This window comes from Ochotona curzoniae, unplaced genomic scaffold, assembly GCF_017591425.1.
Source record: "Ochotona curzoniae isolate NIBS_2020 unplaced genomic scaffold, NIBS_Ocur_1.0 patch423, whole genome shotgun sequence".
NCBI classification, from domain to species: Eukaryota; Metazoa; Chordata; class Mammalia; order Lagomorpha; family Ochotonidae; genus Ochotona; species Ochotona curzoniae.
The window spans coordinates 589,501-661,178 of NW_024466999.1; the positions used below are offsets into that span (position 1 = coordinate 589,501).

General features: G+C 44.3%; 2 protein-coding genes across 7 annotated transcripts in view; both read right to left on the reverse strand.

Moving 5' to 3' along the window:
* Nucleotides 1-3,171: 3,171 nt before the first annotated feature.
* On the reverse strand, nucleotides 3,172-49,656 carry LOC121167684 (core-binding factor subunit beta). Of its 5 annotated transcripts, none has more exons than XM_040997233.1 (6): nucleotides 49,341-49,656; nucleotides 48,991-49,077; nucleotides 44,515-44,631; nucleotides 23,576-23,692; nucleotides 19,956-20,051; nucleotides 3,172-5,407 (listed from the first exon to the last, which is right to left on the reverse strand). In XM_040997233.1, the coding sequence occupies exons 1-6, from the start codon at nucleotides 49,416-49,418 to the stop codon at nucleotides 5,342-5,344; spliced, it is 561 nt and encodes a 186-aa protein (XP_040853167.1). In that variant the 5' UTR covers nucleotides 49,419-49,656; the 3' UTR covers nucleotides 3,172-5,341. The 5 variants fall into 5 exon arrangements, with proteins under 5 accessions (XP_040853167.1, XP_040853168.1, XP_040853170.1 ...); XM_040997234.1 differs by having other exon boundaries at nucleotides 19,925-20,051; XM_040997236.1 differs by lacking the exon at nucleotides 44,515-44,631.
* Nucleotides 49,657-63,796: 14,140 nt separating this feature from the next.
* Nucleotides 63,797-71,678, reverse strand: part of LOC121167724 (carboxylesterase 4A-like) — a 12,859-nt gene continuing 4,977 nt past the window's right edge. The window contains exons 3-14 of one of the 2 annotated variants that reach the window (XM_040997295.1): nucleotides 69,788-69,929; nucleotides 69,543-69,676; nucleotides 69,154-69,307; nucleotides 68,731-68,835; nucleotides 68,538-68,642; nucleotides 68,347-68,385; nucleotides 67,077-67,217; nucleotides 66,551-66,631; nucleotides 66,106-66,256; nucleotides 65,437-65,568; nucleotides 65,177-65,249; nucleotides 63,797-63,984 (exon numbers count right to left, since the gene is read on the reverse strand). In XM_040997295.1, the coding sequence (XP_040853229.1) occupies nucleotides 63,816-63,984; nucleotides 65,177-65,249; nucleotides 65,437-65,568; nucleotides 66,106-66,256; nucleotides 66,551-66,631; nucleotides 67,077-67,217; nucleotides 68,347-68,385; nucleotides 68,538-68,642; nucleotides 68,731-68,835; nucleotides 69,154-69,307; nucleotides 69,543-69,676; nucleotides 69,788-69,929 (1,426 nt within the window). In that variant the 3' untranslated portion in view covers nucleotides 63,797-63,815. The remainder of the gene's footprint in view (nucleotides 63,985-65,176; nucleotides 65,250-65,436; nucleotides 65,569-66,105; nucleotides 66,257-66,550; nucleotides 66,632-67,076; nucleotides 67,218-68,346; nucleotides 68,386-68,537; nucleotides 68,643-68,730; nucleotides 68,836-69,153; nucleotides 69,308-69,542; nucleotides 69,677-69,787; nucleotides 69,930-71,678) is intronic. The other variant, XM_040997296.1, reaches the window with a different exon arrangement.

The window sequence follows — 71,678 nt, forward strand, 5'->3', positions numbered from 1 at the left end:
GGGAGCTGGATGGGGAGCGGAGCCACCGGGATTAGAACCGGCACCCATATGGGATCCCACTGTGTTCAAGGTGAGGACTTTAGCCGCCAGGCCACAACGCTGGGCAACCCTTTTTTTTAATTTAAATTTTTTTTGGAAAGGATATAAAGAGAGGAGATAAAGAGGAAGAGCTTCTGTCCACTGATTCACTCCCCAAGCCACTGCAATGGCTAGAGCTGCACCAATCTGAAGCCAGGAGCCTGGAGCCTCTTCTTGGTCTCCCACACAGTACAGGGTCTCAAGGCTTTGAATAGACTGAATTTTTAAAAAGATTTATTTTAAAAGCTTTGAATCAGCTCAGCTTTGGCTCTTGTGACCATTTGGGGAGTAAACCAGTGGTTGGCAGAACTCTATCTCTGCTTCATCTTTCTGTAAAAATCTTTCAAATAAAAAGGAAATAAATCTTTAAAAAGCAAAACTGGGACAGACACTGGATCTAACAGCTACGACATGGCTTGGGATGCAGGTATTCCTATTAGAATGCCCAGGTTTGACTCTTGGCTGTGCTTCTGATTCCAGCTTCCTGCTAATGTGCACGCACCCTATGAGGCAGCAGGTGATGGCTCAAGGGGTTGGCTCGCTGCCACTCATGTGAAAGTCCCCAGTCGAATTCTTGGCTCCTCACAGCCTTAGCTATTCTGGCCATTTGGGGTGAACCAGTGGATGGGAGATTTTTTTTTAAAGATTTGTTTTTATTTGAAAGGCAAAGTTACAGAGAGAGAGGAAGACGAGGAGGAGGGAAAGAAAGGAGAGGGGGGGAGACTTTTATCTACTGATTGATTCCCCCAAATAGCTGCAATGGTCAGAGCTGGACTGGTCCAAAGCCAGGAGCCTGGAGCTTTTCTTGGGTCTCTCACATGTGGCTGCAGGGGCTTAAGAATTTGGGCCATATTTTGCAGGCAAATCAGCAAAAGATGAATTGGAAGTGTAACAGTCAGGACTCAAACTGGCACTGATATGGGATGCCAGCACAGCAGGAGGAAGATTAATCTATAGCACTGGCACCATTTCAAATAAAATAATTATAAATTAATACAGCTTCAACATTTCCCATTAAAAATTTTTCATTCTATTTCCTTTACTCACAATTAAATATTGATGAGTCAACATATACAATGAAAACTTTTCTTCATATCTAATACCAATCACCCAGTAAATTACCACTTTAATTATACATATAAACAAATTAATGAGGTATCCTACATTCTTTTTAAATGTACTAGACAACTGATATCTGAATATTTTCACAATGATACTGCATCTCAAACTGGACATCAAGTTTTCAAAATCTAAAATGAAATGTCCTCCCAAAGCAAGAATTTAAGAGAAAGATAGGGACCCGTTGTGTGGTGCGGGGAAATAAGCTGTTGCTTGTGTCTGTCACTCTGTTTCAGAGTGCTGGTCTGAGTTCTGGCTGCTTTGCTTTACCTCATGCATCCGGGATGGTAACAGAAGAGAGCTCAAACAGGTGGGTCTTTGTCACACATATGGGAAACCCAGAGACTTCCTGGTCCCTCGTTTTGTCCTAGATGTTGTGAACATTTGGGGAGTGAAAATCAGAAAATATAACTCTTTCCCTCTCCTTGCTGTTCTACCCTTCAAATGGATGGATTTAAAATCACCTCAAATTTTAAATTAAAAAAAAAAAAAAAGCATAATTCCTAGGTCTCATGAGCCACATTTCCTGTGTTCAGTAGCCTTACTGCCATGCTGGACAGCATGGATGTAGGTTAACATCTCTAATCAAAGACTTCCTTCTGTCTCTTAGTAAGCTCAATAATGATCTTAACTCTAGGTTGCTTAAAATGCTGTAACCAATGACTAACAGAGTGACTTACCTGTCTTATGGCATACTATATTTAAATGGGCTAAACTGTTTATTCCAGGACTCCATTCTTCATCTGTAATTTTTTTTTTTAGTCTTGAAACACTTTTGGTATGTCATACATGTACACCAACAGTGATGCAAAAAAACGGTACGATGTTACCTAGGATGAATCATGGCTTGAAATTTGCTATAAAATACTGACATCTTAGCTTTAGAGAATGTTTCAAGGATTAGAACACCAAAAGTACAACACTGAGATAATGAACCCTCACATATTAACACACACATATTATGGATTCATCTTAAGGCATATTTTTATAGCAAGAGACTTACTTTACTAATGTAGCAAAACACCAGAACACGTTCTGTATGACTGACATACTACCAACACAATACAAATAAGGGCATATTTTCCTAGAATAGTTTGAAAGATGGTACAAATTCATGTTTCACTTGAAGAAAATTTCTCCCTCTTCCACCTCTCCTTGAAGTCATTGGGAAATCAATAGAAGCTGTGATGTCCACATTTGAAAGTGAAGGTATGGGTTGGGTCCATGGCACAGCAGTTAAAGGCATCACTTGGGATGCCTGGGTTCAAGTCCCAGCTGGATTCTGATTCCAGTTTCCTGCCAATATGTACCTCCTAGAAACAGATGATGGCTCTGGTAGTCAGGTCCCTGCCATATAAATGGACTGAGATCCTGGCTCCTGCATTTCATCTTGTGCAGTGCTGGCTACCGTAGGCACCTGAGCAGTGAGAGCAGGCAGTCGTAAGATCTGTCTCTCTGCCTTTAAAATAAGATGAAAAAAAAATTAATTTTAACATTTAAAGTAAAAGTTTTTGGAATTAAAATAAATGACCACTAGATGCCACTGTTGTCACTTTAAAAAGTTTTTACTTATTTGAGAGCCAGAGACAGAAAAAGCCAGCATTTTGATTTGCTGATTCATTCTCCAAATGCCTAGAATGGTGTTCTGGCCAGCTGGGGTCAAAGCCAGGAGCTGGGACTCAATGCAGGTCTCCCAAACCGGGTGGCAAGAGTCCAATCATTTGAGCCATCACCAGTACATCCCCAGGTCTGCAAAAGCAGGAACCTGCATACAGGAGCTCGAGCCAGGAACTGAACCCTGGCATTCAGATGAGGGATTCAAGTGGCTTACCACTAGCCCAACCTTGCTTTCTCTTTTTTTATAAAGTAAAAAGCCAAATCAGAAAACAGTTCAGAAACAACAAAATGAACTTTCATGTCCTAAGCAGTATTAAACAAAAATTGTTGGATTGTGTCAATAAAGAGACAAGATGGTTTTCACTACACAGAAGTTTATTGTGAAAGTAAACATACAAACACACAGCATGGCTAATGGTAGTAAAAACAATCTGATAGCTTAAGGCAAGTTTTAATGGAGATGAATTTAGAAAAGATGATGCAATGGTGTAATTTTGCTTAAATACAGATTAGGAAAAAAATATCAAATTGCATCAATAACTTAATAAAAGTAGTTCCAAAGCCTGCAGTACTGGAGATAAAGGGCTCATGATCTTAATGCCAGCATTAAGACAGACAGAAGCAGCGCGATATTAAATGACAGGAAAAATTCTGTATTTACAGAGGATGGCAACAGGAACACTTAATAACATTTGATCGTATTTACTGGTGGACTGAAAGTCCTCAGCTAGAAGCAAAAGAGAAAAATGTGTCATCATCATGTTCTTTAAAAAAAAAAAATTAAGTGCAGAAATCAAAAGCCAAGGAGCTCCACGATAAAGTAACCTAAAACACCACTGTAAGGATCACTTAAAAAGGCGATTCCCTCAGGGGAAGTTAGGGCACTGAGTGTGTAAACATGTGAGCTGAACAATACCAAATACCAACCAAATTCACTCACTGTACTTAGTTACAACATCAGCATCATCTTTCATGATGCATTACTGTTTATAATAATCTAAATACTCCTTACCATGCATGACTTCAAATATATAACAAATATCTTTATTTTGAGATACAGGATATCTGTTTATGAATTATAAGTCCTATATACAATGAAAGTCACACCTCCCTCAGTAATCAAGTATATATGCTTTTTCAATGCGATGAATGACCTTAATGACTTCAATTCATTCTCTGAATTCACTTTGTCAGCTTTACACTCTTAAAATAATGCCATTCTATTATGATAAAATACATTTTTGAAAAACTTCAGAAATGTAGTCACATTTAATGAATGTGACCAAGACACCTATTTGTAAGTAGGTGCCAAATGACTTAGCACTTTTTTTTCCAGTTTTGCATTAAAAAAAATTGCATTCAATTTGATAATAAGCCTATTTAAAAACATTCTTACACTAATTCATCTCCAAAGTACAGTTAATAGTCCTTTTGCAAAATACCATACATAACATGAATGCTTTTTCCAGAATAATTAATGGAAGAAAATGTATCTTCTACACAGATGAACATTTTCCCTCTAAGACTAATATTTTATCATCTGGCATTGTTTTTACAAAAGCATGCAATATAAAATACACAAAAAAGCAGCTATCTTAAACATGATTTTAATACAATATTACCTCTGTAGCTGACTCATCACTGTCTCCAGTTTAATATGTTGTTACATGAAGAAGTTGCAGTATCCCTTTTTTTGACTGACTTTAAAGAAAATCCCTGAATAAAACAGAAGCCAACTTGTGACTTCTTTAGGCATCTCAGTAGGAAATTAGTATTGAGAGTGGATATCTCCATTTAAACTCACGAATGCAGAATAGAATCTAAAATGGACTGGGGGCAGATGAGAGTTAAAACCAATTACAAAATTTCTATGTTTAAACAGGAGAGAAAAGAGTGCTAATCATTATCACTTAAAAGGATACTGCAACTTTAACAACTGTAAACTTCTTGTTGGAAGGCTGTGGCAGACAGCGCTAAGCTACTAGGTTTTTAGCTTGTAAATAATGCAAATTCGTCAGCAGTTTTAAAATGCTACAGACTATGAAAACAAAAAAGGAAATGTGGAAAACAAAATCCTCAACAATGCCTATCTAAAATAAAGCTGTATAACAATCACATCTAAAAGTAAAAAAAAAAAAAAAATTGAGCAATTGATTAGGGAAGAAATCCCTCTGAAATAAATTTTATTTTCTTGACTTGTTCTTAAATGACACAAATTTTTAAATTAAAATGGAGGAAAACAGCTTCACAAGTGGATAGTTTCAATTCACTAAAGTAATGCCAACAAGATAAGCTTGCATAGAAAAAAAATATCAAATCATTACTGGCTACATGCTTAAAAAACTAGAAATGCAGTTTTAATCATAGTGCAAAACCATGGCAGTCTGTGATGTCTGTTACTGCCTAAGGTTGAGAAAGAGATCGTAGTACCTCCAGTTATCACAGTTTCTGGTCTTTTAATCAATTATTTCCACCAACTAGAAGCAATGTGTCTATGCAGACGGGCAGCTCATTGGCTGCGCTAGCATTAACGAAGCTTGAGGCCGTCACCACCTAAATTGGAACCAGGACTAGGGTCTTGTTGTCTTCTTGCCTGCAATGACAACATTGTAACTTGGGATTAGAAACTGTCTTGAAAATAAAAATGCTAGATATATATAAAACTCAGCATCACACAAGAAAAATTTACAACTACAAATATTTCCAACAGTATCTTCACACGTAACACATAAAAAAATTGACATACTTTCCTTGAAATTTAAGAGTAAAAATCATTTTATATTCAAAACAGCATTATCCTAAAAATGTACTATGTAAAGACAACAGTTGTATTTATAGTTTTAGAACTAGAGAAATTTAATACATCAGCCAATTACCTTAGTACCAAGTATTTCCTTTTTGTAGCAACTATATCTAAAGAACCTTTTAAAGTTTAGTTTAGGGCTTAGTGCAGTAGCCTAGCGGCTAAAGTCCTCATCTTGCACACACCGAGATCCCATATGAGTGCTGTTTCTAATCCTGGCTGCTCCACTTCCCATCCAGCTCCCTGCCTGTGGTGTGGGAATGCAGTTGAGGATGGCCCAAAGTCTTGGGATCCTGCACCCACATGGGAGACCCGGAAGAAACTCCTGGCTTTGGGTCAGCTCAGCTCTGGCCTTTGCGGCCACATGTGGAGTGAACCAGCAGATGGAAGATCTTTCTGTTTCTCTCTATCTCCTTCTCTCTGTATATTTGCCTTTCCAATAAAAATAAAGTAAATCTTAAAATTTTTTATTTTAAATGCGAAAGGGAGGGAATGAGGGGGTGAATGACTGATTTTCTGTTCACTGGGTAACTCCCAATTTTCCAATAGCCAAGACAAAGTCAGGCTGAAGTTCAGAGCTGAGAACTCAACCCAGACCTCCCATGTGCATGCCAGGGTCCCAAGCACCTGAGCCAGCTGCCTCCCAGAATCTGCATTAGCAGGAAGCAGGAGTTTAAAGTGGAGTTATGACTTAATCTAGACGCTGATTTGGGATAGGGTATCTTAGCATGTGCTGTTCTAAGCCCTTTCCAAGAATGAATGAATTTCATACCTTCCAACAACAGGTACTATTATTATCCCCATTTCGGAGATAAACAGTGAGAAGTACTTAGTCTACTAACTACATGACTGAACAAGAATGAACTCTATTGGCCACTTGAGTTTTAACTAGACGTATCTAACTCAATAAAATAAAATTTTAAAAATTACCATGGATACAGACACTATACTACAAATAAAGCAGAAATATAAAACTTACATACTTATAATTACCAGACATATCTCTAGAACAGTATCAACTTAGAGGCTTGACAATCCTAAAGAATAAACATTCTTATTCAAATTATCTATGTCTAGTTACTTATTAGAGAGCATCTACCAACTATAAGTCATGCATGAAACTTTACACAAATGTCTGTTTTTATCCAGAACATGGTTCCTCCACCAAGTTTTTCTATCCAACATAATAATAATATCCAACATAATGATGTTAGATAATGATAACTTCATTTTATCAGTTTTTAGGCAAAATCCTTTAAGTTTCCCTTTTAACATCTCTTTCACACCCAAATTTTTTTAAATTGTTATTTTTTTAAGCTTTAGATGAGTTACAGACAGAGATTTTTCTATCCACTGGTTCGTTCCCAAAATAGGTGCAATAGCTAGAACTGGGCCAGTCCAAATCTGGGAGCTAGGAGCTTCCTCCAGGGCTCAAACGTGGGTGCGGGGGCCAAAAGACCTGGGCTACCCTCTACTGCTTTCCCGGACCATTAGTAGGAAGCTGAATTGTAGTAGAGCAGCTGAGACACAAATCAGCACCTATATGGGATGCCAGCACCACAGTGAGAATCAACCTGATATGCCACTGTGCTGGTTCCCCAAAGCAAATTCTGATGGCTTCATGTTTATTAGCCTTACAATCTCTGTCTACCCCTATTATTCTCATCTAGTTCCAGCTGCCATCATGCTTAACTCTAACCTCTGCTATGATCCCATATTAATTGCAATGACTTACATAATCTGAAGCTAAATGAAACTATAGATTAACATCACAAACATACCCAAAATCTGTGTCAATTTCTAAATACAAAATTAGCCAAAAATCATATTCCAATTTTAACTTTTAAGCTCTAAAATAGGGTCAGTGTCATGGTACAGCACATTAAGCTGCCACTTGTGATCAGCATCCCCTGCATGCCAGTTTGAATACCGGTCACTCCACCTCTCATTCAGCTTCCTGCTAATGTACCTGGGAAAGGATGGGAAATGGACTGTTACAAGGTTTGGGAAATGAGCCAGCGGATGGACTGTCCCCCTCTGTCTGTCTGTCTCTCTCCCAGTCCCTCCCTCTTTGTAATTCTGGCTTCCAAATAAATTAAGTAAGATCTAAAACAATGATTACAAAAACAGCATCCTTTAACTTAAAAAAAAAAAATCCTCTAAAGTTCTGTAAAGAAAGTTTGCCCAAAAGCCCCAGCTGTGTCACCATTTCTCAGATGGGTTAGACAATGAAACAGTAGCTGGATCACTTATTTTCAAACAAAATCCAACACAATTTCATCTTTCCTATAAACTCTGACATATTTCTTTAGCCAAGTTTAAGTATTTCATTAGCAAACTACACATTAACTGTATCTTAGCACATTCCTTTCAATTCAATGGTCAGGCTAAATTTATGCCGTATGCTTTAGGCTGCAAGAGCTATGGAATGCATATATATCAGAAAAACAATTTATGTTTCACATACAATCAATGCTAAGTGCAGTATAAGAACAGATCAATTTTGTGGAATCAGAGATAGTAATATAAGCTTCTGGTTTCAGTCAATGAAGGTTATAAAGGGGCTGAGCAATGAAAAAACCCTGAGAAAAATCAATCCTAATTATCTATTTATAAATCACTACTAAAAAAATCAGTACTAACCTATCAGTAATACACTGTGAAAATATTTTAGTTTTCTTGAGATAAGAGCAATTTTAAAAATTAATGGTACAAATAGGTAGCACAGAAAGTCACCAATAGTTTTTCTAATAAAAATAAATACATCTTTACTGTATTTTTTTTAAAGATTTACTTATTTTTATTGGAAAGTCAGATATACAGAGAGCAGAGACAGGAAGATCTTTCGTCCGATGGTTCATTTCCCAATGACTGCAATGGCTGGAGCGGAGCCAATCTGAAGCCAGGAGCTCCTCCAGGTCTCCCACACGGGTGCAGGGTCCCCAGGCTTTGGGCCGTCCTTTCCCAGGCCACAAGCAGGGAGCTGGATGGAAAATAGGGCTGCTGGGACTAGAAACAGCACCCATATGGGATCCCGGTGTGTGCAAGGTGAGGACTTTAACCACTATGCTATCGTGCCGGGCCCAAAATACTATATTTTTTTGTTAAAGCATGGAGAACAAGAGTAAAGAAAAGACATTCTGCTCTCTTTCAGGCTTTTGTTTCTATGTACACTGATTGTGAAGAAAGATCTGAGAAACATGTGAGAATCAAACTACGAGGGGAAAAAGTTTGCGTGACAGCCAGAAGGGGGAAGACCAGCTTGCTGCCAAGAAAGCCACTGTACGGCCTGCCATAGGAGCGGACGACTGCAGGCATGGCCTTAGCCTCCCACCAAGGCCGTTTTCTAACGTAGCCTGAGTGTTTTGGAAAGGATTCCTCTACAGGCAATACTCTAGACTAGACAGTAGCACAGAAACCGAATTCCACCATCCTGAATACATCAAGTCTGCAATTTCTTGTTTCTTTCTCTCCAGTCAATCCCCAAGTTCCTTGATGCTAACCTTTGTCAACAGTTAATCCAGAAAAGGGTTTTAATATAAAGCAAATGTCATGAAGCCTGACTTCAGAACACAAATCTGTTTTTAATAAATCACAATTAGTCTAGGCATTCTCTTACAGACCAGTTGTTCCTGCTTTATTCCACTAGAGCATCACCTAGCACACTGGCAATTCCAGGTTCTAGGAGGCGGTCATGAGATGACTTCAAATGAAAGCAAAGAATATGCACCAACAATTGCAGTTGGCTGGGGTCTTCCAGCACAAACGAAGAACAGGGTGTCCCGAAAGAAGGAAATCTCTTGGTTGATCTCCATTCTTTTATTACCCAAATCAGCAAAAACAATTGCTGAAAATTCTTTTTGGGAAAATGTCTCAATGAATAAAAATGTCTATAACTCATGTAATGTATATAATATGTCTAGATACTAGGTACTCATTTTCTGTTTGATATGTGGCTAAAAATAAAAAGAACTACAGAATTTTTCAAAAAAGCTGCAATGGTCAGGACTGAGCCAGGCTGAAGCTAAGAAATTTGGTACTCCATCTAGATCTCCACATGAGTGGGAGAAGCCCAAGTACTTGGGCCATTTTCCTTTGCTGTTCCTGGCACATGACCAGGGAGCTGCACTGGAAGTAGAATGTGTGGGACTTGAATTAGCCCTAATACATAATGTTGGCATTGTAAGTGGTGACTTAACCCACTGTGCTACAACTGGCCCCAAATTACAGAACTTTAATATTTGCTTATTCTTATTAGAAAAGCAGTTATAGAGGAGAGACACAGAGAGAGACCTTCCATCCACTGGTACACTCTCCAAATGACCACAACAACTGCATTTGAGCCCATCATAAGCCAGGAGCTTCTCCCAGGGCTCCCATGTAGATGCCGGGGCTCAAGAATTTCAGCCACACATGCTGCCTTCCCAGGCTAGAAGCAGGGAGCTGGATCAGAGGCAGAGTAGCTGGGACTCAAACCAGTATCCATATGGGACACCAGAGTCACAGGTGGAGACAGCCTGCTATCCACTGTGCTGCCTCAAATTGCAGAATTTTATTTGATTATTTTTTAAAATTTTGCTTTATTTTTGCTATATTGTTTACACAGTGGACAAGAATGCAGCCCAGGAGGACTACTGATTAGGGTGGGAAGGGTTGAGCTATGGGGAAAGGTAGGTGGGACAAATGCTTCCAATCTTCCTCTCCTTCCCCCTTTTTTCATTTTTTGGGGAGGGGTAAGGAGGAGGGGAGGATGGCTGCTCCCTGCTAAGTTGCAGGATTTTTAAGTGGCAAAGTATGTCAGAGATCTAGCTCAAATCCCACTGTACAGAATACAAGCCTGAGACTAAGGTGGAGTGGCAGCCTCAGTATCACATGGTTGCCTAGAGGCAGAGGTTAGAACCTGCATTTCGAGCTCTGGAAAACAACGAACCCTTAGCTTAAAATTCATGTTAGCCTCTCCAGTCACTGAAGAGGAAAGTAAAGAGAAATTTGAAGTCCTGATACGAGAAGAAAGCACCTTTCTCACACTACTTATAAAGGTAAAAGCAGGATTAACAGATAATTATAATAACCTGCAATAAGCTAATTTCAAGAACTAGTTAATGGGAACATCCAAAATACACTTTATAAAGTAGACAATTCCAGGAAAACTTGAAGCATCAAATAATACTTCCAAATAAATCATCTATATTTCTAGGCTGAGACAAGGAAGACTCTACCCTTTTATTATGTGGACTCTAGGGTAATTTCCTACCCTCTCTTAACCTAAGTTCATCAAAAGAGATACATCTTGTAAGAACACTTAAGAATGAAGTATAAACCAGAGCCTGGCGTGGCAGCCTAGTGGCCAAAGTCCTCGCTTTGAACGCGCTGGGATTCCATATGGGCACTGACTGGTTCATATCCCGGAGGACATGCTTCCCATCCAGCTCCCTGCTTGTGGCCTGGGAAAGCAGTCGAGGACGGCCTGAAGCCTTGGGATCCTGCACTTGTGTGGGAGACCCAGAAGAGGCTCCGGATTTTGGATTGGCTCAGCTCCAGCTGCTGCAGCCACTTGGGGAGTGAATCATCAGACTGAAGATCTTCCTCTCTGCCTCATCTCTGTGTATCCGATTTTCCAATAAAAATAAATAAATCTTAAAGAAAAAAGGAATCAAGTATAAGCCAAAATTTATAATGTATATTTCCCTGACATATAGTACATACCTATGGTGTTACTACAAAGCTACTCTCTACTTCCTAATTTACCTTTAGGAATTCTAGAATCCTCTTCTTCCTTTCTCAGGTGTCCAATTCTCAGTTCATATTCCCAGTTCTCTCTCATCTGCTGCATGAACCCAGAACACAACCCAGGAAGGCCCAACAGAGACATATTTTTTAGCTGGTTTGTCTATACACAAGAATGAATATTGGTAGAGTTACATGACTTGAAAACTGAAGTCTCTGGAAACTTTAAAATAGAGGCTGAATTTTTTTTCTTGGACCACACAGAAATCAAAGGCTCCAAAAATATGCAAAACACAAACATAAAAACCACATAAGCTTTTTGCCTGTTTTTATTTCCAAACAGTTTCCACATAAAAATTCTCCTATGATTGGTAAAACTGCCTGCCTATAGTAGAATAAGAATTATTCACCCGTTTTGACATTAAAGACAACCATTTATTTGCTAACATTTCCTAATCTAAAGGAATGAAAGCATTTTCTAGGTAATGATGGAGAACATCTTTCTCGGTGCACTATTACCTTGCTGCTGAATTGAGAGCTAACAGCACAGTATTACCTTAGGGCCAAGAAGTCAGCCAATTTGCTGACAGCTTCTAGAAACAGAAAATGTTCAAGCAGCAACACAATAGATGGCAGGCATTATTCCCAACGCATCTATACCCAGAGCACCGGGCCTGTCCCTCATTAACCTCAACCTTCCTTCAGAAAAGCCAAAAGATATCTGAACTACAGAGAGCTGTGTAACTAGAAGAGACCTGCCATAGGAAGCATGTCAACACTTCCAAACCAATGAAGCCCTCAGTCAGAAAAAGGTGCTGGGGCTACTTCCATGCAACAGCCAACACTAATGGGTGGCACTTCACAGAAGTAATAGCTGTGATTAATTTTTTTATCCTTTTAATGTAATAAAGGAAAATTTATTTATCTTTATTTGAAAGGCAGATTTACAAAAAGAGAGAAGAGAGAGACAGAGATTTTTCCATTTGCTGGTTCACTACCCCAGTGGCCACAACAACCAGGAGCCTGGAGTTTCCTCTAGGTCTCCCAAGTGGGCACAGGGGCCCAAGCACTTGGGCCATCTGCTGCTGCTTTCCCAGGCACATCTTCAGGGTGCTGGGCCAGAAGTGGAGCAGTCAAGGTCTAAATCAGCACCCCATATGGGATGTTGGCACAGCATGCTGAGTAAGTTAAGCACTACTATGCCATGGTGTCAGTTCCTTCTTTTTATTAAAGAAGAGTACTCAGATTGTTAAGTATATAACTTGTTGAGTCTTCACCAAGTAAACATACTCATGTAATTAGCACCCAGATGAAAAGACAATACAAAATTTTTACAAGGTGGGGCCTTCTTCATGCTCCCTCCAAGTAACCACTCAATCCCCAGGGCAAGTGTGATCTCCCCCTCCCACAGAGCCAAAGAAGATCCAAGTTCCCTTATTGATTGCCTCAAAACCCCAACCAACCAAGATAACAGCAGCAAAATGATACCTTTAAGTTTCACAGTCTGAAGGCAGGGTATGCCCACAATGACTGCCTCATTGCCATGCCAGAAACACTGAGCCACGTGCACGGCTAGCAATAGGGTGGGGTGGTAAAGAATCTGGCTGTCCCCAATCCCCTCCCGAGCATCAGACACTGAGCCTGGCAGCAATCTGCAATGGAGCTTTTACAGATGAAGTTCTGCTACTAACCTTGCGGTCATTCTACCACATCTAAACTCCTCAAGCTTAAATTATGCCACCTACCGGGTTCTCTGAAAACACCTCCGGGACCCCAGAATAATTCCCATCCTGCTTTATTCATGTTTTTACACTTTCATCTAAATTATACACTGGGATTCTATATAACATTTCAAATGAAGGATTTCACATTTTAAAAAACTGTAGGTCAGGGAATACAGATAGCAAACTCATTATTTCATGTTAATATTAAAAACAAATTTTACTTCTTTCCTGAAGAGATAATAGATGTAGGTAGCACACAAGTCATAAAGAGATAAAGGATACACAGTGAAAAGCAATAATTCTCCTTTTTTCCCTCAGGCAGCTGGCTCCCCGCCATTTGCGGCTCTACCAGAAAACGACTATGCACAGTCACATACATCCTTTAAAGCATCCAGGGTCACAGTATTTTGGAACATTTTACATTACACACCAGTGAGTCAACAGTTTGCTATTTACTAAAATAAACAATGTTTCTTTATTTGTCAAGTTAAAGACAATCTGCCATTATCTCAGCAAGGTAAAGAAAATACTGTACTACTAAAATAGTCTTTTCCAGAAAAATGAGAAAAAGAAAATTCCAAACCCTGCCATGAGGAATAATGGATTGAAAACTTCACAAATTACACAAGACAGTGAAATAAAAGAATGCCAATGGAGTCTTTCTTCTTAAATTATTATTCTTTAACTGAAGTCAGGTTAAAAGACACTGGTGAAATGAAAACCTTTTGGACCACCAACCACTTGGGAGTCCTGTTTCTACTGCATGAAGCCTTAACCTTAGCCATACTTCCAATACTTAGGAACAACACTGTTGAAGATTTAGCACCGCAGGGCTGGAAGCCTCAGAGGTTATCTAAACAGTGGCAGAGAGCCCCAACCATCTGGGTTGCCAGGACCTCAGGTTTCCAAGGACCACTTACTGGGTTACTGCCACCCACAAGTTACCACCACTCCCTGGCCCTCCTCGCCAGTCAGGCATCAGGACCACCCACTGGAACCATTATTATTCTTTTCTGTCTCAGCCTTTCTATTCCGGGCAAAATTGGTTTCTAACTTATGGCAGATTTTATTTTTCAACTTAATCATCTTTATAGGGAGTGTGGAAATTAATTCCCCAGTGGAAGGGCGTATTTGTGGAGACCTCCTGGTTAGGAAACCATGATTTGTCCTCACTTTTCCTTCCACTGACCAACTTATTTGAAGAACAGTGAATCAATTTTCTCGAGTCTTAGCTTCATCAACTGTTACAAGAATGTTAGATTAGATGATATTTGAATCCCTAAAGATGCATAAATTATACAATATTTTTCTCCACTGTTGTTCTTTTAGGAAATAGAAGTCATACTACAATAAAACAATCTAACATTAAGAATTGGGGGTAGGTGCTGGATAGCTACTCCCACTGGAGAGCATGAGCTGGGACCAGACTAGGTAGGGCTGCAGCACCTGTGCGCCTCATATGGACCAGATCAGGGAAGAGCCAGGACGGGCGGACTATTCCTACTAGTGTTAACAAAACGGGAGGGGGTGAGAGCTGTCGGGGCTTAGCCGTAGCAGAAGCTGGCACTAGGGGCCATTACTGTCAAGTCCAACCACAGGGCCACCTGGAGAGAGCACAACCGAGAGTGAGAGTGACCTGGGAGGGAAATAGTGGGCTCCCCTCTCTTGGGTCAACACTCCCATGGGAGGGCACAATAACAACTAGGACAGGGGCTGGGTTGGCTAGACAGAGAGGCACTCAACAACATCCGTGAGGGCTGGACAGTTGAGCTGGTTGGATGGAACTAAGCTCCAATACCCTTCGACATTTACGAGAGCCCAATGGGATATGGGGCAGACTGAACTAGGCTGCTACACATGCTGGCAAATCAGGGCAGGGGCGGGCCAGGTGGGGGTTATTGGGGATTGCTCCCACTAGGCTGCAGCTCCCAGTGGTTGGTGTGATGGCCGAGTACGTGACAAGCAGAACCAGGATGGACTACAACACCCATTGATTCCAGTGGAAGTCGAGGCTCAAGATGGAACCAACCCAGCAATTGCAACCACCAGCTGAATGGGGACCAGAGAAGGTCTCCCCAAGAAGCCGTTGAATTTATCTGGACAATAAGATGCTGGACTCTATGCTTGGTATATGCTTGCAATGAAGGAATCTCAACTGAACTTGAACTGTGGTTACGCAACAAGGTGGAGGAATCCACCATGGGGGGAGGGTAAGAGGAGGGGTGGGGGGGAATCCCAGTACCTATAAAACTGTGTCACATAATACAATGTAATTAATAAAAGCAAAAAAAAAAAAAAAAAAAAAAAAAGAATTGGGGGTAGGGGCAGTGTTCAAAAAAAGGAAGCAAAATATATTCACACAAAGTGCAAAAAGACATTTAACTCCAAAATTGCCCACGTGACCACCAGTGAATGCTCTGGAGTCAGATTCCAGACCAGTTTTGTAGATGACAGTTCTCCTCCTGAGCTAATGTTTTAAATTAGTGCTGGAAGGGACTACAGGATCTTGAATCATTGATGAAAATTTAACTGTTTCTCTAGGCTCCAGGTCATAATGCAGAAGTGCTCCGATACACTTTAGAGAACTAAAAGGATATTCGTGTTACCAGACTATTCAATTAACTGGAACCAGCACTGTGGTCGGGCTTTTAGTGCTAAAGAAGTACTCCAGAGCTATCGTTTACTGTAAGCACACACATACGAAGCACCATACTAAGTGCTTAATGAGCATTTTCCCATTTAATTCTTGAAACAATTTTCATGAGAAAACTGGAGCTTAAGAAAGACTAGCAGCTGATGTTGTAAGAATCTTAGTTAGGCCTGACTACCAACCTCTTACAGAAAACAAGCCCAACTGCAAGCAACATATTTAACACCTCAAACAACACACTGATTTGCTTATGTACACACATAAACTCACACCAGAATGATTTTTTTCAAGTAATAACAGAAGATCAACAACCCAGAATAGACAAGTCTTTATCATTAATCTGTTTCCCTGCAATATACAAAAACTTTCTAGTTGTTCCACTGTCAAATAGTTATTATTAGCCAAACAGCAATTCAGAAAATTACTTACTTGAAAGGCAGAGCAACTGACTGAGAGAGCAACAGAGACCCTTCCTCTGCTGCTTCATTCCCCTAATGCCTGCAACAGCAACCATCAGGCCAGACCAAAGCTAGGAGTGAGGAACTCCATCAGTCTCCCAGAGGCAGCAGGGAGCTAGGCATTTATACCACCTTCCCAGGGTGTGTACACCACCAGGAAGCTGGATCTGAAATGGAGGCCAAACTTGATCCCATGAACTCCAACACAGGAAGCAATCATCACAAGCAGTGACTCAACCTGCTGCAACACAATGGCCACTCCTGAAGAGCGCATTTTAGAAAACGATCCTCAGGTTCTTTTAAGGCCACATTAGCCTGCTCCACAAAGACTATGTTCTGACTTGGCAAGCTCTGTACTCCTCCGTTCCTTTGCATACAATGTTTCTTCTATCCAACATGTTTTTCTCAACTTGTCCAGCAGGTTCACTATTCCTTCAAGTTCTGGCAAGTGTGTTCTGGAAATCCCCTGGACCGAGGCTGATGTAAGGCTTCCCTATATGGCCACTGTCCTGCTTTCAGCCCCCATAAATAGGTAAGATGGCTGCTAAAGAGCACTGCAACTACCTGTTTATACATTCATTTCCCTTCCAGACTGACAAATACTCAAAGGCAGATGCCATGCATTTTCAGGCACATTATCCAGCCTCTAATGCAGAATACAGCAACAAGGTGAGTTTTACAACTAATGTAAACCAACAAGTTTTATAAACAAAATCTTCCCAGAGACCAGTATATTATCTGCTTTACAATTTTGTACCTCAGTTTGGCAGAATGGAATTTGTTTTCTGAAAATATCCATTTAACAACTAAATACAATATACAGAATACTGTGGTGGGGCAATATAATGGATAGAAAGGTTGGGCCCAATTTTAAGGAATCTCAATAAAGTGATATACAAGCACATTTATAATTACTTCAGTACACTGTTTAACAAGAACACTAATAGAAACAACTGCTATGGAAACTACACAGAGGGAGGGTTAATTATGATTTAGAAAGACTACAAAATGTCTTGACAGATAATACTAAACCTGGGTCTGGACGAATGGCTCTAAAATTACATTGGTACATAAAGAAAACATAAGATGACTAAAGTGATTCAGAAATATAAGTTAACAGATGCATACTGTACATTTAGAAGCGTGTACATTTTACTGATGCAGAATGAAAAGAACGGTTTGGGAGTCTTATCTCAGGAATTAGAAAAGCTCCAGAGGGAGCAAACATGGCACATACATCCCTCCTAGAAAGTACATCGTCTCCACACTAGAAAGTATTCTTGGGAATGTCTTCAGTCATTATCAGCCCATCAGATTCACGACCTCATTCATGAAGACAGTTGTCAGTTACTAAAGATACTGCTTTTTACTTCATACATTAAACAATGAATAGGCTTAATATTTGAAAAATATACTGTAACACAAAAGAAAAAAAAGAATACATATGGAAAATAGCAGCCCTAACGGCAGCTGACTCCCAGCAGTGTCACACACTGCAAGAATGCTCTCGTATCTCATCTGTCTTACTTTACACTCGAGGGGACTTGGTCCCAGAAAGAAGCACTAAGTTGCCCAAATTGTCTGACACATTGAGTTGCAGAGCCAGATTCAAAATTTCAATCAAGTTCCAGAAGCTGGTCCCTTCACAACCGTCTTTGTACATATTTACACTGAATTAACAATGCAACAAACACATACAGCAAATAAGATATATCATTTCAATTATTTTTAAGTATATAGTTCAGCAGTGTTAAGTATATTCAAATTATGCAACGAATCTCTACAATTCTTATCTTGCAAAACGGAAATCCTACATTCATTAAACAACCACTCTCCAGCTCCACTGGTAATCACCATTCTATTTGCTGTCTGTAAGAATGTTTTTAAACATTTATTTCTTTTGACTGCAAAGTCAGATTTACAGAGAGAAAGATCTCCCATTTGCTGGCTCACTTCCCAGGTGGCCACAATGGCCGGAGCTGAGCCAATCCAAAGCCAGGAGCTAGGAGTTCTTCCAGGTCTCCCGTGTGGGTGCAGGGTCTGAAGGCTTTGGGTCGCCCTACACTGCTTTTCCAGGCCACAAGCAGGAAGCCGAAAGGGAAGTGCAGTAGCCAGGATATGAACCAGTGCTCATTTGGGATCCTGGCACATGCACAGTGAGGATTAGCCACTAGGCTATAGCACCGGGCACTGTCTGTATGAATTTGACTACTGTAGCCTCATAACACCAATTTGATATCTGAAAATTACTCTATTAAGATTATTTACTATAATCAAATTTACTGCCTTTTGATTATAAAAGGTAAATACATGCTTCTTCTATTTTTCCTTGGTGAAATATTCATATTACCGAGTTTATAAATTTTAAGCACATGATAGACATGAATGTTTGACAACTTTTTTTTTACTTACTAGGCTTTTTGGCTTTTTTAAGACATTGATTTATTTTTACTAGAAAGTCAAAATGGGGGAAGCAAAGACATATTCTGCTGGTTCACTCTCCAAACAGAAGCAATGGCCAGAACTAGGCAGGTCTGTGGCTGGAAGACAGGAGTTTCGTTCAGGTATCCCACACAGCTGCAGGAGCCCAAGGTCATCCCCTAGGCCATTAGTAGGGAACTGGACTGGAACTAGAGCAGCAGGAACTAGAACTGGCAATCATATGGATGCCAGCACCACAAGCAGAAGATTAGCTTGCTATGCTAAGGTTCTACACTAAGGTCAGAAGTGTGCCTGCCCTGACATACTAGGCCTTTAAAAAGATTTTTAATGAGCCCTGGTTTGTGTCCCAAGCTGCTCCACTTTCTATCCAGCTCCCTGCTTGGGGCCTGGGAAAGAAGTGTAGGGTTACCCAAAGCCTAGGGATCCTGCACCTACATGGGAGACCTGGAAGCAGTTTCTAGGCCTCTGGTGTCAGACTGGCTCAACTCTTGTGACCGCAGCCACTTTGGGGACTGAATCAGCAGATGGAAGATCTTGTACTGTCCCTCTCTCCTTCTCTCACTGTAAACTTTATGTTTCAAATAAAAAGAAATCTTTGCAAGATGAAATGATTAATTTTGGGCAGCAGGAAGAGGTCATGACTCAAGATTCAACAGGGGGTCATGAGCATACGTACTCACAGTGGGAGGTTGTTGGGGTGGCTATCAAAGTTTTACTTTTTCACCTGTATAATTAATTACAAGGTGTTAGCCTCATAATAATTAGCTACATACTTCTGTTGTATAGATTTCTACAACTGCATTTTCTTTGATAACAAAAAGGTTATCAAAAAAGTTGAACAAAATATCTGAATTCCATTTTTTTTTGTGTGTTTGAAAATATTACACTTTTTCTAGTGAAGAGATTACCCAGCGACTGAAAATCATACTGTTACAAGATCAAGACAATTCAATGAAAAATGGTATTTCTGAACAGTTTCAGTAATGTTCTAGATGTATTTTCTATGTAAATAGGTGATTCTTACAAAAAACTTCAAAAATAAATGAAGGGGAAAAAAAAAGATGTGGGATAGTTGGCCAAGTGAATTAAACTATATCTTGTTACAACAAATCATTTACGAAGACCAATAAAGGAGTAATTTATTACAAAGCTTAAAATAAGAATATCTTTATAACAATTACCTGTAATAAAATATAAAGCCAGGGATTATCTTTTTTAAAAAAATGAAAGACAATGTTAAATTATTTAAAAGACATTACACACAAATATCACAAACACAGCCTGAGAGTTTGGGGAGAGTACTAACCAGTTACTGCCAGCAGCTGTGAAACTCTCACCTCCATTTCCTCCCGATGAGACCTGTCTCTATCTTCAAACTCACGTGTCCTTCTCCGAGCTTCTTCGAAGGCCTGCTGTGCTAGTGCATCTTCCTGCTGTCAAAACACATTGAGACAGCTATTTTAACAGGTTTATGAAACAACTTAAAATTCAGTGATGCCTTCTTTTTGAAGGAAATAGTTTCAGTGAAAATACAAAACACTATAAAAATTAACATCGGAGGTATGTTTAATGAGATTTAAAACAGTATATTTTCAAGTTTCATATTATACCTTAGTAATAGCAATCATGTTCAATAACGTGCTTTTCTTTCCTTTCCTCATCTTTTACCAAAATAAAGTTTTGATTAATTCAACATTTAAATCACAGAACAAGAAAATAAACACCTCTATTGTCTTACATTTATTTTTATTTTAAAAGCAGATTTTATAGTGAGAGAAGGATACAGAGATCTATTCACTGTTTCACTTTCCAAATGCCAGAACTGAGCCAGGCTGAAGCAGGAACCTGGAATTCAATCCGGGTTGTCTGTATGGATGGCTGGAAATAAACTGAGTTATCTCTTGTTGCCTCCCAAGGAGCATTTTAGCAGGAAATTGGAATCAAGCTGGAACCTGAACCTACGGCACTCTAATGCAAGTATCACAAGAGGTGTCTCACATCTAACACCCATTCTTCTACCCTCCCTTGGTCTCAGCAGTTGGCATCTTTCATTTATCCTAGAAACCTGAGCCATCTTTGACTTTATACTCTCATCATCTCCACAGGCAATAAACCTCCATTTCTCTTTCAACCTGTTTTAGAATTTTTTTTTAAGATTTATTTATTTTTATTGCAAAGTCAGAGATAGACAGAGAGGAGGAGAGACAGAGAGGAAGATCTTCCATCTGATGATTCACTCTCCAAGTGAGCATAACAGCCAACGCTATGCCGATCCAAAGCCAGGATCCAGGAACTTCTTCCAGGTCTCCCACCCAGGTGCAGGGTCCCAAGGCTATGGGCTGTCCTTGACTGCTTCCCTAGGCCACAAGCAGGGAGCTGGATGGGAAGTGGAGCTGCTGGGATTAGAACCAGAGCCCATATGGGATCCCAGCGCATTCAAGACGAGGACTTTAGTCACTAGGCCACGCCGCCGGGCCGTTTTCAGAATCTTTATTCTCCTTCACTCCTAGAAACATTTTCCTAGCTCAAGCCCCTAAGAGCTCTTACCCAGATTACTACACTTCTCCTGGTCTTTTTGTGCTTCTATGAGCAGCGTCCCCAACCACAAAGACATCAGAGCACACCTAAAGCACGTTCCCACCACAGTGCTCCCAGTGATCTATGTGTGCTATGACAGGGTGTGATGTCTCTGGCACAGGAGGCACGCACACACTTTTGAAAATGTGCTAAGATTTCTGATAATATACTTGAAAAGATTAAAAGTTCCACACTAAGGTCAGAAATCATCAGTATTCACTTTCTGAGACTCACTGCAGCAAGGGCTGACCATATGACTCAGTTCTAGCCCACTGAAGTCCTAGTCAGTTTAAGAACCATTTCCCCATTCTTTCTGCCCGGGAAGGGATGGAATCTCATGTCGAATATGGTAGAGCAGGAAGATGAAAAGATCCATGGTTGTTCTAACAGGCCTGGATTGTGTGCTATCTTATTTCACATGACAAATTCTGTCATAGCAAGTTAAACCTCTACCAGTGGCACTGGCATTCCTATACAGGTACTGGTTCAAGTCCTAGATGCTTCAGGTCCAATCCAGCAACCTGTTAATAGCTTCGGAAAGCAGCGGAATGTGGCCCAGTGCTCGAGTCCTAGTACCCAAGGGGAAGTTTTTTTTTTTAAGATTTATTTATTTTTATTGCAAAGTCAGAGATATACAGAGAGGAGGAGAGACAGAGAGGAAGATCTTCTGTCTGATGATTCACTCCCCAAGTGATCACAATGGCCAGTGCTGCGCTGATCCAAAGCCAGGAACCAGGAACCTCCTCCAGGTCTCCCACATGGGTGCAGGAATCCAAGGCTTTGGGCTGCCCTCAACTGCCCTCCCAGGCCACAAGCAGGGAGCTGGATGGGAAGTGGAGCCTCTGGGATTAGAACTGGCACCCATATGGGATCCCAGCATATTCAAGGTGAGGCCCCCAGCCGCCAGGCCACCACACCAGGCCCGGGAAGAAGTTTCTGAATTAGGACTGGCCCAGCTTTGACCAATGCAACGACTTGAGGAGTGAACCAGCAGAAGGAAGATCTGTTTCCCCTTCTAACTTTCAAATAAAGATGAATACATTTTTATTAAAAAAAATCCTCCCTCAGTAGGATTTTATAATAGAATTTTCACTGATATCATGTCTATAATTTAGAACTGAAAAGTAAAATTTCCATTCTTAAGAAGTAGGGCAAATTATTTAATTTCTTCAAATCTTAGCAAATGCATATATAAAATGGAAATAATAAAACATAAATTTACTTACTGTATTCTCAGAATTTACGATTCAAGTCAAAGGTCCCGACAAAAAAAAAATACTGTTCTCAATTCCTATGTGCTTCTTATCAGTTAGTTAGGGATGGACTGGACATATTTGCTGACGGCATGATGCTCCTTCTGACCCATGCATGCATTCTCCCTCTCTTTTAAACATTAATCCCATTTACTTGAAAGGCAGAGAAAGAGAGAAGAGAGAGAGAGACAGACACACACACACACACACACACAATTCTCCCTTCCTTCCTTTCACTCCCCAAATTCCTTCAACAGTTAGGGCTGTTGCTGGGAGCTGGGACCTCTATCTGGGTCTTCCACGTGAAAGGCAGAAAATCAAGCTGCCACCCAGGAAGCATTAGGAAGCTGGATTGGAGGTGGAGATGCCAGGACTTCAACTTGGGATGCAGACAACTTAAAAGGCAGGTAAATTCACTGTGCCACAATGCCTACAATCTCATTATATTCCACCAACATGTATTCAGCCCTTATTAAGCTAGGTGCCACGAATACAATATGTCAAAAGATATGGTGATTTTATTCCCTCAGGACAGGTAGACAATGAACATAAAAATTGACAAATCAATATAAAATTCAACTGTGACTAAGTACTGCAGAGGATGACGAGGATATATAACGCGGCAGCATCTGATATTCCTTAAGGAAGTCAGTGAGCTACTAACACAATCTAGCAACATTAATGGACTTTTCTTTCATTAACAGATTTTTTTTAAAGATTTATTTTTATTACAAAGTCAGATATACAGAGAGGAGAAGAGACAGAGAGGAAGATCTTTCATCTGATGATTCATTCCCCAAATGACTGTAACAGCCAGTGCTGCACCGGTCTGAAGCCAGGAGCCAGGAACTTCTTCCAGGTCTCCCACACGGGTGCAGGGTCCCAAGTATGGGCTGTCCTCTACTACTTTCCCAGGCCACAAGCAGGGAGCTGGGTGGGAGGTGGAGATGCCAGAATTAGAACCGGCACCCATATGGGATCTGGGCGCAATCAAGGTAAGGACTTGAATCGCTAGGCCACTGCACCGGACCCTATAATTAACTCTTAAAACAGGTTAAATAGGTCCCCAGAGAAGACAGTTCAGAAGGCAAAGGGACCATGGTTGAAACAGCCTGATGTTATCCTACCTGGGCTCGCTCTTCATCAAACTCCAGGCAGCCCATACCATCCAGTCTCTGAAGATCAATCCAGCCTTTCCAGATAACACAGACTCCATTCAGAATCATAGGAGCCTTCAGATAGACCTAAGAAAAAAAAAAAAAGAAAGAAAAAAAAAAAAGGATGAAGACCACTGAAAAACCACCACACACAAGAAAATAAAATCCTAAGAGTTTTCTTAAAAACAAGAACACAGAAAAATACATGTACAAACTACAGCATCTGACATATTCTAAAAAATGAAGTTAATGTAGCTCACTAGTATTATATTTCTAGTCATTATTTTTGCCAGGTTGTTTTAAAACTATTTATTTACTTGAAAGGCAGAGTGACAAAGAGGAAGAAACAGAGAGAGATTCCATCTACTACTAGTTCACTCCTTAAATGACCACGACAGGGCTGGGCCAGGACAAAGAAACCTGGAATTCCATTTGCATCTCCCACACTGGTGGCAACCCAATCACTGGTTACCATCTGCTGCCTCCCAAAACACATCAACAAGAAGCTGGAAGGGAAGTGGGAGGCACTGGAACCAAGCACTGATCTGAAATGAAACTGGGATTCCAAAATACAGTTTAACCTGCTGCAACATGACACCCATTCCTGTATAAATATTTTAAGATTTATTTATTCAAAGGTAGAGTTAGAGAAAAACAGAGAGAGAGAAAGAGTGAGAGATCACTCTTGCATCTACTGGTTCACTCTCCAATGGCTGCAATGGTTGGGACTGGCCAGGCAGAAGCCAGGGTCCAGGAGCTTCATCCACGTCTGCCACAAGAACTTGAGCCATCTTCTGCTGCTTTTCTCGGGCACAAGTGCAGTAAAATGGATCAGAAATAAAGATGCTGGTGTTGCAGGGAGCAGCTTTATCAAACATATATCTATATATATCTTATGGAAGATTTATATTTGAAAGGCACAGCAAAGAGATGAAGCGACAGAAAGAACAAAGAGATCCTCCAACCACTGGATCACTTTCTAAATGACCGCAACACCCAGGCCTGGTCCAGGCAGAAGCCAGAAGCCCGCGATGGCAAGGATTCAGGTACCAGAGACATCATTCATGGCTTCATAGACACTATTAGCAAGGATCTACATGAACCAGAATAACTAGGACTTAAATCAGTACTCCTGCTATAGTTTAAACAGATTTTAATTCAAGAATTTAATTTTAGAGTCTCTTACACATGATTAGGAGGCCAGTTGCGGCAGCCTTTGGGAAATGAAATCTTTGTCTCTCCTCCTCTCTGTGAAAATCTGCCTTTCTAATAAAAATAAGTCCTCAAAAAAATTCAGAAGATATAAAAACTTTATGAAATTCTTTCTCAAAAAATAAAAAATGAATTCCTAATAAATGGAATTTTCTCTTACACAATATTTTTAAAGAAAATAACCCAAACTTTATCACATCCAACAACTGTACAGCTTATACATTACAGAACAATCTAAAATGAGTATCCTGAAGGGGGCTGGTAGTTAAAATGCTCCTCAGGACACCTGCATTTCAGAGCGGAGTACCTGGGCTCAAGCCTTAGCTCCCTTCCCAGCTTCCTGCTAATGTGCACCATTGAAGGCAGTAGGTAACAGCTCAGTACCGGCTCCCTGCCATCCACGTGGGAGATCCAGACTGAGTTCCTAGTCCCTGCCCTGGCCCGGCTCTAATTAGGCAGGTAAAGTTTTGGGAGTTAACCAGTAGATGGGAGAACTCTTTCCACTTTCCTAAATAAATAAATAAATAAGTAAAAATTAGTATTCTAACATACTATAATATCTCAAGTCACTGATACATTATGTTCAACATATTTTATGCACTGAAGCTTTAGAAAATATCAATAAATTTACTGTCAAAACTGCTAAAACTGAAAATATTGTTCATCTGGTAAACCTTTAGCGCTTGAACAGAACTGACATACTTATTCTTTGCAATTAGTTCTACAATAATATTAACTTTCCTCATAACAACAACAAAAAATACCCCCAGAATTTTCTTACCTTTTTTTTGAGAAGTAGACACATGCATGCGTGTGTGCGCACACACACACACACATACACCCCACAGAGCTCTCATCTATTTGTCTACTCCCACAGATGCCTGGCTAGGACAGATTGAAATGAGAACTCAAACCAAGCCTTCCACTTAGGTGGCAGGGACTCCCCCACTTGCTGACTCCCCAGAAGTGCATGCACTAGCACAAGCACTGGAATGGGAAGCCTAACGGGACTTGAACCCAAGTTCTCCAAAATTGCAATGTGGGGGGGGTCTTTTTTTTTTTAAGATTTATTTATTTTTATTGAATAGTCAGATATACAGAAAGGAGAAGAGACAGAGAGGAAGATCCTCCGTTCGATGGTTCACTCCCCAAGCGGCCACAATGGCCGGAGCTGAGCCAATCCAAAGCCAGGAGCCAGGAGCTCTTCTGGGTCTCCCACACGGATGCAGGGTCCCAAGGCTTTGGGCCATCCTCTACTGCTTTCCCAGGCCACAAGCAAGGAGCTGGATGGGAAGCGGGCCCACCGGGACTAGAACCGGCGCCCATCTGGGATCCCGGCGTGTGCAAGGCAAGGACTTTAACCACTACACACACTCCAGGCCCCTCAGTTACTTTTAAAAGCACAATTTTACATTTTCTCTACTTCATGTAAAGTTTCTGAGGAAAAAAATCAGCATATTAGATTTAATCAAGTGCTCTGAATAAGACTTTTAAAAAGCAGAAAACCCAGGACATGAATGAGTGTTCAAAATACCACTGTCAAATCCATCTCTATAAATGAAGGTTTCCACTTATGTACAACAAATACACGTTCTTTGGATAATTCCAGTACTTTGTGAGTGGAAAAAAGGTTCTTATTATCTATATAATTATGTAAAATCAGTAAGTCAGTTTCTCATTTTAAGGGAAAAGCAGAAAGCCTCATTTTGTGGCTTACTCAATTTGAGTTTCTTCAACAAAGTGTCTTCAATCCTTTTGTCAGAGATGTGGAATAAATGATTGTTGAGAATTATAAACTTGCTAGAAAAATGACTCCCAAGAATGTTTTATAAAACCCATAGGAATAATGCCTTCCTAGCACATATTTATACCACCCGTTTCACTACTAAACACAATTATGTTCGTTAAGAGCTTCAAAAAAACCATACTGAGAAAATTTCTTCTTATACTCGGTGGTGGGGGGGGGAGGGGAACGGACCTAAAACACTAAGGCTCCATTTCTCCTCTCATTTGGACCAAGGAAATAGTCTGCAATGAGAGCTGAAACCGTTTAACCACACATTTCCTTCTGTTCTGATAAGTGCTCATTTCTTTCCACATCGTAAATTGAAAACTCCACCACTGTGCATCTACTCAAACAAGCGACCACGACAGCTTCATGCTCAGCACCTCACAGAACCTAACCAGTACTCTACACTTCCCATCAACACTCCTTCGTGCACTGCATCACTGGCAAAGATTTCCACCTATCTCTTCCCACTGAGAGAGGGCCAGCACATTTGAGGACTGGAGCATTTCACCTACTAGTGCACCTCATTAGTCTAAATTTACATTAATAATGAGGCTCACACTCTTCATCCAAGAGCAGAGAAAGGTCAGCTACACACCAATTTTCATGTTCTTCATTAGTGCCTTCTATCATTTAGAACTAAAGATTCTATAATCTCTTAGCTCGTTCATATTAATGTCTACAGAGAAAATATTTTCCCTCTGAAAGTACTAAATTTTTTTAAAAGCCCATTTATTACTTCTTTATAAATGTTCCCTCTTGACAAAGAAAGCCACTGATCTGTTCTGGGAAATTCCTAAACAGCTTCAAAAAATGGCTCCAGGACTTAATCAAGACTAATGTCTGAAATCATCATTAGAAATATTTAGATGATCCCAGTGATTTATTTAGATGTCCATATTCAAATAAATACAGCTTTATGCATAGATCTTCAAAGCAAACGCTTGATGCTTTCATGCATTCATGAATACCAAACCTCAAAGTATGAAGAAAATAAAATTCTGTTGCTTAACAGTTTGGCATTTTGTACTGTAATTCAATAATGTCATTTAAATACAAACACATTTTTCATTGAAAATGATGCCTTATTTCAAACTTTGAAAAGAAAATTTATTAGAGTATGACCTATGAATAAACTCACTGGCCTAAAACAATGAAATATTTTATTTTAAAGGTTACAAAGCCTTTAAAATGAATGCACAGATGTAACCAGACATAAAAACAACAAAAACTTACCTTTCCAAAAGCCAATATCACAATGAGTTTGAGATATCCCAGAAGATTAAAAGTGACTACAGGCTCACACTTTTTTCTTTTCAAAAGGGCATTGGCAAAACATGTTTATATAATCAATTGAAGTACTGTCTATTCAACAAATTTATTTGATCATAAAAGTAAATGAAATATTGATGCATCCTATAACACAGATGAACCCTGAAAACATAAAACTAAAAAAATCAGAACCCCAACTGTAAGCAACTGCCCAGGTTGATTGTACCTAGACAAGTGTTACACTGCTGGAAGAAAAAAAGCTAATAGCTGGCGGGCATCCTGGGCATGGTTAGTGCCAAATTTGTGTTAATTATACCAGTGTGCCATCATAGTCGCCTTGGGGGAACAGATGTGGGAACTCCATCTATAGGGAAAATTTTAGGACCTATGGTCTGACCATGGAGGGCATATGTCAGACACAAGGTCTCCTTAGTTGTTGAAGCTGTGCAATGGACAGTATGCCCAGATGCACATGGGGGGATATGAGAACTAGTTCCCAAGACCTGCAGAGGACGTCTAGTACAATGTAGGGCAGAACAAATTGGACAGTTCTCCCAGCCAAGCTTTGACAGCAAGTATCTGGGTAAGTGGAGACTCTAAGGTAGACTGTGTCAGCCAGTGGACCTTGGAAGTATTCCCTAACCCTTGGAGCAATAAAATCAACAGCATCTTACAACTATGAACTATGTTAGCAGTACCCTCAGAACAAGCTCTACATCGGGGACCATTACTCAAGCAGTGATGCAGTTGGACTGCTGGGAGTGGCCCTCTCCTCTCCCCATTTTCCCTAGGTATAGGAAGAAAAATGAGACTGAAAACAGTTGTCTCATCCACTTTCCCCCTTTTCCTTGGCCTCCCCACCCTAAAGAGTGGTCCACATGGGCATTCATCCTTAACTATGCAAACATCATCAAGAATAAACTTATTATAAGGAATTTTAAAAGACTACTTCCTAGCCTTTTGGCTAAAATAAAGTGAAAAATTAAACAAGAAAAATAAGTCAGAAAAGGTCAGCTACTAAGTGAAATGGCAAGAGTAAGCAATTCTACAGAATCTCAGATTGAGGGGAAGGGAAATAGTATCTGCTAATAGATATGGAATTTTTTTTTTTTGGAGGGACAAAAATACTTTTAATTACAAAGTAATGAGAATTGCCACAATTCTGAGTATATTGAAAAGCACTTAATTGTGCCCTTTCAGGGTAATTTGATGGCATGTAAATTCTTTTCTCAATAAAGCTGTCAAAAAAAACTGTTTTGCACAGTTTTTATTTGTTACATAAGTGGCAACTATGGGCTACCCAAATGGAGATTTAAAGTAGGTACATGCATATGGGAATCCAGCATTCTGAGAACATACACAGGCTGATGCTACCAATCTGGCAGCCATTAGCAACACTGCACTAAATTTGGAGGAATACAAAGATTTTATCCCCAAGAAGTAGGTAGAAGAGAGAGATCCAAGAAGAACCTGGAGGAAGGAAGTTCAACTTTAAGGTGGTGCTGACAGAGTAGCCTATAAACAGCAAGTGAGGTAAGACACAAACATGAAGAGACTAGCAGCTAAAGCACAGGTTAGAGGTCCCCCAAGAAAATCCGCTTCTTGCTGTCAGCATGACATATCTTAGTATCCTATGGGATACTGAGATCACCACCGATCCTTTAGCATAGCTTAATTACTTACAGCAAGGGTGTTCAGACTGGAATTCAGAGGTCCTGCAGGGATTCAGGGTCTTATACATAAAGTTTCAAGACCAGAAATTGCCAAAATGACATGTAATTATGTTGTACATTTGAGGTCATATGCATTTTCCTAAGGAAGCCCACTGCTTTCATTAGATTCTCAAAGGGGCATGAAAAGCAAATGGACTGAACTAAGGTAGTTAACACCATGCTTCCCCTTCCCTCAGTGTTAATCAAGTCTTTCCAGCAGAACTTGAGATTATGAATACTACACAGCTGGAAGAGTAGTCTGAACTTCTTAAGTAGCTAAAAACCAGTAGCTCTGTGTTCTAAAATTTAAGTGCCAGAGGAAGGATATGAGAACCTAGGAAACTTCTTATCTATTACCTTGTGCAAACAGTTTTTTTTTTTTTGAGGGTCTGGAGGTTACCCTTCTAAGAACATCTAAGTTTGGAATAAGCAGTAATAACTTCATCTGTTTTTTCCTCTATTATACTATACATTGCCAAAACAAACAAACAAAAAAACAAACCCTTATTTCTATTTGAAAGGTAGATTTACAGAGGAGAGACAGAGCTGGGCTGGTCCAAAGCCAGGAGCCTTCTCAGGGTCTCCCACATAAGTATAGGGGCACAAAAACCTAAGTCATCCTCCAGTGCTTTCCCAGGCCACAAGTAGGAAGCTGGATCAGCAGTGGAGCAGCCAGGACATGAACTGGGACCCATAAGGGATGTTGGTAGACAGGCAGAGGCTTAGCCTATTCTGCAAAGGCACTAGCACCCTAATAATATACTTTAGCGAAAACCAGAGTTCCTATTTTCTGGGTATCAAGCTGAGAGACAGAAATTGAAGGTACAAGGCCCAGTGTGGCACTGTAGTCCAGCAGCTAAAGTCGTTGCCTTGAACGCACTGGGATCCCATATGGGCACCAATTTTAATCCTGGAGACCCCGCTTCCTATCCAGCTCCCTGTTTGTGGCCTGGGAAGGCAGTCGAGGACAGCCCAAAGCCTGGGGACCCAGAGCCCATGTGGGAGACCCGGAGGAGGCTCCTGTCTCCTGGCTTCAGATCATCGCAACTCCAGCCGTTGTGGCCACAGCAGATGTATCATGGATTCATCCACTAAACAACATTTATCGAAAATTTTGAAAATGTACTTGTGATCTCAAAGTTAATACCCATGGTACCTTCATAATGATTCATAAACAGGTCCAGTCATACATAATTAAACAAAACAAAACAAAAAAAACCACTGGTATGCTTAACCAATACAGCATGGGACAAGTAAAAATAGAAAAGTGCTTTGGTATCAGATAAATTTTAGCTCTATGCATTGTGTCCAAGTCAATTTAGTCATTTAGCTTACTTACTTTTATTTACTTGGCTTACAAGCTTCAGGTTCCTAACATTAAAAAAATCAAAGCTAAATAATACCCTGACAGAAACAGTAAAAACTTGACAAGCTAGTGTTAATAAAAATTCTTGAAACAGTGTCACAAAAACATTGATTATTTAAACCCACTTGACCACCACTGTTTTACATAGCAATTTTTCCAAGGAAAAGAGCCATTTTTTTCCCTGACAATGAACAATCATTCCTACTCACAGACCAATGAATCAGCCAACAAGTAGTAATACTGGGATGCTATGGGCACCTACAAAAACAAGAAATTCCACTGAAAAAATACGGACCCTGCCACTTGGCTGTGATCATTTCTGAAGTCTATTTAACCGATTCTTTTGGAAGGCACTGGGTTCTGACTCATGCGCTGTTAGCCACATGCTCTTCCCTGTGTGTAAATGCACAGTCAGCTGCTGCACTGCCAGATAATCACTACAGTCATTCAATCTTGTCTGCCTCTGAATCATAACTACATTGCATGCAAGTATAAAAATAGCTTCTTCTATAACAGCTTTATGCACTGTACCCCTCTGCTTCTTACAGTTTAAAAAAATCACAAAACGGAAAAACTAGGGCACATACATGGAAATTAGCAGACCATGTACACGTGGGTACATTTAATTCCACATTAAATGAATGTGATAAATTTTTTGTAAAAAAATAAACAAGGTCTTTTCTGCAAATGCATAAGAATGTATTAATATTGCTGATATGCTCTCTACATAATTACTTAGTTTGGTTTTATTTTTCTTTTCCTAAATAGCTGAGCTACGATAAATGCTGACTTACTACTCCCTTGTAGTGGCCCTGTTTTTTTCTGATGCTTTGTTACGGGGTTAAAAACCTACCAGTTATATTCTGGTAAAAAGACTATTTCCTATATCCAAAAAAGGAATCTATCAAAAAAGAAGAAAGCACTTAAAATTTTTTAAACATTTATTTATTTTTATTTGAAAGGCAGATTTTACAGAACAAAGAGGAGAAAGAAAAGTTCCTCCATGCACTAGTTCATGATCCAAATGGCCAACAACAACCAGTAAAAACTGAAACATTTCAAGAATAAAAGAGCTCTAGGAAACTATATATAATAGAAACTAAACTCAATAAAAGGCTTTGAGGATAAAACAGGAAATCTTCAGGAAGGTTAAACAAAAAGACAGAGATAAATAATAAGATAACTAATCACATTATTCCTGAGGTTCAATATCCAATTATTACATGTTCCAGAAATAGAAAAGTAAATTCTGTGTGTGTGTGTATAAAATAAAAGTAGTACAAAAAAGTTTATAAAGGACATAAGTTGCCACACTTAAAAGGGCCACAGAAGATCCAGGACCAAAAATCAATGTGGACCCAAGTAAAAACTAAAACACATTTTAGTAATATCAGGACCAAAATATGGTAACAAAAATGACTTTACAGAAGTACAGAAACTTGGCGTAAACAAGAAACTGAATAGGGCCCGTGCAATCACTCAAATAGCTAATGCTTCCCCTGCAAGTGTTGGGATTCCATATGGGCACCAGGTCATGTCCCAGCTGCTCCACTTTCCATCCATCTCTCTGTTTGGGGCCTGGGAAAGCAGCTGAGGACAGCCCAAAGCCTTCGGACCCTGCACCCCAGTGGGAGACCTGGAGGAAGCTCCTGGCTCCTGCCTTTGGATAAAAAAAAAATTATTTTAACTAGCTTTCCAATTAAAATAAAACAAATCTTAAAAAAAAATTTTCCAGATTCTCAACAGAAACACTGAAAGACAGTAATGTCTTTTTACTGAAAATAATTTCCAACTTCAAACTCTAGACAAAGCAAAACATTGGATAAACCATGACAGTGGAATAAAGATGTTAAGGAATTTTTTAATTTTAAAAGTTTGAGAGGCAGAATTTCCATCACTGGTTCACTCCCCAAATGCTCGCAGCGGGTAGTGTTGGGCTGGAATGAAGCCAGGAATTAGCAAAAACAATCCAGATCTCTAACTTGAATGGCAGAAACCCAGTTACTTGAGCCATCAACATGTCTCAAGAGTGTGCACGGGCAGCAAGCTGGAGTCAGGAAGATAAACCCAGGCACTGGGACACGAGTACCTTACTAGGTTAAATGCCCACTAGGCTAAATTTCCCTAAAAATATATGTAAACATACGAGTCAAACAACTTAAATTTCACACTTAAAAAAAAAAAAAAGGCAACTGTCATCCACAAAATGAGACCACAAAATAAAACAGGGAAAGAAAATTAAAGAACAGGAGCCACAATTATGGCACAATGGGTTAAGCAGTCACTTGTAAGCCAGCAGGCTATATCAGAGAACTGGTTCGAGTCCTGAGTCGCAGCTGCTCTTTTTCTCATCCAGCTGCCTGCTAACATGCTTGGAAAAGCAGTGGATGGCCCAAGTACTTGAGCTTCTGCCACCCACGTGAGAGACCTGGATGGAGTTCCAGGTTCTTGGCTTTGGCCTGGTCCAGCCTAAACTGTTGTGGTCATGTGGGAGAGGAAACCAGCAGATGGAAGATCTGTATCTTCTTGTGTCACTTTGCTTTTCAAATGAATAATGCATCTTAAAAAAAAAAAAAAAAAGGCCCAGTATGGTAGCCTAAAAGCCCTCACCTTGCATCTACTGGGATCCCAACGGATACTTTATGTCCAGGCTGCTCCACTTCCCCATCCAGCTCCCTGCCGTGGCCTGGGAAAGCAGCTGAAGACAGGCCAAAGCCTTGGACCCCTACACCCACGTGAGAGACCTGGAGGAAGCTCCTGGCTCCTGGCTCTGGATCGGATCGGCTCAGCTCCAGCCATTGTAGCCACTTGGGAAGTGAACCAGTGAACAGATCTTCCTCTCTGTATCTCCTTCTCTCTGTATTTCTATCTGCCTTTCCAATAAAAATAAATGATTTTTTTTTTTAAACAATGAGACCCATCACAGCAGATGAATATATGGCAGCAGTGCCCTGGGTGCAGAGGCCAATCTGTTATTAGGCACAGGAGACAGGCACCCTGAGGAGCATCAGCACTAAAACTCCTTTAAGCAGGGGAGAATGCCCTCACTGGGCTCTCCAATGCTGGGCCCAGCCAGTAGAGGGGACTGCTCTGACTTACACCTATGACAAGGAGGGAGGGGTCAGTATTGTTGGGCAGCAGTACACTGAAACAGGATACTGGTTTCATTGTATGGTACTACATAGGTCCCCACAAAGTAAATACCGCATGTTGTGAGCTGAATTTTTTACAGTTCAAAAGAATGCTCCACCTGGAGACATTCTTGGTCCACCACCTGGAAGGGGCCTGCCTTCTGTGGGCCACAAAAGAAGATGCTGACGCACAAATTATACACATACTAGAGATGTGCATAGATTTGGTAAATAGAAAACATTTTCAGTCACACCAAAACTTTGCAATGTGATTCATTTTCTTACATAAAATTCTGCTTCATGAAGGATGGATGTAAAATACTTTCTGGCTTTCTCATAGCAGAAAAAAAGGTAACGGGACATTAGTAGTCTAAACACCACAAGCCATCACACTGTCATTCTACACTGCTGAGAGTGCAAATGCTAGTTTTGATTCTCTCCACTTCCATGCCTTTATTTTGAACTCACTTGGTTTAAAGCAGCAACTAACTCCTCTTCAAAATAGTTCCCTTTAATTTTTTTTAAAGATTTACTTTATTTTTATTGCAAAGTCAGATACACAGAAGGAAATATACAGAAGAAGAGACAGAGAGGAAGATATTCTGTCCAATGATTCACTCCCAAGCAGCCACAACAGCCAAAGCTGAGCCAATCCAAAGCCAGGAGCTTCTTCCAGGTCTCCCATGAGGGTGCAGGGTCCCAAGGCTTTGGCTACTTGACTGCTTTCCCAGGCCACACGCAAGCAGCTGGATGGGAAGCAGGGCCGCCAGGACATGAACTGGCACCCATATGCAGTCCCAGAGCATACAAGGCGAGGACTTTAGCCACTAGGCTACTGCTCCAGGCCCTAACTTTTTCTTTTTATTATTGTATTTGAAAAGCAGAGAGACACAAGAGACAGATCAGATTCCCCTCGTGATCTGTAATTTTGTAGTTGAGGCCAGAGGCTCAGTAATCTGCCTCCTAGGGAGTGCCAACTTCCGGAACTTGGTCTTTGCTTAGCTCCAAGCCTATGTTTTTCAGTATGTTACTATGTTGCCAATAACTATTGTGTAAGATGCCACAAACCCCACTTACAACCTTCCCAAGCCTTGCATGAAGTTAATTTTGAGTATCCACTAATAATTTAGTATGGCCATTTTATTAATTTTGATGATTGAAAAGCAACCTTTATCCTTCCTTCATTTTTATTTTTAACCTTTAACTTTTCATGAATTGTTTTCCTAACAAGAGTGAATAATACTTGTGATTATAACCAGATTGCCGGGAAACTGTGTATAATTATTTGTTTTCTGCTAATAATTTGGCAAAGCTGGCTCTATCGTTTTTGAAAATATTTTTAAAATTTAACGTTGAGTGGGCCTGATGCAATAGCTCAACTGGCTAACTCCCCACCTCTAAGCACTGGCTGTGTCCCGGCTACTCCACTTCCAATCAAGCTCCTTGCTTATGGCCCTGGAAGGCAGTGCAGGATGGTTCAGGTCTTCAGGCCCCTGCATCCAAGTGGGAGAGCTGGAGGAGGCTCTAGGCTCCTAGCTTTGGATCAGCTCAGCTCTGGTTACTGTGGCCATTTCGGTGGGGAAGAGGTCTATTAGCAGATGGAAGATCTCTCTCTGCAAATCTACATATCAAATAAATCTTTGGAAAAAACTACAAGATATGAAAATCAGTAACACTAGCATATAGTAGTCCTACTCAGAAAGCAATTACTTCAGTTGATAGTATTTCAATAGTCTTTATCCTTATAGTGTTTGAATTATTACTACTGTGACAGAAATAGAACCAAGGGGGGAAAGGAGTTAAGCATGTTCCTCTGAAACATATTAACTTTGCCCTAGCTCTAAATAGGCATATATAATCTAGCAAAGATCATGATGAAAAGTTATACTGAGACTAAAAAATCATCACATACTTCAGATATGTTTACCATCTGTGCAAATTCATTTAACTATTGGGAAGATGCTATGACATATTATTTTATCTTTAAAATATTGATTTGAAAGGTACAGTGACAGAAAAAAAAAAAAGAGTAGAGGGGAAGAGAAGGTCTTCCATCATTGATTCACTCCCCAGTGGCCACAACAGTTAGTTCTGGTGGCCCACATGGAGTCATTATCAGTTGCTTTCCCAGGAACATTAGCAGGAAGCTGGAATGGAAGCAGAGCAGCCAGGGCTTGAATGAGGACTTGTATACAGACCACTGGTGTCATAAACAGCACCTTAAAACCCTATCCCACCTGCTTGGCTCCATGACACACTGATTTTAAAACACTGTCTCGGAAGGTGCTGTAGCACAGTGAGGTTACCTGTCATCTGAGATACCTGCATCTCATGTCAGATCAAGTTCCGCCTCCGTTTCCAGCTTCCTTATAGCCACATACACAGCAGGAGGCAGCAAGCAATGATGACTCAAGTACTCGGGGCCCTGCTAAGCTTGTGGGAGAACTAGATGCGGTTTCAGGCTCCAAGCATCAGCCTGGCCCAGCTCTGCCTGTTGTAGGCATTTGAGGGATGGACAGCAGCTTTCCCCTTCCCTCTATCTGCCTCTATCCCTCAAATAAGTAAAAAATAAACTTATAAAATTTTCAGAAAGTCAATTTCCTTTCTAAATAATTGTTAGTAAAATCTTTTCTTTAAACAGCTCACACTTTTGGTTCTAAATTTTACGATACAGTTACCAGTATTATATTACCGTATACTTAACACACACTTTTAAAATTTCGTTTGAGAAAAGGGTGAAGTAGGGAGAAGAAGGGAGGCAGGGAGGAAGGCAGACAATTCCCTTCTGCTTGGTTCAATTTCCAAATCCTGTCGACAACTGTGGGGTCAAAGGTGGGAGCCAAGAACACAAGCCATTTCTCCCACCTAAGTGCAGAAGCCCAGTCCCGAGCTGTTCCCACTGCCTTCCAAGGCGTGTGTCAGCAGGAGACTGGAGTCAGGGTCAGAGCTGGCCATGGAACCCGTATGAATTCTAATACGAGGCATGAATATCTCAATCATGAGGGTAAATATCTGCTCCTCCAAAGGTATTTTAAAAAACCAATTACTTATTTCAATGCTGTGAATTCTCAGGAAATAAACGATGCAAAATTAACTTCATATTTTAGTTGAAGCAAACTACTTGAAATCTAGATGATGAAAATACTAAAAATCTAGTTGCAGTTTTAGAGCTGCATGAATTTCTCTAGGGGGAAAAACCACATTCCAAAACCTTACCAAAGATATCTTTTACTTGGAATGACTGAGCTATCTAAAAAGGAGAAGGAACTTGTTGAGCTTGAAAAGGGATTTCTCAAAGCTAACATCAAGGAGCCCTGTAAATCCTGCCAAATTGTGGATGGTATATAAACAGACACAATATTTATTTTGGGACAAAGATTCTGCAGGCAAGAAAGCAAAACTCCAATAAAAACAGAGCCACAGATCTTTGGGAAGGCCATTTAAAATAAGATTCTGTCTTTATTCATTAAATGAAATGCTGTTAAACTTTGTTTTATTATTTTATGCTCATGAAAATTAGTAAAGATTTTTGTGTTGGGGTCTGTGTGGATTCAACCACTGCTTGAGAGGCAGGCATACCCTCATTCCCACATCAGTGCCAGCTGGAGCCCCAACTGCTCTGCTTCCAATCCTGCTTCCACACCTTGAAAAGCAGAAGACTCAAGTACCTGGGTCCCTGCACCCATGCACCCTGACAGAATCCCTGGCTCCTGCATTCAGCCTGTCCCAGGTCTGACTGTTGTGGCCATTTGGGAGTCAACCAGTGGATGAAGATCTCTTTCTTTTCCTCCCGCTTCGTCACTATGTTTCAAATATATACATAAAACCTTCAAATTTTGTTTTAACGATAAAACACTCAGAAAATGAAAAACAGCACTACTACCAAAATTTTTAAGAATGCCTATTCTGGGCCCGGCGCGGTGGCGCAAGTGGTTAAAGGTTCTCGCCTTGCACACCCGGGATCCCATATGGGCACCGGTTCTAATCCCGGCAGCCCCGCTTCCCTTCCAGCTCCCTGCTTGTGGCCTGGGAAAGCAGTCGAGGACCGCCCAAAGCTTTGGGAACCTGCACCCACGTGGGAGACCCAGAAGAGGCTCCTGGCTTCGGATCGGCATAGTATCGGCCCGTTGCACTCACTTGGGGAGTGAATCATCGGACGGAAGATCTTCCTCTCTGTCTCTCCTCTCTGTATATCCGCCTTTCCAATGAAAATATAATAAAAATAAATCTTTAAAAAAAAAAGAATGCCTATTCTAACAATATATACATTATAACTATTTTCAATATCTGTTATTAGTACTACATAACTGTGAGATAAACCCAAAAGGTATAAGCTGGAATTAACAAAAAAAAGCTATCCTCTTTTTCTAAAACCAATGTTGTAAAAGTAGACAGTATATCCAGTTACCACAGAAAAAGTGGTCAACAAACAATAGCACTAATGTTCATGTTTCAGTTTATAAAATGTTTTTTTATAATTTTTATTATCTTTATTTTCACAAAGTGTACACATTCATTAATTCAAAACCCCACTGAAGTTTTATGAAACACAGAATGCATGGAAGAAAGCATTAATCTAACCACTCAAGACTAATAATTTATGGTCAACCATAATCATTTGCATTCATTTAAAATTAAAAATAATTGGAAATAGGTCCTAAGAGGAAAGATCATAGGAATTAAGAGTGATCAGCTGCATTTTCCTTGTCTTTTGACAGCTAAATTAGAGGAAAACAGTTTAAAGAATTAAGAGCACTTTGGCTGCCAACATTTATTAACACACCAAGATGGATCACTTGAGAAAGACGTGGTGTTCCCACAGTGCACAGCTACCTGAAGCAGAGTGCTGGAGCTCTAACATTCACTGACTCAGTTGGCTACAATCTGACACCACAGACCCACCAACCAGCAGAACTCTGGATAGGGGTTTACAATTTTCAAGGCGTTCTCACATATTCTAATAGCTCCTTTAGTTCTTACATGAAATAAATAGGAAAAACATTCACATTTCAAATTACAGATGAAGAAAACATTTATGATTGTGTCTTTTGACTCTAACCTACAGCTCTTTCTACTTCACTATATTCTTTTGAAATATGAGAGATTTTTAAAGAACAAATATAGATAGCATTAGAGATTTTGGTGCAACAAGTTTCTGAAAGACAAATGATAAAAACTGGGAGCCAGCACTGTGGGGTCAAGACACCACAACATCAGCATTCCATATGAGACTGGTTTGAGCCCCAGCTGTCCCCCCTTCTGATCCAGCTCTCTATTAAAGCACCCACGGAAGCAGGGGAAGATAGCCTAACAGCTTGGGCACAAAACGTGAGATTCCGGAGAAGTTCCTAGATCCTGGCTCCAGGATCTGGCACAATCTTGGCCACTGCAGCCACTTGGGGAGTGAACTAGCAGACAGATGATCTCTCCATTTCTTTCCTCTTCTCAAGTAAGTAAAATAAGAGATTAATCCTTAATAAAATTATAAAATTTTGTGCTCTGATCTTATTTTCTTAAAAAAGATGTATTTATTTTTATCACAAAGTCAGATACACAGAGAGGAGGAAAGACAGGAAGGAACATCTTTCATCTGATGGTTTACTCCCCAAGTGGCCGCAATGGCTGGAACTGAACCAATCTGAAGTCAGGAGCCAGGAGCTTCTTCTGGGTCTCCCACGTGGGTGAAGGGCTGCCCTCGACTGCTTTCCCAGGTCACACGCAGGGAGCTGCATGGGAAGCAGGGCCGCTGGGATTACAACCAGTGACCATATGGGATCCTGGCATGTTCAAGGCAAGGAGAACTTTACCTGCCGGGCCCCATCTGATCTTATCTTAAAATACTTATATAGTCAATCATCCATCTTTCCCTACTGAATACTCTTCATTTAAAAATACTTCTACAACCACATAAGCAAAAAAGTAGAGATGCCCCTCAATGAGCTCATTTTCTTCAATCATAAAATTACATTTCATGTCAATGAAGTAGTCACAGGATATGGTTCAGAACTTGCATTTTTTTTAACATATTGGTTACTCAATATCATGTCGATTAATTCCATAATGTTGTGAATTGTTGATGTTATGTTGGGGCTTTTAATTGATTGGGATGATATTCTGCCAGCTCTACCTTCAGACCAGAGATGGTCTCCCCAAGAAACCGTTGAATTTATCTGGACAATAAAATGCTGGATTCTATGCTTGGTATATGCTTGCAATGAAAGAATCTTGACTGAATTTGAACTGTAATACTGCAACAAGTCGGAGGAATCCAACCTTGAGGGAAAGTTATGGGGAGGGGTTGGCAGAATCCCAGAGCCTATGAAACTGTGTCACATAATGCAATGTAATTAATAATAATAATAAAAAATTACATTTCAAATCAAACCATTTTGTTTTGTCTCTGTTCACATTCTGAGTTTTTCCAAATTCACTGTTTAAGTGAACATTATTACAGCTAGTCTCCAATAAGGCTCCAATGATCCCAGTCTTCTGGAATTTAAACCCATGCACAAAGCCCCTCCCATTGTGTGTGGGCTAGACTCAGTGACTAGTTTCTAACGAATAGCATTTGTATTTTTAAAGTGACTTGGCGAACAGGCCATAAAAGTCAGGGACTTCATTATTCTTCTCCCCGTACAAGGAACACACCTAGGAACTGAAGCTGCCTACCAGTCAGTCCCAGGAGTGAGTGAGCTCAGAAGTGATTCCTGTAGCTTAAGTGAAACCCTTGGGGACTGCCAGCTTCAGCCAACAGCTTAACCACAGCCTCCAAGACCATGAGCCAACCTGCCAACCACTCAGATTCCAATGAATGGGTACAAAGGAGCTTCTGGGGGTGACTGAAACATTATCTTGATAATGGTGATGTTTACTTGGGAGTCTATGTGTTCAAATTCTACTTATACAATTAAAGTGAGTGGATATTGTTGTACATAAACTCATTTCAATTACATGGAGTTATTAAAAATGCCATTTATTTAGTTGAGATAAACAGATGAAGGGTCACATACCAAAACACTGTCATAACTAAGGAACTAAAAGGTCATTTGGGAATGAAGCAAGAGCTGCAGTTAAAAAAAAAAAAAACTCCCCAAAACTAACATGCCTTATGCCAACCTAACCTGCTCCTTACTCTGTAGTCTTGCATTTCAGATTATGGCAATCCCATACTCCTAATTGCTCTAGCCACAAAGTTGGAAGTCACTCTTAAATCCTGTTTCTTATACATCACATCCAACCCATAAGTAAATCTTACTGTCTCTATCTCAAACTACATCCAGACTCAATGACTACTTTTCACTACCCTCCACAGTTAACATCCTAGTTTCTTACCAAGATTATTGCAATAGCCAATCTGGGTCTCCTGGCTTCTCTGTTGTCCACTCTGGCCTATTATCAATCCACCAGTTACAGGGATCCTATCTGCATTCATCTGCCCCCAAAACCTGAAGCCACTTTCCATTTTACTCAGCATAAAAGTCCATGTCTTTCCAATGGCTCACTCTGGTCACACAAACCAGCCTGCTCCCTCTTATCCTCCTGTCACCATCACCGACCCTCTTCCTTCTCAGTCTACTCCAGCCACAGTGCCCTGGCTCACGACTAAACAACCCTAAAGGATATGCTTCCAACACAGGGCCTTTACAGTGGCTGTGCTTGTTCTGGAACATCCTTCCCCTCATACTCATAATTTCCTAACCTCTTTGAAGTCAGCTCTTTACCCAGTCTGGCTTACTGAGAGTGATAAACATTCCTGCTCAATGATCCCTTTTTTTTTCACTCCACTTTTCCTTCTTATCACAGCTATTACAATTTTGTAACACCCTGGTTAAATGAGTTGCTCAGTTACATCATAATAAATGAAGGACTTCACTCAATTACAACTAACTCCAAAATCTTAGCCTCTAAGGAAGTTGTCTGAGAGCTGTATATGAATGGGAAAAGAATGAACCTGCATCAGCAGGCAACCAGGCTGAGAAAATACAGAAGATGACACTGATGCTGAATCCAGTAGAAGCAGCAAGGGTAAATAACAGCTGAGAATCCCCTTCAACTTTCCTTTCCTCTAGTCCTAGTCCTGTGGGAACAGAACAAAACCTAATGGCTTTAAGAAAGAGAACATCAAAAAGGAAGAGGAGAAGTGAGACCCCACGGTCTGAGCCCCCTGGATAAGCACACACAGTGTGGCAGCTTTAACTTTTCTCTAAACTCACTGGAGTATTTTATGCCAGTCACCCCAGCAGAATGGGGACCACATACCAGTTTTCTCCTTAAGATTCCTTTCCCCTCTCCAGACTCTTGATGTATCAGACTTGTTGTCAAAATTAAATTGGGAAATACCACCACACACACATAAACATTTACAAATTTACATCTAAGGGAAAGATGCTGTTTTCTAACAGTGTTCCTATTCTTGGAAAATAGCCATGTCTGTTTGTTTACACAATGTCCATGGCTCACACTGCAAGGCAGATTTGAAAAGTTGCAACAGAAGGTTTAGGCCTGTAAAACTAAAAATACTGCTCTCTTTATAGAAAAAAAGCAAAAACTTTCAATACAAGTATCAATAAAACAAACTTTGTGATGCTTGCATCAGTTCTAAAACTCTGTGAGATTTGAAATCACTGTTTTTTAAACATAAGAATAAGCGATTGGGCCTGGCGCTATGGCCTAGCAGCTAAAGTCCTTGCCTTGAACACGCTGGGATTCCATGTGGGCGCCGGTTCTAATCCTGGCACTCCAGTTCCCTGCCTGTGGCCTGGGAAAGCAGTTGAGGACGGCCCAAAGCTTTGGGACCCTGCACTCACATGGGAGACCTGGAGGAGGTTCCTGGTTCCTGGCTTTGGATTGATGCAGTACTGGCCATTGCGCTAACTTGGGGAGTGAACCATCGGATGGAAGATCTTCCTCTCTGTCTCTCCTCCTCTCTGTATATCTGACTTTGTAAAAATAAATAAATAAATAAATAAATGTGGAAAAAAAAAAAAGAGCAAGTGATCTAACATTTTTGTTATTGTTGGTCCTACAAGTATAATCAAAAATATCTGAATGGCTTATGTCCAAGAATAATGTGGTCTTAAAACTAATGAACAGTAGCTTCTAATAGGATTAACACTCATTGGTTAGTTATTAATACTGAAAGACATTAGTGACACTAAAATGTCAATCATGAAGTCTTAAAACAGAAGAGAAAGCAATGCTTTTTTTCTGATTTATATGTTCAGTATTGAGCTAACACGCTAAACAAAGAGTTGAACAAGGAAAAATAGTTTCTTCATTTGGTCACACACAGATGCAAAAGAGATGAAAAACAGCAATTCTACAATGACTTCACAAGTTCTCTGCTTTATATATGAAATAGTAAAAACAAATAATATTTAGACCATTTGCTGGTAATTTACCAATTAAACAAGCTAATACATGCAAAACAAATTACTTCTTTGTATGTGTTAGAAACCTGTGATCTAATCCCCCTTTCTAACTGAAGATCAGTTGATCACCAACAAAATACAAACCTAATTTTTAAGAAAATCTTAATTTTCTATTTATACATGCACATTAGAAACTCTTCTACTAACAGACTAATACAAAACTTTTTTTTTCAAAGCAATAGTCAGACATATGTTTTCGCAAATAAAGTGTTAGGCTATACTCTATTTGTGACAACATTTACAAAGATAATTTAGCAATTTAATAGAAGCATAGAAACACACAAGAAAACAGGAAAAATATGGAACATAAAATTGGATCCAAAACAATTCTCCTTTACTCACAGGTTAGATGACCCAAGACACTGTTCATAAAAATTCCACCAAAATAAAATGAAACATTTAACTTACATTTTAATAATGTTTTCAGCTTAAACATTTCTACCTATATTTTGCATATTGATCCTAAACTGTCAATAAAATTTATAAAACATCTACTCATTTTCCCAGAAAATTCTGCTCAAAATAATTTTCAATTAAAGTTTTCACATTTTCTCAAAATCAAATTTGTTCTATTAACAGAACTAGACAGTTATCCATGGCTATGTATAAATACTATTAATTTTTAAACCTTTAGAACCATTTATCACTTTTCTCTTAATTTTATATTTTTACAGTATACTTTACTAATACTTAATACTTTAGTAAACATACAAAAAACCGTGTCAACGCTCTTTAAAGAATTAAATATTGAAAGTTAAATGCAGGAAAGCACATATTAAAGATTAAAACTTGCTATGACACACATTATATTCCTGAAATGAATAAGTAATATAAAAGCTTAACAATGCTTTAGCACATTTTTAAAACAGAGAATCAAAAAAATCTGATCATATATGTGTATTCAGACCTGTGATCTCTTTAATAAAATGAAAATCCTTGGATAAGCTCCAACAGAACAATTCACAATATTTTCAATTGCAAAGAAATGTTTCCTACCTTGCCTGCTTCCCTTTCTAAGTCGACGTACTCCCGGCTAGGTGTCTGTCGCTGTTCCCCCTGCCAGCTGGCCGGAAAAAACTGGAGAGACAGATTCGTTCCTGTGGCCACAAAAGCCTTTTAGAAAAATCAATACAAACAGGATCAGTAGCAGGACATTACATAAATTATGCAGGCAGTCATTTATTTTTACATCAGTTTATGTCTTAAGCCAGGCAGCAGGGACGATACTTAAAAGTTAAAAAAAAAAAAAAAAAAGAAAGAAAGAAACCATGCACTCATCATTTTTCTTAAGTATTAAGTTACAAACATCTGATTCCATTTTGAGGACATTCGCCATTGGCTGCTTAAATATAAATTCAGACACACAATCAATACTTTCTTTCAGATCATTTTTTGCTGACATTAGGATCCCACATTGCTAGTATCTAGCCAGAAGGCACCATTTAAAAATTCTTCACATTTAAAAATTCTAAATTACATTTCTAAGTGTGAAAACTATTGAAGATCTAAAGATTTTAAGATATATCATGGTGTCTAAAGGAGACATTATAATTTCTCTTGATTTCTCTTGCTCAAGCAAAACACTATATGGCATATGGAACATTAAAAAACTGGAATGCAAAGAAAAGAAGTGTTTTATAAAAGTGCATTTTTAGGCTTAGGCTTTAAAGTCCATGCTTTAAAAAAAATGTACTTCAGATGTGTCTCCCATAATAACCCATGCATTAGCATTAGCAAGTGCTGTGAGGCTACTTCTCTATAAAACCTTTTATGGGGCCCAGCACAGTAACCTTGTACATGCAGGAATCCCATATGGGCACTGGTTCCAATCCCGGCAGCCTCACTTCCCATCAGCTCTCTGCTGTGTCTTGGGAAAGCAGTCAAGGACAGCCCGAAGCCTTGGGACCCTGCACCCATGCGGGAGACCCAGAAGAGATTCCAGGCTCCTGGCTTCGGATCAGTGCAGTTCTGTCTGGCTGCTGCAGCATCTTAAGGAGTAAATCAACGGATGGGAGGTCTTCCTTTCTGCCTCTCCTTCTCTCTATAAATCTGCCTTTCCAATCAAAAATAATAATTAAAAAACATCTTTTATGACAGAAAAATGTACAGATTTTCCAAAATGTTGCTTTTGGAAAACTGGATCTGACTATAACCCAAAGAAGACTATCTGATATTTATAAGATTTAGAGAGTACCACTCAACAAACAGAACATTCTAAAACCATGTCGATAAAGTGGCATTCTATGTTGCCCCTGGGCAATTCAACTCAAGATTCCCCTAAGCAAAAAATAAATACACAAATAACATTACTCATCTTCCCCAAGGAAATTCAGAACAAAGTAAGCTAAAAGCAATCTTGAAAAAAAAAAAAAACATGTTTTTTTATCAATCTAAACTCTTCTGAAACTGGAATTTGTTTGATTTCATTAAGTTACTGTAATTTCATTTTTCAGCAGCCTTCACCTGAAAGCCAGAGGGTCATACTTTGGGCAAAGTGTTTCAAGCCATCGGCTGATTCAGCTCTCCGCTAGTTCCCCTAATGGTTAACAGCTTATTCTTTAGAGGTAAAGCTGAAACTTCCTAATTCTATTATTGGTACAACAGGTACCTTTGTCAACCCAACTGCTAAACTCTAGGTTTCTCTAATGGCATTTCCCTAATCAACTGGGATACCCTTTTCCTGGTGGTGGCAGGTAACAGCTCCAGCCCATGAATGAATACCCAAGACCAAGGCATGCTGCTTCAGCCTGGCATTCACCTTGTGGCAAATCGTTCCACCTCCTGCGAGCCAGATTCAGCTCTGTGCTAAGACATGCTGCAGATCTTATTACCTCACCTCCTGTCTGAATGCCAACCTCAGAAGATATTTCCTGCTTCATCACTTTATGCCCATTATCTCATAGAGATCCCTCTCCAAGACAGAAGTGATAGCAACAGATCATTCTAGAAAAGCATTTTCCAAACGTATTTAACCATGGAACTCTTTCCTTTAATGGAACACCTACACATCTAAGAGGTGGGAAAAATCTGTTCAACAACAAAACAGCTCCATTGATATTATGACTATATCTAAGATTTCCTGTTCTATCTTTCACAAATTACAAAATGGCACACCTTGCCAATTGAGTTCCCTTTACCATTCAATATTCAGGACTAAAAACATACCCACATATTAGATTTTACTTCCAACACCTGAGTCACTATACCTTATCTTAGTTATTTTTTCTTTAGTGTAGAAGACCTATCTCCCACTCTTACTGTGACAAGAATTCATAGGAGAAGTATCCTATTTAACCAGCTAGAGTCTATTGGTCATTCACAATGATTTTATAAATTCATCCTAGGGTAAGGTCTGAGTTTTACCTGAGAATGGTCATGACAGCTCTAAAATATTTCTATATCAAATGAAAACATCACTAATTCCACTGGAATGTGCACACTAAAGAGACGTTCACAATTTTTAAAAAGGATAAAAGAGCAACGGGAACCATAGAAAAATTGGGAACAGCTTCGAGAACTACAGATTTTCTTACCGTGTATGGCTGTTGACAGAGGCAAAATGGTGCCTTTTCCACAACCAAATAGGTAGAAACCATAGCCTTTTTATAGGTCACAAGATAAACTTCAGGCATTAAACAATGTCTAGATTCAAATTATCAAACACCTTTAAGACAAAGCACCTATACCCAGAGGGTAGATACACACAACCATTTCCACCTACTACAAGCTAGGGATTTGCCATTTAAATGGGGGTAATGCCGAATTCAAAGGAAAAAAAAAAAAACAGAGGAAAATGTGAAATTCCTCCTCAAATACAGTGCTGCTATGCCCCCAAAGCACATTCAAATCTACAAAGAAATCTACCTTCTTCAGTCTTTAGTACGCACAAGACACAAAAAAAATATCAAAACTTTATGAGCTCAGGTATTTGGAAAACATCTAATTCAGCCTGAAAAGCAATTTCTGACAAATACAAACGACCTTTAACACTGCTACAGATCATAGCAAAACACATCATACAGCAATTCAGATGTACATGCCAGCTCATAACTGCAGGCCACCAAGTGTGATATGACAGAAGGCATCCCACTAGCTGTGCTATTAACCAGACTTCCAAACACATCAGCTTTAAAAACTTACTACTCTCTCACCTTTCTCAATCCTATCAATTGCCTGCAGCAAATCTTTCGGTTAGAGTTATCCTCCACCCAGCGAGGCAAAGGATACTACAGTCACTACTTCTACTAATAATTGATTGCTTTTTTGTGCTCACTCCATGACAAAACTGAAAAGTATCTAACTTATACATTTACATCACAGACACATTACAACTCCTCAGGCAACACGGAGAGGAATAGTCAAATATTCTAGGAGAACTGATAAATGGAATCAAATTATCTTCCACTCAAATACAATTCTAAAAAACTTCCTTTGAAATAGCAAGAGCATTCTTTAAAAAAAAAATGTGATTGTGGTGATTAAAGAGCAAAGGTTTTATGACATATGAATTACAGCTAGAAAAATGTTTTAAAAATAACATTACAGAGGGTGGAAGAAAATTTTTCCAGTGCGTCTTCCTATTAATCCAAAAGCAAACTCTCCTGTGGTGCCAAGTCTCCGCCAGGGCAATAGGCCCAGGTCCTGGAGCACAGAACAAAACTTCACTAGCGAGTGCCTTAACTTTGTTAAAAACAAACATCCTTTCTTCCTACCATTTCACAAGCAGATAAGATGTAGGACCCTTGGGTGGTGGTTGGTTTCCCCGCTCCGCCCCAGCCCAAGGTGTGATGGAGGCAAGGCACCTGAGGGCTTCTTCGCACAGCCTAACTCGCACTTCCTCAGGAAATGCAGCACCCCACAGCCCCGGGATGGGAATGGTTTCTTTCCGCTTCTCCCGAGTCTTCACACAGGCGAGAGATCAAACTGGCAGGATCTTGGGGTCCCCCTGCCCCTACACCCCTCATCTTTCCATCTGTTAGAACAATAGATAGCAGGAGGCAAGATTTGCTACTCGGCTATTCTGGAAGGGAGGCAGCGTCAACAAGGAGCCTGATCGCCAAGCCCAGCATCTCAAGAACCACGCTGCGGCGGGCCTGCAAGGGTCTCGGCGTCAACATCGCGAGCCCCCTCCCCCGATCGCGTCCCACACAGCCCTCCTCCACGCGCCCCTCGCCGCAGCCTCCACCGACTCGGGCCGGAGCTCCACTCGCGGCCGGTTCCGGGAACCACGAGGCGCGCCGCGGCCGGCCACGGGGGGCGAGCGTCTCCCGCTGAGCCCCGGCCCGCCAGGGTCTAGTTTCGCATTTTGAATCCCGAGTAGGAAGTGAGACGGCGCCCGCTCAGTTCCGGGAGCCGCGGCGGCCGCGGCGTCGTCCCCGGAACCCGCCCGGGGCCCGCGCGCAGCTTCCCCCCCAAAAGCGCAACAAGTGACCCGCCCGGCCGGCCGCGCGCGCCCCGGCCCCGCCGACTTACGATCTCGGAGCGGCCGTCGCGGCAGGCGTTCTGGAAGCGCGCCTGGCGCTCCTCGTGGGGCCGGTCCCTGAAGCCCGTGTACTTAATCTGCAAAAGGCAGAGGACGGCCCGAAATCAGGAGCCAAATCCGCGGAGCCGCCCGCACGCCCTCCCGCCCCGCGCGGCGCCGATAAGCCCAAGCACGGTCTGCGGGCAGACGGTGCCCGGCGAGATTGCCCGTCCTCGGGCGCAGCCGGCCTGGGGGACTCCCCGGGACCGCGCCGTCCCAAACTTTTCTCGGCCCGGGGCCCACTCGGGACGCGCTGAGGCCTCCGCAGCGCGCGCGCCTGCCCGCCGCCCGTCCTCCTCACCTCACATTCGCGGCTCAGCTTCCTGAAGAACTCCTCGTTCTCGAACTTGCTTCTCTGGTCGGGCACGACGCGCGGCATCTTCTCGCCCTGAGGGGCCGTGCCGGCCGGCCGGGCTCGTGGGGGGGAGGGTTTGCGCGGACAGCCGCTGGCCGGCTCGGCGCTGACCGACTGACCGACCGCCCACCCGCGGCGCCCGGACTCCCGCTTCTCTTTGTTTCAGGCGCCCGCCCGCGTGGGCTCCCGCTCCGGGGAGTCTGAGTGCCGCCGCCGCCTCCCGACCCACGCCGCCGCCGCCGCCGCCTCAGCCGTTGCCTGCCGCCCGCGCAGACCCAGCTCTCGCCGCCCCCGGCCGCCGCCGCCGCCGCCACTTCCTCTCGCCGCCCACCTCGCTCGCTCGGCCGCCCGCCCCGCCCCCGTCGGCCCCACCCCTCCTCCTCGCGCGCCCGCCCGCCTCAAACTCCAGCAAACAAGACGCACCATTCACAACTCCGCGGCCCCCGCCGCGCATGCGCCGCCCGCCCGCTTGCGGGGTGGCTGGGCTGCGGCGAGCCAGGCTCCCTCCCGCAGCGCCGCACTCTTCCACACGCGTGGCCACGGACCACTCAGGGTGGAACTGCGCTGTGGGAGGATCTGTCCGGCCCTCTCGGGAGCGGCCTCGGCTGGCCTTTTTTGTCGGCCCCTTCCTCAGCCATCTGGAACTTTAGGGCTCCCCTGACTACTGAATGCGAGGAAACCTAGGTAGTTGGGGACTTTGTGTCCCCAAGTCGACGGGGGGTGGGGTGGGGTGTAGGTTGTGTACACTGAAGACTAAAAGTGGAAACAAACCAAGAATCCAACAGAATCATTATGGAAAGATGGCTGTTGGAGTAGAAAGGAGATCCCATTTTGTAATCTGCCAGCTTCAACACTGGCCAGCAAAGCCTTTTTCCTGATTTTTAAAATGCAGACACTAAGTTCCCTATGTTAGCGTGAAAACTTTTATCTGGGTCTAGCATGGAATGGTTGCTCAATAAATTGAAGTTAAAAAAAAAAACAAATTGAATGGCATAACTCATCGACAAGCCTCATGTTTACCCAAAGTGCAATCAAATTCCGAAAAATAAGATCTGTAAATTCTAGGCAAGGTTTTATCCAACCTGGAGACAGTTCAACACAAGGTTTATAGCAGAGCTTGACTCAAAGTTGGGCTCTCATGATTCTCATTCTTGAACCTTCAGCTTGTCAAAAATTCAGTTCAAGGATGACGAATAATTACCGTGAGGATACCTAAACATAGAAATTAGCGCCATAATCGGTTGGTAATGTCTGCTTGTATGCGGCATTTGGCAGAATTTTCCATCCCTGTACAGTCAAAGCTCATTTTTTACAGTTAACGGAACTGAGCTGGGATGACTAGCCGGCTTGGTTTACCAGAGACTGTCCTGGTTTAAACAATGAAAGTCTCCCATCCCAGGAAACCATTCATTCCCCCTCCACAAACCAGGAGGATGGGCCAGCCTAACTGAAGAACAGAGATTGATTGCCTAAGATTAGGGAATTTCAAGCAGCTGCACATCTGTAGGGTGGAGGTTGTGACAAACACGCTCGTTCTGAACAGCAGACACAGAATCAGCTCATTTCCTGAACATGCCCCTGTCTACTCATAGCCAGTGTCAATATACCTGGATATATGAATACAAAGGATATAGAGATGAATGTTACCAACCTTAAAAATATGGAGTGACAGAGAAAGAGACACACAGAGAGAAATCGTCCATCTGCTGCCTTATGAATCCAGAGGCCTAGAGCTCCATCCAGGGTCATGGGCCATCCTCTGCAGCTCTCCCAGGCACATCAGAAGGAAGCTGGATCAAAAGTAGAGCAGTAGGGACTGGAACTGGTGCTCCACGGGATGCCGGTGTTGCAGGCAGTGGCTTTACTGGCTATGCTAGAGCTCTGGCTCTTATCCAATAATCTCCCCCCCTCCCTCAGGTCTCTTTCACTTGAAAGCTACAGAAATCCAATTCTAACATACCAGAAAGAGATCTGTTGTATTTTGTTTTTTTTTTTTTTAAGATTTATTTATTTATGTTGGAAATACAGAGCTACAGAGCGAAGGAGAGACAGAAAGATCTTCCAGCTACTGTTTCATTCCCCAAATGTCTGCGTTGAGCTAATCCAAAGCCAGGAGCCAGAAGCTTCTTCTGGGTCTCCCATGCAGGTGCAGCGTTCTGAGGCCATGGGCCGTCTTCCACTGCTTTCCCAGGCCACAAGCAGGGAGCTGGATGGGAAGTGGAGCAGTGGGACATGAACTGGTGCACATATGGGACTGCAGTGGTTTAAGATGGAGGATTAGTCAATTGAGCCATTGTGCCAGGCCTGTCTGTTATATTTTAAATAAGCAAATTAGAGAAACAGATAAACATTGTCTGGTTTGCACTCTCATTTTTCTATTTCTTCTCACTGCTTAATTCTCTCAGGCTCTTTTGAATTGCATTTATTTCCTCGCAAAGGACACAAGCAGCCGGGCCCCGCGCGATGGCGTAGTGGTTAAGGACACAAGCAACCACTCCTCCAACTTCAAATCTTTTAAAAAAAATTATTATCCTTGGTTTACTTCCCAAATGGCCACAATGGGCTGGACTGGGCCAGGCTGAAGCAAGGAGCCAGGGATTCCATCTGGATCTCTCACTTGGGTGTCAGGGGGCCAAGAACTTGAACCATCTTCTCATTAGCAGGTAGCTGGATCAAAAGTGGAGCAGCTAGGACTCAAACCAGCATTATTTGGGATGTTGGCAGCACCTGTGGTGGCTTAATCCAGTGTGCTACAATCTCCCCCCTGCCCAAGTTTCACAATTACCAGGAAAAATTTTCTGAGTCACATACAACCCTGACTACCAAATCATTATGTCCAGGCAGATATGATAGGATTACTCAGCTTAGTCATCAGCCTTCCCATCAGGTATTGAGAACCTATGATGGACATTCTTAGATGGAATCAGATGCTCGGATGAACTATTTCCCCAAAAAGGTGGGAGTGAATGAAAATCCACTGTGGGACCACTGAAGCAGCTAGTAAAGGGTGTCATTTTATTTTTGCTCTATGAAAGTCCTGGGCCAAACTAATGTGAAAACTCTATACCCCAGAAGACAAAATGGACAAAACCAGCTGTGTATGACTGCGATCACGTAGGAGGTAAACGAGGCAGCTCCTGCCCCAAGACACAAACTAAATCATTCAAAAAAGGAGAAATCTTCAGACATCTGCCACCTCTTCCATCCAGCTACAAAGACCTTTGGGTGTCATTGTCTCAAACGAGACGTGGCCATTGTCTCAACGAGAAAAAGATGGTGAATTTGTTTCTGGTTGGACAGGAGCTGTTTGATGACCTGTGCTCAAGACACCAGAGTTCCTGTTGCTAATCCTTAAAATAGCAAAACAAACCAAAAAAGGGGGCTGGGGGAATATATATCCAAGAGTATCCATGATATGTGTGAGTAGTACCGTGTTCTATTTGTTTTTGTTTGTAACTTTCCATTTCTATTTTTGCATTTCTTTTTATTATTTTTTTAAATAATTATTTATTTTTGTTGGAAAGGCAGACCTACAGAGAGAAGGAGAGACAGAGAAAAAGATCTTCCATCCTCTGGTTCACTCCCCAAGTGGCCACAACAGCTGGAGCTGAGCTGATCCAAAGCCAGGAGTCAGAAGCTTCTTCTGGGTCTCCCATGTGGATGCAGGATCCCAAGGCTTTGGGCCATCTTCCACTGCTTTCCCAGGCCACAAGTAGGTAGCTGGTTAGGAAGCGGATCAATGGGACATGAATCTGTGCCCACATGAGATCCTAGTGAGGATTCAGCCACGGAGCTATCCCACTGGGCTCGTATTTTTGCATTTCTATAACCCCAAGGAAGCACCCTCACCCCACAGCAGATCTTGGTGGGGCTCAAAATGCTACCCCTGTTCTCAGCCTTTGGACTCTAGGAACAGTTGGTTCCACCTTGGGAATTATAGGGACCCAAAACAATCCAATCATTCCCATCATGGCCCAGAGGACCAGACACACAACATGAGCTTTGGTAAGGAAAAGGTCAGTCATGATCTAGTGCCGGGTGCCTGGGAACACAGAGCTGGCCAGGGTGCACTAATGATCAGCCACATGACAGTGGGAAACTATGTCCCAAGAGAGAGGAATGGCAAAGCCTGCCAAGCAGACCCCACAAACAGGCTTTGGCAACTTCAGGCCACAGGATAACCCACACTCAGCATTGTCTGGCATGCAACTGACCAGGACAGCCGGGAAACTAGCCACAGGCCAAAGGCGGTCTCCTGGACTGACCTTGGCATACCGCTTTGTTGGTGCCATTTGAATTTTTTTTTCATTTATTTTTAAAAAATGGAATGAAGGGAAATGTATAAAGGAATTCTTCATCCATGTGAGTTATGGCCTGGTCTGTGTTCCCAAGAACAGTGGAGGTTGTCTGGTTGGATACGGGTTATGGGTGCGCCCAGAAACCACCACCGTGGAAAGATTTGCTATGATCTAGTTCTACTAAGGCTCGCAGCTGAAAATCTGATGTTTCCTCACTGTCCAGAAGACAGCTCTCCCCGTCCACTCCAAACCTCACTGAGTCCTCAATAGTCCCACAACCTAGAACCTTCCTTTCTCAAAGATTCAGCCTGCCCCTGGGCTTCCCCTGAGCAAACTCCCTACCTTCCTGGGGTGCAGCTAAGCCTTTTAGGTCCTCCTGACTGATCTTGAATGGGTAGGAAGCATGTGCCATAGCTCTGAGCAGGATCTGTGGACCCCCACCTCCCCAGTGGTCAAGCCCAACTGGGAAGCTCTGTGTTCGAAGCTTTTATGCTCAACTACCTCCTAAGTCAGGTCTTACTGTTCCTGTCTGACACACCAGGGGAAAAAAGAGAGAGAGAGAGGGAGAGAGAGAGACTCTGAAAGATGAGAAAGTGAGTGTAGGCCAAGGACGAGTCCCTGACCCATGAGAGGTAACAAGATGGCTGAGTGCTGGGTGCAGTGTTATTTCTCACACTGTCCTGAGAGTTGGGCAGCACCCCTACCCCAGATGAGGAAGCAGAGATGCAAAGGGACTGGAAGACCTCAAGGTTGTGGTCTTAACTGTTCTAGTCTCAGGTCTCTGCTAGTAGAGAGGCCATGGGTCCTGCCTATGTTTCTGACTGACTGCACTGTGGCCAGGTGCAGAGCACCCACTCCTGGAGCACCCCACAAGGTTCTAGTTAGGTCCCAACAGGTTAAATGACAGAGTTCCAGGCTGGCATTGTGGCCCAACAAGCTAATCCTATACCTTCAACCACCAGGATCCCACATTAGTTCCAATTCATGTTCTAACTACTCCACTTCCCATCCAGCTCCTTGCTCATGGCCTGGGAAAACAGCAGAGCATGTCCTAAGTCTGTAGGACCCTGCACCCATGTGGGAGACATAGAGGGGGCTCCTGACTCCTGGCTTCAGATCAGCTCAGTTCCAGCCATTGTGGCCTTTTGGAAAGTGAACAGAGAGAAGATCCTTCTCTCGGTTTCTCTGTAAATCTGCCTTTGCCATAACAACAAAGCAAAAAAAGGAGTTTCATGGTGGGTCATGCAGTAGGCTAGGGTGGATGCCCCTGAGTCCAACCATTTGGTCCTCCTTGGCTTAGCTTAGACAGACCGCCTCCCTGGCTCCAGTAGCAAAGATGGCTTGTACCAAGTCTGGTGTCAGCAGTCAACCACATCTGCCCCTCCTCTTTACAGATGCAGTGGAATTCCGCCCTCCCCCACCCCAGGTCTCTGAGCCTCATTTTTTTCCCCTCTCCCTAAGGAAACGGTTTCCCTTCAATTACTGAGGAAATATTGTACCATCTCAAAGCTGAAAAAGGATCTGGGGCCACAAATGAGATTTGAAGGGGGTAGGAAAGCAGAGCTGGCACTGTGCCCAAAGCCTGGCTCCACTCTGCAAATAGCATTTGGAGGGAGATGGGCCCAAATCCAGGATAAGGTGTCTGTCTGCTGGCCCCTGGTAGTTTCCTGAGCTGTAAAGATTCCTGCTTTGTTTTTGAGATAATAACTCATTTACCATAAAAGTAGATCCTAACATATTTTTCCCTACCTTGTGGGAACTTCTCCCCTTTCCCAGCCTCCCTATCACCCCCTGCTCCCACCACCAGCTCAGCCATGCCATCGGGAAAATAAAGCAGGGAGGAGCAGGCTGCCTCAGAGGAGCATTTCTCCAGCGTTGGGATCAATAAACCCACTTGCTTAAAAAGAACCAGATGATTTCATCCTTGTAATTACAAGTTTGACGTTTGCAAATCTTGCCCAGGCTCCAAATGAGCCTCTTTGTCATGAGGGGTGGATGGGCTTGTCTGGGTGCCCCGGGATGGGGGCTGGCAGGGAAGGGTAGTGCTGGGGGGCGGGGGCGGGCAGAAGAAGGCCAGTTTGGGATTTGGAGGCCTGGCTCACTTGCCAAAGGGCTACTTGGGACTACTCTCCTTCTCACCTGGTTTCTGATGAATGATGTGAAACAGACTGGACCAGGAGGGTAGGGACTGGCTGCTGCTGAGCTCTAACACGCCCCCAGGCTGCCCATTTGCCTGTTGCAGAAACACAAAGGCCCTCAGCCTAGCACTGCCGACCCTCTGACAATCACTACTTTCCTTTCCAATTCCTTCTCCATCATTTCTCCCCATGGCTCCTGTTTGCATTTCTCACATGCCTCTAACATGACTTCCTCCTCTTTCTCTGCTGCAAAAATTCACACTACTTTTCTTTCTTTTTAAAATGTGAGTTGAGGGACTGCTGATGATCATTCACAACCTCATTTATTTCACATTTAACTTCATGTTCTGGGCCAAGTCCATGATCAGCCTATTGGGACACAGCAGTACACTGGGTCTTGGGAATGTGGTTCCCCCGTGATTTATGTTCATCTTACCACAATGCATTCCTCATACGAAGGTCCCTTCTCTCCATCCCTACTTAAGATTAAATATATATATTTAATATATATTTATATATTTATACTTATTAATATATATTATATATATATAATATGTAAAGCTGGTATATAGGAAAACAAATAGGAGTCCCACCATTTCAAAAAGAATCATTGCGTATATACATTTGAACTTTTGTTTCATTTACTTGGAAGGCAGAGAGACAGAGAGTGCTCTTGTATCCACTGATTTACTCCCCAGGTGCTGATAACAGCCTGGGCTGGACCAGGCCAAAGCCAGGAGCCAGGAACTTCATCAGGGTCTCCCATGTGGATGGCAGGGATCCAAGCACATAGACCATTACCTGAGACAATCTTTATGGGGTTCCAATACCCCATGCAATATCTTAATTGCTGTGCCAAGCGCCTGTCCCACAGCTAATATTTTAATGTATTCCCTCTGACCTTGTTCCATCCACATTTTTTTTCACATAGTAAGACATTCTAGATGTGCAGATTTGATTGCTCCATTCAATTTTGCACCCTAACTGTATGTCACAGATATGTTCTCATGGTATCATTTGAAATCCTTAATGGCTCCTTGCAGTGCCAGTGGCTCTCTGCCAATCCCCTACTGTTGGACATTTAGGTTATCTCCTGTTATTCACTGCTACAAAAAGGTTACTGTGAACCTTACAATGCTTAAAGCTTTTTCTTAAAAGCTCACGGTAGTATTTCTAGTATCCATTTCCAGAAGTGGAATCACTAAGTCAAAGGCATTCTAAGATCCCCAATACATATTGCCAAATTCTCCTTGGCATTCCCTTGGCTGTCACTTCTTCCTCCCCTCCTTTCTCTCCTCTCTGTGTCTCAGACAGAGGAAATATCAAGCAACAATAAACCAAGATCTGCAAATAGAGATCAATCAATCAATAAAGGAGGTTGAATAATTTAACACTCACTCCTGCCTTATTATCGACTCCTGAATTTAAACACATTCTCTTTTATCTTCCTTCTGCGTTTGCATCCCTGCTCATGACACCTGGACACTCTACTCGGTTTTTGGATTCTTCTCCCATTTTCCAAGCTCTAAACCATCCAGGCAGGTAGCGTTGTGATAGTACCTTGAGAACAGCCCACAACTGCATCACCAGCCTGTCTCCCCTTTAGGACAATAGGGATCATTAATAAGGCCGACGATAAAGTCATGCATCGCTTAATGAGGGGGCTGAATTCTGAGAACTGCATCCATAGGCAATTTCCTTGTGTGTACATCATAGAGTGTACTTACACATTACGATTGCTGGGATGTCATAGGAGACACAATCTCAGGGACCAATGTCTATGCACTTGGTCATTGATGGAATGTTGTTATGCACTACATGTCTTCTTCCATAAGATGACACTTCTTAGTGAATGGGCACCGAGTTCAGCCTTGGTCTGTTCCAGCCCTGGCTGACTTCCTCCATCTATCTCGCCCTCTTCCCTTTGCTAAATCTTCATTAAGGGTGGTCCCAAGGCCCCTGAGAGCCTTTCTCAATGGTGCAGGGTGAACTGGCCCCTGTGTAGCATCAGCTCACCACCACTCGCCCTGCATCCTGGACTTGATTTTTTCAAAAGCATCTCACAGTCCTGGTAGCTTCCTGGCTTTGCTTTATGCTAACTTCATCTTGCTCCCTCTCACCAAAGGGGAACTCCCAGCATGCCTTGCAGCTTAGGTAGATTGGGTGGCTGAGATGCACACAGAGCTGTGAGTCATCGAAGGGCTTGTTCCTGCAGCAGCTGGGAACCCTCCTAGATCCTCCAGGGAGTCCCTGAGCTGCAGAGAGCCACCTGGGGGTCGCTGACACCCTGGAGTGGCTCCCACCCAGTGACTGATCAAGGTGAGAATATAAGGATCTGGTAGGGCAATGCTGAAAGACTGTTAACTCCAGAGTTCCCTGGGATGTAAACAAAAGCTGTTGCTGGGCACAAAGGGAACAGCTCTCACACAGTGGCGGCTGTCACACCGTTAAAAACCTCATGTGGCTCTGACCTTATAGGATGTGTGCAACTCTATACCTGGTATAAAACCAGTTATATAAGGCAGGTGTTTGGAACAGTGGTTAAGATATTACTTGGGATACCAAATCCCATGTCATGGTGTCTAGGATTGGGTCTTGGCTGTGCTTCCGATTCTAGCTTTCTGCTAATATGCCACATAGGAAGCTGTAGGTGATGGCTCAAGTACTTGGGTCCCTAGGGGACCTGGATGGAGTTCCCAAACTTCTGGCTTCAGTCTGGTCCAGTTTGAATTATAGTGAGCAGACGGGAGATTTCTGCCTCCATCTCTTTTTCAATCAAATTAAAGCACACACAAAAATACAGGTAAGAATTTGAGTTCAGGTGCCAGTATCATGGTCTTATAGGCTAAGCCTCTACCTGTGACTCTAGCATCCCATGTCAGAGCAAATGTTGGGAGTCCTGGTTGCTCTACTTCTGATCTAGCTCTCTGCTAAGGTACCTGGGAAATCAGAGGAAGATGGCCCAAGTCCTTGACCCCCTGCACCCACGTGGAAGACCCAGATGGAATTCCGGGCTCCTGGCTTTACCCTGGCCAATCCTTGACTGGTGTAGCCATTTGGGGAGTGAATCAGTGGATGGAAGATCTCTTTCTGTCTTCTCTCTTGATATCATTCTGCCTTTAAAATAAAGAAAATACAATTTTTAAAAAGACACAGAATTTGAGTTTACACAGAGCCTAGTAAGAGCTTGAAAAAAGAGTCTGGCAGATACGCCTGGGGAGTTCACGCTTTCCCACAGCAGAAGTAACTGCCTGTGGTCTGACTCTGTAAGCTGGGCCAGGAAAAGTGGCAATACCAGAACCAGGATATGGCCCTGGAAGAGATTCCCTGAGGCTGAGGCTTGTTGCATCCACAGTTGCTTTTTTTTCCCCCCTCAGATCAGGCTGGATCATGGAGAACTGTGGTGGAATAAGGAGCTGCAAAGACTGATCAGAGTGGATGCAGTGGGTTAAGTGGAGACTAAGACATCACACAGTTGGAGCCTTCTCTAAGCCAAGTGTGTAGTGCAATTGAGCACTTGGGATTGCAAGCCCAGAGAGCCTGGAGATCAAGTTACATCCAGAGCTGCAATCAGACCGTGAGTCATGTAAGTGGTGCCCCCTGGAGGTGTGTGCTGTAATGATGCTTCTGTCAGCTCTGCCCAGATGCTGTCAGGGACAGAGGGGCTGGTACCCAGATTAATCAGTTCCACGTATGCAGGCTTCCTCCTTGCGGCTCCACCATCAGTGCTAGTTGGAGGCAGAGCTACATGTCACTCTCCAACAAAGAGTTTTCTCCCCTAGATGGGCTGAGCAGTGTGGGTATACTGGTCACCTAAAGGCTAACCAAGTAGGGTGAATCTTGCCAGGAAATCAGAGGAGCCAACTGAGTGTCCATGGTCACTCAGCAGGAGGATGGATTTAAAACAAAAACAAACAAACAAACAAAAAACTCCTTCCTATCTATCAGCAGAATCTCATGATTTGGGAGTGGTCCGATCCATGGCAGTAGCCTGCCACTCTACCCCTCCTCCCTCTGTCCTGCACCCAGTTGCTGAAAGACCTAATAAGACAGCCAGAATTTGAGGATCTTAGGGCTGGGGGCTGGGCAAGGCCCTGGAGGCTACCAGCCTTTCTTATAGGCCAGAAGAGACATGAATCAGCCTCAGGCGCCTCTGCCAGCTGCTGATGGATTTTTCTGCCACTGGCGCTCATTTCCTGAAAGGCTTTTACTTCCACCTTCAGGCACTCCCCCTTAGCAGTGGGGAATCCATAATGATCTCTGAGAGCAACTTGGGGAAGTTGCCATGATCCTCCACTAGCTCCTACGGCAGCAAGGGCTGGGTGTGGGGGAGCAGAGAGGGCACACAGTAGGGGCGAGGAGACAGGTGTCCTATCTGTGGCTGCAGGGGTGGGGGATCAGGGAGGTGACAGCACGGTTCTGAGCCGTCACAGAGACCGTTCCATACTGCAGAGCAGAGCCAGAGAGGCCAGCAGTGTGCCTGAAAATGTACTGAGGAAGAGGCCTGCTGACGGATCCCAACTCCAGGTGACTTCCCAGGCAAACTGACGCGACCTCCACCCCTCTTGGCTGCTTAGTCACCACTGCTGCCTCAGTAGCACCTGGCCCCCCAAAGTCTTGGGGACTTTTCCTGGGCCCCACAGATAGGAACTGTGGTTTCCCCAGCCAGGGAAGGGATCATGTGCACCCTCAGGCTGGGCTGGAGGTCAGAGCTCTGGGCCCATGGTAGGCCAGGGACCATCTTGCAAGTATGGCAGAAATGGGTAGTCAGAGTTGACCTGTCTTGCTCAAAGTGACTTGGAACAACAGGACATTTGAGAGTCTCACTCAATTCATGCTTCCCCTCACCTGTTCCAAGTATTTGTCCCCTGTCACTCCACATGGGAGACTGGATGAAGTTCCTGACTTTTAGCTTGGCCTGGCTGAGTTAGCTATGCAACCATTCAGGAGGTGAGCCAATAGATAGTTCTTCTCTCTCTGTAACTCTTCCAGGTAAATAAGTAAATCTTAGAAAATCTGATTCCTGGGCCTGGCTAAAGTCCTATCATGCACGTGCCAGGATCCCATACGGGTGAGGGTTCTAATCCTGGCAGCCCCGCTTCCCATCCAGCTCCCTGCTTGTGACCTGGGAAAGCAGTCGAGGACAGCCCAAAGCCTTAGGATCTTGCACTCACACGGGAGACCCAAAAGAAGTTCTTGGCTCCTGGCTTTGGATTGGCTCAGCTCTGGCCATTACAGCCACTTGGAAAGTGAACCAGAAGACAGATCTTTCTCTCTGTCTCTCCTTTTCTCCGTAAATCTGACTTTCAAATTAAAAAAAAAAAATCTGATTCTTGCCCTCTGCCATCTTCTGTGTGCCCATGCACTGCCCTGTGGGCTCCCCTGAGCACTGCCCTGACTCTCTGTCCTTCCACCCACCTGGTTGTGTGTCCACTGGCTTTCTCTTTCTTCCCTCTTGTGACTTTCCTGGCCGATTGTTCTGGCACTTTTCGCTGGGCCTCCATCCCTTTCCCTTCTGTCCAGTGCACTGGCACCTGATTCCATTCAATATTCTAAACAATCAGCTTCTCCAACCCATTCCCTGGCACACTGAACCCCCTTCCACCGTGTCTTCTAGAAACTTTGCCCTCCCCTACAGAGGTCCACCTTGCGCCTCACTCCAGGGCCCCCAGTATGTCCAACTTCAGTTGCAAGTTTCTTGGGGGAAGGGAATTGCTCCCTGGTGGAGCCTCCTCCATTTCAGGGCTTTCATTGCTGGTTCCTGCTGCAGGGTCCACCCTTCTAGGGCCTTCGCGGGCCTGCAGGTGTGTGAGCCAGGTTGCAGGTGAGGAAGTTCCTGCATTCACTAGTTAGTGATGACAGCCCCTTTCCTGGACCCAGTCAGTCGCTCCACTGAGCCAGGCAGCCAGGCCCCTGCCCCCAATCCCTAGTTCTCCCCCTCCGCCCTGCCCTGGTGAGTGATGGCAGACGTAGGGCGGGGGAGGGCCAGCTCGTGCGCCGCCAGCATCCGGCGGCAGCGAGTTCCAACTCCCGGCGCCCTCGCGTCCGCGGGGCTCTGGCCGGGTGCCAGGCGCTGGATCGCTCACCACAGTTGGCGGGAGGCCGGACGGCGTGTCCCCCGGGGCTCCCAGGCAGCCGGCGCTGTCTGCAGGTCAGGGAGGGCTCGGCGGGCTGGCGAGAGCGCCGGGAGCCGAGGGCTGGGGGCGGCGGCGGCGCTGCGGAGGCTGCGGTCAGCCCCCGCCCCGCCGAGGGGCAGCGTCTCCCGCACTAATTGGCCCTTCCCCAGCTGCCTTGGCCGGTAATTGCTGCTTGGAGTGGTAGGGTGGAGAAGGGGGATGTTGGAAGTGAGAGAGTTTCAGGGGAGTGAAAAGGGTACTGCTTTTAGAGTGGGGAACCGGGCTGCGGCCGGGGTGGGTGCTGGGGCGGCTAGGGGCAAACGCGAGCTGTGGCACTGGAGCGCCTGCTGGGTCAAGGCAGCCACCCAGAGGCAAAGTGGAGACTGGGGTGGTACGCAGCGGATTCCAACTTCTCTTCCGGGAGTGTAGGTCTGGGGAGGAGCTGACAGGAAGAAGGCAGCATCTTCCTGTGCCTTTGGGGGCAGTCCGGGTGCCCCCACAAATTGTGCTGTGTGCTCAGGGCTCCCCAAATCTCTTTAATATTTTCCTCCTTGTTGAGCCCTGCTGGCCTTGGGTCCTGCTCACAGCACTTCCTCTAATCTGGGGGAGAAGGGCAGATAGGTCTTTTGAGAAGAACCTTGCAGCGGGGGGTATAGAAGAGTCATTGATGACTCCTGTAGGGCACAGTAAGGCAGGGGGAGCCCTGCAGTGAGTCCTTGCCAGGGCCAGAGGGACTGGACTTCACTCTTGATCTAGCGCAGGCAAGTAGGGATTCAGAGCCAAGAACATCTGGATCAATTACCAAGAGGATAGGAACATCAAGAATGGGGGATAACCCCCTCATGATGATGTAGAGTGATGCTTGTCAAGCATTTGGGGTGGGGGTGTCCCAGGAAAATTGAGCATGATTCTTGCTCAGATTGGACAACCCTAAGGTGAACAAGGGAACCTTCCAACTCAGGTCTAGTTGAAGAGGAGCTGGGAGGAGGCTCAGTGGAGGCTGGCTAGAGTTTGTGAGGAAATGAAGAACCCTCCAAGGCAATCGTGGGGACCAGGCTGGGGCTGTGATACAGGTGGGACTCAGGACCTCCAGGATGGGGTGGCCCCTGTGTGCAGGGGGAATGGGTAGCAGGTGCACGCTACTCCAAGTGAAAGAACACAGACACCCAAGATCACCAAAGCAATAAAATGACAACAAGGCCGCTGGAGAGGCCAGAGCGCTAAGACCTAAGCTGAGGGGGCACTGTGTATAGGGGGGCATGTCCCGGCACAGTACACTGCAGCCCCAGTCCATGTGCTGCAGCTGTGTTTGATGGAGTTCAGTGCATGGGGCCTGGCTCCAGGCAGGAGCACACAGCCTCCCTCCCTGCCTCCAGGGCACTGCTGCACCTAGCTGGTCTATGGCTGGGGTAACAAGGTCAGGCCAACACGCCTTGACTCAGGACCATCCTTGTGTGCGGGCTTTGGAGGGGCTGGGGGTAGGAGGGGAGTGGAGATGGGGAGGAAGAGCACAGGTTGTTACTTTCCAGTAGTAAGGGGCTGCCAGTAGATCCTGCAGGCGGGGGGTGGGGGGGATGGAGGGGGAGCACGGGACTTTGACACAGTGGACACAGAAGAGGGAGGAATCTTCCTGAGGCTGGGCAGCTGGGTGCAAGCTGCTGATGAAAGGGCCTGGCCTAGTCCCATAAAGATGTTGAGGTAGGGGGCAGCAGGGCACAGCAGGCTGGGGAGGGTGGGATGGGCTAAGGCTGGAGCGCTGACCTGGAGGCAGGTCCAAAACTAGGGCATGCAGGACTCTAGTCCCCACATGTATCTGCAGCCAGTGTCCCCAGGGCTGTGGGTGACAAGCTTCCTCCTTCACAGCCGCTCTCAGGACTGTCCATGCTTCCTGGGGCGCTGAGGTTGGCGCATCCTGACCCAGAAGGCCATCTTCTCCTGCCTGAGCTTCTCCCCTACCCTTACGTTGAAGTCCAGCCGCAGGTACTGCTCCTTCTTGTCAAACTGCGGCCAGTAGGGCACCGTCCCATCATTGGGATTTCTGTGCAGTGGAAGAAGGGAGAGAGAATGATTCCTTTTTCATGCTGCCTTGTTCTTTCACTGCCCTGCCTCCTTTCTTTTCTTTGCTTTCCCTTTTAGGACCTGGTGTGTAGTGGGAGGTGGGGGGGTATGGTGGCAGGCCTTCAGGTGAAGTTCCATTGTCCTGGCTTTCGCTGGGCCCAACCCTGCCTACTGCAGCCATTTCAGGAGTGAACCAGCAGATGGAAGATTTCTCTCTTTTTCTCTCTCTCTCTTTAATTATAGCTTTCAGATAAATAAGTACATAAATAAATTCCTTAAAAAAAGAATGAATTTGTTATAAAAAGAGGCAGCTTGGTCCCTGAATATTACTGGTTTCCTGTCTGTCTATGTGACCTCTCCCTGGGACGCGTCCTGCCACCCAGACACTCACCAGCCTCACCAGGGGCTGAGTACTTGCCAGGGCCAGGCTCTTGAGTCTCCAGAATTGTGAGCTAAATAAATCTTTTCTGGAAGGTGTGTGAGGGGACAGATGTGAAAAAGCAGATAACAAGGAAAGATTTCTGAGCAGTTTTTATGCTAGGCTGTGTACGGATCTGACACTTCGTCCTGGGAACAGAGGGGAGTGCTAGTTTTAAGTAGGCAAATGACTTGTTTGGGTGGTGTATCAGACAAAGACACTTTAAGTGTCACCAGGAGAATGGATAGAAAGGAGAGGATTGGAGACAAGAAAACAGTTTCAAGGCCAGCCACTGTTCCTTTCTGTTGTCACCTCCACTTGACCCCTACTCTGCCTACCTGGGCTGAACCAGACACCTCCTGTCTGCCCTCACAGTACCTTGTGCTCCGCTGGCACAGCACTGACTGTGCCGGATGGGAGGTTTATGTTTTCCTGTGGGGGAGATCTTGGAGGATGGGGCTCTCAACTACTGCATCCTTGGGCCCCAGCTCCCAGGGCTGGGCATGAAAGTTAAGAACTGCGATTGTTGAATGGGGGTGTGAGTGAGTGGGGGTGAGGGGTCTGGGTGTGGCTCACGGGACCAGGGGGGACACATCCCCGTAACACTGAGGATCTCCTGACTGCCTGGGGAAAGAAGAGGGAGAAGGAGCACTCCAGGAGGCTCTGCCTGTCCAGTGGGATGTGCAGGAGGCACAGAACTGGAGCAGTTGCCGTTGGCTAGCCTTGCCCAGCTCTGTCAGGGGGTCAGACTCACCCTGTGCGGGCAAAGTTGGCCCAGTATCTCATGATTTGGAAGCTGAGAGTCTTCGCTGCTGCTGTGGATGGTCCTGGGGGGGAAGGGGGAACAGAATGGGATGTGGCATTTGGAACAAGAGTCAGGTGGCAGAATACTTGCATGTGCGACAGCATTCCTGATTAGGGACTGGTCAGCCCTTTGGGGGTCCGGGCCTGGAGGGGTGGGTGTGCACAAAGAGGTGGGAGACTGGAGGAGGAGGTCAGGTGGGGCTCCAGCACCTTTGAAGAAAGGAGTTCCGAAGACAAAGCGAATCTCATCCCCATGGTCCGCCCCATCGGTGCAGGGTTTGATGATGACGATAGAGGGGGTTTGGTGTTCAAACTCATACAGGTAGACAGGGTGGCCGGCATCTGCAGACAACGAGGCCGAGAAGGGTGGCAGGAAAAGCCCCAGCCAGGCTTCCCTTCCATCCCATTCCCCCTACCCACCTGCATCCAACAGGGGCCCAGCCTTTCTGAGTTGCAATTCCCCCAAAGCCTATGACGCTAAAATCTCATTTATTTGATTGTGGCAAGGATCACGGAAACCTTTCTTTTTCTCCCTCAGGAAGCTTCCTTTCCTGGCCTGGCATTAAGGGTCTCTGGCATATTCCCTCTGCAGCCCCCACTTTGCCCTCTTTTCCAAGTCTAGGACTCTCAAAGTGCCCCTAAGTCTGTTCTCTCAGCCAGAAAGTTGCCACCCCTGGGCCACTCCAGGTTCTGTCCTCTGGGATAGCTGAGGACCTGCCATTGTCCTGGGGTACAGTCAGCATCCCGCTGTCTCCTCTATGGCATGCTGGGATCCTGCTCCAGCCTGAGGTGTATGAGCAGGGGGTATCCCCAGGTGGAAAGGGGCCAGGCCCAGAGTGGCCTCTCTTGGGGACCCCCACCCAGGGGACCCCCACCCACCCCGGTGGTGGCGGGCAGTCTCCAGTGCACAGTAGACAAAGGTGGCATCACCAGCCAAGTCCATCACGTGGTCCCGGTACTTCTTCCAGTTATGTCTGTCGTGTCGCAGGTACTCCTCCATGGCCCGAGGTATCTGCTCCTTCGTCACGTTCTGGGCGGGAGGTCACGCTCAGCCGGAGCCCTGCAGTACCAGCTCAGCCAGAAGAGGGCGCACCAGTGACTTGGACTCAGGCTCAGCCCTCCAGGGGGAGCTTCCTGGGCAGGTTTTACCCTTTGTTTTTGCTGCGTGGGAACCACCTCCCATGAAATTTAGGGGGCTTGAGGTACCTCGTCCGAGCCCATGACAACCTCCCCTAGGATCCTCACAAGAAAGACCCCCTCCTTTCCCAGAGTAGCTCCTACAGAAGAAGCAGGGGTCCACCCTGCCCATTGCTGGACTCCTCACCAACAGGCTGCTGGTGTTCCACAGGAGCTTGGTGAGGAATTTCTTTCTCATTAGATTCCGGTTTAGCGGGAACCTTAGGATCTGCTCACAAAACAAAGGCCCGGGGTCCATCAGGTTTCTGCAGCTGCTGGTGGTGGGGGTGACCAGAGCCATGTGGGGGCCCCAAGGGTCTTGCTTTTCTCAGGGCTGAGTTCTCAGAGCACACAGCACCCAAAAGTGACCATGACCCTGCCCTCCTGCTCCCTGTCCATCACTAACTCCTGCTCCAAAGCTGAATTGGGGCTGGGCTGTCTACCCTGACTCAGGAGGCTTGGGAATGGGCATAGTAACCCTTCTAGACTATGATCTGAGGAAACGAGTCCCAGACCTGCAAGAGGCTGGCTACTCATCTCCTCTCCCCTTCTGTATCAGTCCTGGCTAGTGACGACAGGAGACTCCCTGGTGGGGCTGTGAGGACCACACCTAGACACATCGCTCTGATGCTCATCACCCCTCCTGACTGCAGTGAGCACCCCCTTATACTCACAAAAGGCAAGAGCCATCTGAACTCCCGGCTGTTGACACCTAGAAGGTAGGGCACAGGTAAAACCTGTCCCCTGGACAAGAGCACCTCAGGGTCATCTGGGAACACCACGCCGTCCACCACAGCACCCATGATCCACGTCATCTGCAAGGCAAAGGGCATTTCCCACCAGGTCCTCACACAGTCACTCCCGGGGTACCCTTAAGTCCCCAGCTCAGCAACTTCCCCCCAGAGGCACTCTGGCTCAGGCTGAGAAAAATCTGAGGTTGGTCACTGTGACCTTGGGAGAATGGACGTGGTTAGGGACCACGGTAGACCAGACCAGGTCGCTGGCCCTTGGGACACTTGTTCTGGGGCATCCATAGAGCTCACCCCCTCACCTTTGAAAATCTTGGCTAGGTGTTACTTCATTGAGGACTGCTCTAGTGATTCTATTTAATACTCCAGGGCTGACATTGTGGCACAGTGGGTTAAACTGTCACTTATAAAGCCCATTTTCCAAAGGGTGCCGGTTTGAGTCCTGGCTGTTTCACTTCCAATCCAGCTCTTGCTAATGTGCCTGGGAAAGCAGCAAAATATGACCAAGTGCTTGGGTCCTGGCTGCCCATGTGGGAGACCCAGATGGAGTTCCAGGCTCCTAGGCTTCAACCTGGCACAGCTCCAGCCTTTGTGATCATTTGGGAAGTGATCCAGCAGAGGGAAGAGTTCTTCCTCCCTCTCTCTCCTTCCCTCTCTCCCTTTCTGTAACTCATCTTTTAAAATAGATACATCTTTATTTTAAAAGCCAGATAAAGTTCCACCTATCCCCAGGTAGGTGTTAGCCTAGCAGTTAAGATGCTGGTTGAAGCATATCTGAGTGCTTGGCACCTGGCATAATCTAGAAGTGTACAGGTTCTGTTCCCACCTCCAGCTACTGGCTGATGCGAGCCCTTAGGGGGCAGTGGGAAGACCTTTGTGGTTACACTTCTACTGCCCCTGTGGGAGACCTGCATTGGGTTTCCTTCTTTGGCCTGACCCAGCGCCAGCCATGGAAGGCATTTGGGGAATGGACAAGAAGATGAAAGCTTTCTGTCTCTCACCTTTCAAATAAATGAACAGAATTTTAAAAAGTCTCCTATTCCCACTCCTAACCTCCTTAACCTTCCCACCTGTGGCTGTTCACTTCTCAGTGGCAAAGGGCTGCTGGTCTGACAGCCCCCTGACTACCACCCCATGTGCCAGCAGCCGGCAGGTGTCTGGCCAATGCTCGTATTGCAGGATGCAACTGCCTCACCTCTTGAGGGTCTTTGCAGATGTTCACGTGGAAGAATCTCTGCCAGGGAAATGGAGGGTATCAGGGTTCCAGGAAGCTGCCCTGGAGTGCTCGCGAGCCAGGGTCCCTTGGGGAAGCAGCTGGGTGGGGCTGGGAACCGGGTGAGGAAGGCAGGGGAGGGCTGCAGGCAGCTGAGCTGTTGTTCTACCTACCATCCTCTTGGACACACGCATCAGTTTAGCCCCGGGCAGGGCCCTCAGGCAGTCCACGAGGATCTGTGAGCTGTCTTGGCTGCAGCCAGCCAAGTGGGCAACCTTCTGTCGAGAAGAAAGGCGGGAGGGAGGGGTGGTGCTCTGGGATGTTCTGTACTCCTTGGCTGAGCCGTGCAGGAGGAGACACACCCACCTTGGCCACCTTCCATGGATTGTAAGTAATGAAGACTTTCATTAAGGCGGTGCCGCTCTGGGAAATGGCCCGATGGAAGAGGCCCTGGGCTAGGGGTGACATCATCTGTAGGGGTGGAGAGTGGGCACCCCCCTGAAGCTCACAAGCCAGCCCTCATGGCTGGGCAGCCTAAGCTGGAGTCCTGAACCTGAAGATGACACTTGGCTGCCTCAGGTCTGTGCTGTGGGGCCCAAGGGGGCTGTAGGGAATCCATGGGGAGGTAAGGGACTTCTGAGCTGCAGAAGCAGAAATGGGGGTAGTGGGATGTGTGCAGCCCCCATCCGAATGCATGGTCAGAGCATCCACCCTGGTGGGTGGGGAAGGCAAATCTACCGATGGGCAGCGGGATGACCACACAGATTGCACACGTGTCAGGGCACTCACCAGTCCCGAGATGCTAATCGCCCCTGACGACTGGCCAAACAGAGTCACGCTGTTTGGGTCTCCGCCAAATGCCTCAATGTTCTCCTTCACCCACATCAGAGCCGCCAGCTGGTCCAGCAATGCCCAGTTTCCACGGGCCTGGTTGTCACCCGTGCTGGGGGTGTGTGGGAGGGAGGGTGAGACTCAAGGTTAGGGTCCTGGACCTGGGTGGTTGGGGTGTGGAGGACTCTCCATCTCATTCCATCCCTGCCCTGTTCTGCCATGCCTCTTACGGACCAGGCTGGGCACCCAACACCCTCCATTATTAGGACTTGCCTTCCAGCAAGGCGGAGTGTCAAGTTCACACTCTCCATCACCCCTTGCCCACACTCTGATGCAGCCCTGCCCACCTTAGGAAGCCCAGGATCCCCAGTCTGTGCTGCAGGAACACCAGCACCACTTTCTCACGGGCCGCCAGCTCTGAGCCCTCGTACGTGCTAGCAGAGCCCACGAGGAAGGCGCCTCCGGGGAACCAGACCATCACCTAGGTGGGCGAGGAAGACCCAGGTATGAATGAGGCGATGGCAGGGGGGGGCGCTGGGAAATGGCGCTGGCAGAGTGCGTCTGCGTGGAGGAGGACCGAGAACTAACTCACAGGCCACAGAGGGTCCCCGGGCGCGCGCAGCGGCGCGTACACATTCAGGTACAGACAGTCCTCGCTGAAGCGCAGCCACTTGTATCGCTTCCTTGTGTTAAAGTATATGGAGGCTAGCTGGCCCCAGGACTCCTGAAGGCACCTGCGGGGCGGCAGAGGCGGTAGGTGCTGCACAATTTCCTACGCACCCCCAGGGTCCACAGTGAGGCGGGAGCACCAAATGCAAGGTCTGGGCATTGTGTGTGTGTGTGTGTCCTGTTAGACGCCCTCCTCCGCACCCATCCCTCTTCCTTGCCTTAAAGGTTCACTCAGGAGGGAGTCCTTGCTCCAGCCAGGTGCTCTCCAGTCTAGAACAAGAATGCCTTGCACACATCCCCATCTTTCATGCCCCCACCCTCCACTCCTTGCCCATAACTGTTGCCCCATTCTGGCCATCACTGCCTGCGGTCTTCCGGACCCTGTCCCCACCTCTTCACTCTCCTTGTCCAGTACTCTTGCTGTACAGGTGGACACAAAGTCCCTGGCTCCCACCACCCTCAGGATAAAGTCTAGATTCACTCACCCTGACGGAGGGCCTCCTTTCCATCCAGTCCTGTCCTTCCCAGCACCCTTTGCTGGTCTCCCACCTCCCAGATGCCCGGTGCTGGTAGCCTTGCTGCCCAAAGCTGCACGCTCCGCCCAGCCAGCTCCTGCCCCTTGAAGTAACTGAGAACCAGGGCAGGTGGCGCCCTCTGCTGGGCATTCTGGTTCCCACTTCACACTGTAGTCCCCAGTAAAGTAGGGATTGGAGTTGTTTTTGAGTCCTGCCTCCCAGCCCAGCACCTTGTCCTGTGTGGCCGCTTGGAGAACTCATGGGAGTTCTCTGGATGCCTAACCTTTTCCCCTGGGTTCGGGCTGCACCCTCTTGGTTAGGCTCAGCAAACCCTGCCTGCATGTTTCTTTGCCTTGCCAGCACAGTGTCTCATCCGACTGTGGTCTTCCAGAGCTGTCCCTGTCAGCAGGCTGGCCTCCCCTCTGCTCCCTCCCGACCGTCTCAGGTCACCTGGATGTAGTTGTCTTCCCCGCCCCAACCATCTCTCTGTCCCCACCCCACCACCAGAGCCACTCCTGTCCCGGTCACCTGTGACCTCCATATTGCCAAATCTCTCTTGTTGCCTTACTGGCCTGGCACCCTTCCTGTGGCCTCAGCACGCTGCCCTTCTGATTTAATTGTCCCTCTCTGGCTTCTGTGACACCTGTCTCCCTTGCTTTGCTTGCCCCCCCTCATTAGTGGTTCCTCTCGCTGTTCCCGGTGGCAGCATGGGAGAGCCCAGGCCACCTAGATCCTTGTTTCTCAGTTCTTTGGACTGTTTTTTTCTCCCAGAATTTTCTCACTGGGCCCTTGGGCTTGACGGATGTTGCTGTTACTGTCATGCTGATGGCCAGTTTGCTTCCAATGCCACATCTGCACACAGACATTTATTAACGCATCACACTCCACATGCCCCAAAGTGAGCTTTGGTCCCTACCCCCACTCCCCGCTGCCAAAACCTGCTCCCTCCAGTGTCCCCTTGTGTCTTATATGTGTTCTTAGGCACCTAGGGTAATAGCTGTAGGATTTTGTTTTGTTTAGATCTTGGGCAACGTGTGTTCTCACAAGGTTTTTCTAAACCTTACACTTTGACTAGCTGATGCCCAACATCACTGGTGATCATCACAGAATGTTCTGGACAGATTACTCAGTGGTCTGAAGAAACAGTGGTATCCTTGGTCGGGGTAAAATGACCAATCCAGTCCTTCTAAGGACAGTCACTGGCTCAATCCTAAGCACAGTGGGAGGTGGCGGTTAGCCCTGTGCATTTCCCATCTGGGTGCGCCCTGTGCAGGAACGAGCTGGTAAGTGCTTGGGCTC

Bases quoted from the DNA above. Each gene is read 5' to 3' on its own strand.
- LOC121167684 (XM_040997233.1), bottom strand. From the start codon at position 49,418: ATGCCGCGCGTCGTGCCCGACCAGAGAAGCAAGTTCGAGAACGAGGAG. The intron at 23,693-44,514 runs GTAGGAAACATT...TTTTTTTCTTAG, and splicing joins TAGAAAGGGAAGCAGGCAAG to GTCTATCTGAAGGCTCCTAT. The intron at 5,408-19,955 runs GTGAGAGTTTCA...TTGTCATTGCAG, and splicing joins CTCATCGGGAGGAAATGGAG to GCAAGAAGACAACAAGACCC.